General features: G+C 33.7%; 3 protein-coding genes across 3 annotated transcripts; 2 read left to right on the plus strand and 1 right to left on the minus strand.

Annotated features, from left to right (window-relative positions):
* Positions 1-39159: 39159 nt before the first annotated feature.
* Positions 39160-43483, plus strand: LOC139877038 (polygalacturonase-like; the record flags this gene model as incomplete). Its single annotated transcript, XM_071864441.1, has 5 exons — positions 39160-39176; positions 39984-40365; positions 40873-41162; positions 42964-43189; positions 43262-43483. Coding segments are annotated over 5 exons (1137 nt in total), but the record flags the coding sequence as incomplete, so codon positions are not given.
* Positions 43484-44682: 1199 nt separating this feature from the next.
* Positions 44683-45222, minus strand: LOC139874987 (uncharacterized). The gene has a single exon (XM_071862375.1). It carries the CDS (start codon positions 45220-45222, stop codon positions 44683-44685), a length of 540 nt encoding a protein of 179 aa, XP_071718476.1.
* A 340-nt stretch (positions 45223-45562) lies between these two features.
* Positions 45563-45997, plus strand: LOC139874988 (uncharacterized). The gene has a single exon (XM_071862376.1). It carries the CDS (start codon positions 45563-45565, stop codon positions 45995-45997), a length of 435 nt encoding a protein of 144 aa, XP_071718477.1.
* The last annotated feature ends 26092 nt before the right edge of the window (positions 45998-72089 follow it).

A 72089-nucleotide genomic window follows, 5' to 3' on the forward strand; every position in this document is an offset into this window, starting at 1 on the left:
ATGAATTAGTACTTCATCAGTTATTGTTGTTGGTACTCCTTGGTATATATGGTGCGTATGACGTTGATGCTAGTGGGACAGATTGTGAAGTTGAGGTTTACAACGCGGTTGTGGTTGGAGGTGGTAATGGTACTGTTGGCGTTGATGATGGTGGTACTGGTTATGCTGCTGGTGCTGCTACTGGTGTTTGTAATCTCTGCACCATATTCTCCAAAGCCACTACCCGAGCGCGAAGTTCGTTGACTTCTTCTATTATTCCAGGATGATTGTCGGTCGGAACGAGCGGATAAATAAAATCTAGAATTTGATGTAGTATATAATCGTGACGAGATACCCTGGAAATGAGAGAGAAAATGGTGTCTTGAACAGGTTCGCCGGTAAGTGTTTCAGGTTCTTCGCCAATAGGGCAATGTGGTGGATGGAAAGGATCGCCTTTTTCTTGTTTCCAATGATTGAGGAGGCTACGAACCCATCCCCAATTCATCCAGAATAGGTGATGACTGATTGGTTGATCCATTCCGGTCACACTGCTTTCGGAGCTTGAGTGAGATTCCATTTCAGAATCCGAGTGACTTGAACTGATGACAAATTCCATTTCGTACGATTGGATAAAGGATTTTCGATATAAAATGATTTTTCGGCTATCGGGTGGTATTCTATTTACATAGGATATCTATATATAGAGATCAAAAGATTTCATAGATTACGGAGGAATTTGCGGGATATGTCAGGCAAAGTTTAAAGTAACAGATACGATAAGATATGATTTAGCAGATACGCTAAGATATGAATTTTGTCTATACACTACTCATGCAATTAATGTAGTAAGACGTGTCTAGACTAATAATGATAAGTAGATAATTTCCTATGGATGATAAGCAGATGATTTCCGACTAGAAATGATAAGCAAAACTTTTGACATGCAGACACGGTCGAAGTCCAGACTCACTAATGCATCCTAACGACTTATCAGTTAGACACACTAATGCAGACCTGGTTCACTAAGACCACCGCTCTGATACCAACTGAAAGGACCCGTTCATATACATTATAAACGATTCACAATAGTTGATTACATTGCGAGGTATTTGACCTCTATATGATATATTTTACAAACATTGCATTCGTTTTTAAAAGACAATCTTTCTTTACATAAAAAATTGACAGGCACGCATACCATTTCATAATATTCACTATCCAACTATAAATTGATTTAATAATAATCTTTGATGAACTCAATGACTCGAATGCAACGTTCTTCGAAATATGCTATGAAAGACTCCAAGTAATATCTTTAAAATGAGCAAATGCACAGCGGAAGATTTCTTTAACACCTGAGAATAAACATGCTTTAAAGTGTCAACCAAAAGGTTGGTGAGTTCATTAGTTTATCATAATCATTTATTTCCATCATTTTAATAGGCCACAAGAATTTCATTTCCAGTTCTCATAAATATACGTCCCATGCATAGAGACAAAAAATAATCATTCATATGGTGAACACCTGGTAACCGACATTAACTAGATACATATAAGAATATCCCCTATCATTCCGGGATCCTCCTTCGGACATGATATAATTTCGAAGTACTAAAGCATCCGGTACTTTGGATGGGGTTTGTTAGGCCCAATAGATCTATCTTTAGGATTCGCGTCAATTAGGGTGTCTGTTCCCTAATTCTTAGATTACCAGACTTTAATAAAAAGGGGCATATTCGATTTCGATAATTCAACCATAGAATGTAGTTTCAATTACTTGTGTCTATTTTGTCAAACATTTATAAAAGCGCATGTATTCTCAGTCCCAAAAATATAAAGGGTAAAAAGGTAAATGAAACTCACCATACTGTATTTCGTAGTAAAAATACATATAACGTCATTGAACAAGTGCAAGGTTGGCCTCGGATTCACGAACCTAAATTAATTATATATATTTATGTGTTGGTCAATATTTGTCTAACAAATTAGGTCAAGTCATAGTGTACCACAATCCTAATGCTCGAGACTAATATGCAAAAGTCAACAAAAGTAAATTTGACTCAAAATAATTTCCAAAAATATATACATGATTAATATATAGTTTAAATATCGTCGTTTTATATTTTAAAATATTTTTAAAAGATTTATTAGAGTAAATAATATAATTTATTTATTAATAAATAAAATTTTATATTATATTTATATAATAAAATATACTTTTATATATATTAAGTAATAAAATTTATAGGGTTCATTTAATATTATAAAGATAATATGATAGGTATTATTAAAGTAAATTATTACACGTAATAAAATATGTTTGTATCAAATATTTATTTGATAAAATAATATCTATAATGATAGTAAGTAAAAGTTGTATTATTTTGTAATAATAATTATTATTATAAAAATATCAATATTTATAATTACTAAGATGACATTATGATAAAACGATAATTCTAATTATGATAACTTTAATATTTACGATAAATTTTAATATTATCTTTAAAATAATAATTCTATTTGAAATAATAATAATAATGATATTTTATAGTAACAATGACATTTCTATTAAAATGATAATTTTTGTTAAAATGATAGTTTTAATACTAACGATAATTTTAATAATAATAGTAATGATAAAAATAATAAGAACGATAATTTTATCTAAATCAATATCTTATAACATTTTAATTTCATCATGATACTCTTACCCATTATTTCCAAATCGTTTCGTTTAATTGCTTTTAATCGTCTTTTATATCGTGTTCGTAATAATGATAATAATAGTAATCAAAATAATTAGGTGTTACAAATATTTGTTTTAATTACACTAATATTAATAATGATAGTTACTATAACATTATTAACGATAATACTAATAATTATCTTAATGATAATATAGTAATAATAATATTAACAATAACAATAACCATTTTTAAATAATGATATATATATTAATAATGATAATAATAATAATAATACCAATAATAATAATAATAATTGGATAATAATAATAATACTAATTATAACTTTAACGATAATAACGATAGTAATAATAAAAAAAATAACAATTTTTTTTAATGATAAATCCTTTTATTGATAAAGATGATAATAATAATAATAATAATAATAAGATAAAACTAGAACGACGATAATAATGACGATAATAATAATCATTTTTAATAATAATACAAAAATTCGATGGACTATAACTTCAAATCTGTTCATCGAAATCATTCGATATCTAAATGAAAAGTTCTTAATTTTTCGCTAGCTTTTCAACAACATGCATATCTTATACCTTATCTCAGTCGCATATATAATTAATTCAGGATTCAACATAACCTAACTAAAGGCAATATCAAAAGTACAAACATGCATAATCCTATATACTCGAGCACTAGTCAGGGATACACTATTAGTATGTAAAAGTTAAATTATGAGTACTCACGTATCAATATTAAGATTCAATATTGCAGGAAAGGTACGTAGACGTAACGGAGATGATAAACACTATATTGACCTCACGAGCATACCCATGAACCATACACAATCACCTCCATAGCTATAACCCATAATTTCCTTAATCCAATCCCACTCGAAAAACAATTTCGAAATCACTCGGACAGTACTCTGACGTAATATTTTATGTATACTAATAATATCTTGAAATAATATGGAGTAAATATATATATGTAAATCAATTGAGAGAGTTTAGAGAAAAATATTTTCAAGTTTCTATGAAATAATGAAACCTATTGAATTCTATTTATAATAGATTTTTGAATTATTAAAGTGAATTATTAAAGTATGAATTATTAAAATGAATTATTAAAGTTTGAATTATTAAAGTGAATTATTAAAGTATGAATTATTAAAGTGAATTATTAAAGTATGAATTATTAAAGTGAATTATTAAAGTATGAATTATTAAAGTTAAAGTAAAGTAAAAATAAAGTAAAGGTAAAGTTTAAGTATAGTAAAAGTATAAAACTATTTACGTATAATACGCGTATAAATATATATGATATTAATTTAAATCATTATATATATTTAATAAAATAAAATATAAATATCGTTATCTTTATCATACTGGTTAAGTAATGAGTTGTCAAAAGTGGTTCTAGTTATTTATAAAAGTTATATATGTTTTAATAATAAAGTTCTTTTTAAACTGAAAACGTTTTTGTACGTTTGAAACTAAATCAAATAAATATAATAATTTTGTTTTCCAAAACCAAATATATTTTTAAGAATCATTTTGTTTAAAGGTTAAAATAATGGAATTCGTTATATCATAAAATGTTTTAGAAAAGTAGAATCATATATATTCATAATAGGTTTCAAGTTTTTAAATTACAGTTTGTTGGTGAAGCATGGGATAAAGTTCAAAGGTTAAATAAACGTATGAAATCATCTTAATGAAAAATGTCGAGTTACTTAACTTGTCGATATCCAACATCTAAGTTATTTACACTTCACGTTCTTACTTATAAATCACTTTACCATTTTCTGAATGTTGTCAAAAAGAATAGATTTCTTAAATCACAGTGGACCTCATAACATAGACCCGTAATCATATCATAATGTATCTGATAAATAAATCATTTGATATTATCTTCTAATTCCATCGATAAACATATTGAAACAAATACGTTCATGTAAAGTATTATATGTTTAATACTTTATTAATATTCTCAAGTTATAATATATATATATATATACATATATATACATATTTATTTATATATAACGGTTCGTGAATCGTCGGAATTTGGTCGAGGTTATAATGAATGTATGAACACAATTTAAAATTCTTGAGATTTAACTTAACAAACTTTGCTTATCGTGTCGGAATAATATAAAGATAAAGTTTAAATTTGGTTAGAAATTTCCGGGTTGTCACATGATGGGCCGATGTAACTCTAGTCCATGATGCTAGTGACCAGTTCAAACATTTACAAATGATAGATTTGTGGCCAACATGTATGATCAATATGAGTGACAAGAGATGAAGTTATATTTCTTTAGGTTACAGGATTTGATGTTGGGTGATTGATAATATTATAGTTGATAATGATACGTACGAAGATAATATTGTCTAATGATGAATGAAGAGTGACGAGATGATTAAGATAATGAGATGATTATGAAAATGCACGAATGATGTTAAGATGATGATGGTGTTAAGGATATCATGATATGATTATGATTATGGGGATTAAATGATGTTAATGGAAGATTGATTAAGAGTGTTATCGGGTTAGCGGGACGTCGCGAGTTCAAACCCGGACTTGGGCATTATTTTTAGGACTACTTCCTTAAGGTAGTTACTTATCTATTTATTATTATTATTATTATTATTATTATTATTATTATTATTATTATTATTATTATTATTATTATTAAAATTATTATTAGTATCATTTTTATTAGAAACTATCATTTATATTAAAAGTATCATTTTTACTATTATTATTATTATTATCATTATTAGAGAAATTATCATTTTTATCAAAATTATTATTTTTACTATCCTTATTATTATTTTGAAATCAATATTATTATTTTTATATTATCAATATCATTATCATAATAACTATTATTATTATTATTATTGTAAAATAAAACAACTTTTATTTATTATCATTATCAATATTATTTTATCAAATAACTATTAGTTATATAAAACTATATTTATTACACATAACATAAATATATTAATATTTTTATAATAAATATTAATAAGTATAATTAATAATGTTATTAATGAAAAACCTAATTAAAATACAATTAAATCTCTAATAATATATAACATTGTTTGATTACCGTAACATGTGTTAATATACATAACTGAATATAGGTTCGTGAATCTGAGGCCAACCTTGCATTGTTCAGTTTCGCCGTATGCATATTTTTACTACAAAATATCATATTGTGAGTTCATTTGCTCCCTTTTTACTCTTTACATTTTTGGACTGAGAATACATGCAAATGCTTTATTAACTGTTTTACAATATTTATATGCGTGAGTTCATTTGCTCCCTTTTACTCTTTATATTTTTGGGACTGAGAATACATGCGCTGTTTTTACAACTGCTTTATTAAATGCTTTTGAAATACATTTTGAACTGCGAATACATGAAATGCTTTTATAAATGTTTGACGAGATAGACACAAGCAAAACATTCCTTGAATGAATTATGTGGACGTGATAATTTCCACCATTGAATTATGTGGACGTGATAATTGCCACATTTGATATGAATATTTTTCCCCTGATTATTATTGCTTGGTAACCTAAGAATTAGGGAACATCACTAATTTTGAGAATTAGTGCACGCCTAATTAACGCGAATCTTAAAGGTAGCTATCGGGTTTAACACCCCCACCCAGAATGTTCACTAGACGGAAGGGCTAGTGGGCGTGGTATTTAGTACTTCGAAGTTTATATGATTATTATACAGACGAGATGTTCTGTTTTGGGGATATTATTATGTGCATTTTATGTTAAGGTCGGTTACCAAGCCAAGCTATGAAAGCAATGAAAAGTGAATGTTATGTATCTAGAGAATGATTTTATACACAGGTTATGTGTATGTTATTTTTGTGCACGAGATATGTGTACGGTTACTAAGATTTATGAAAGATGATTTCGTACACGAGAAATGTGTACTGTATTTAAAAGATATCGCATGTACATTACAGGTGGGTATAGGATTCGGGCCCATTTGTACCATGCAGGATTTAAATCTTGTGGTCTATCATAATGATGAATTTTATTGTTTTATGATAAACTTATAAACTCACCAACCTTTTGGTTGACACTTTAAAGCATGTTTATTCTCAGGTATGAAAGAAATATTCCGCTGTGCATTTGCTCATATTACATGGAGTCGTTCATGGCATATAGAGGTCAGAACCTCGCAATGGGACCAACTGTTGAAGACTTGTCCAGATGGATTAGGACGGGTCACTACACCTAAGACCTCTAATCTGTGATTAATCAAATTGACTGACTAATAGACCCAAACCGTGACCTAGGGTTCCCTAAGATCAACAATCGCGCCCACACTCGTTGTACACAATCTATCCCTACTTCAACTAATTATTTCCTACGATTCAATACTGACTCCGTTTAAATGCACAAGTATCTAAAACAGTTTAATCAATTTACTTAATATGATAGACTCCAACAAACGTCACTAAATTGGACAACCAAATTAATCAATCAACTAAACGCTTAGAACTTAATGAAAAATTGCAATAGACTCCAACGAAATCTCTTTCTATTAGACAACCACAATTATCAATCAATTCAAGAATAAGTATCAACAAGAATAATCAAGTGTTCAAGCTATCAATCATCCAACAAATAATAATCAATCATAAAAATTACATCTAACAATGTATTTAGTCTAGATGAACATAAAGAAATTAGCCAACAACCATGTTAAAAGATAAAATCAAAATCAATTAGGAATTTATAAGTTTGTGGAAAGAATCAACCAAGGATGATGATGAATCTTCAATATTTGTGGGATTGCAACGCGTTAATGGATCGATTGGATGAGATTGGTGACCTTGGAATTCCCTAAAAATCACCTTTTTCGTCCTTAAAGCTCTAAAAATCGGCTACCAAAAAGATATGTCAATTTGGGTTGAAAATCAGCTTTTATACCCAAAAGTCACCAGGTTGCAGGTCTCGACGCGGCGCTCCGATAGGCGGCGCGGCGCTCCATAACAAAGGAAATATTTTTTTATTTTTATTTTTCTCTCGGCTTGGAAATGCTGTTATACGGAGATGAGCGCCGATTTTCGGAGCGGAGAGCCAACTTGCTGAGCGGGGCGCAATAAAATGGAGCGGAGCGCCGAATTGCTGTCTCTTTGATTTTCAGTTTCCTTTCAACTTGAACGCATCAAAACTCAAATAATACCCAAATGATCATAAGTAACTTGGCAATTCAGGTACATAAAATATCATGGTGTAAAATGTACCTCGAACAACCTCCAATTGCCTAATAATGAACTTCTCTGCTCCAAAACCATAATCCACATAATAATCACGAATATTAACTAAAACCGTATCCGAATGGAATAAAAATGACGGATATTGCCATGATAAATATATGTATATGAGAAATGTGCAATATCAGAATCCAAAACTCACGCTCAAACACATTCCGTCAAAATACTGACTAACGCTTCTTTTCATCGACAGCTAACACCACGTTATATTCTGTTAGTTTCCGTCAAAAATATCATGTCAGATGACGGAAGAAAAGTAACGAACAATTAGAACTGGCCTTAGATGTATATTTAATCAAATCAAAACTTTCTTATATATTATCATTTACATTCAATAATCATAAATTTGATCTAAAATTTATCATTCATATAGATGCAATAACAATAACACTAACAATTTTAATACAAAAGAATTACGATTTTATTACATACGATATATGAAATAAAACTAACTCAGAACTCACCCTAGTGGTTAGTGGTTCACCTATTTACACTTGTGTATTGGGATGTGGTGAGGAGGTCTCAAGTTCGAGTCTCTCTCATTAAAAATATTCGTGTGATTTAATTTCTGAAAGCCGGATTGCCCCGGGGAGGTTTTACCGACTCGTATTCAGGACCCAGGTCCGACTCTCCTGTCCCCAGATGGTTTAAGGTTCGGATCTCTGTAATGCGGTTCGATTTTCTGCCCGAAAGCACGTGTGTGGCAAATGCAAGTATTCAATGCCAACAACTGCCTTTCAAAAAAATTAGAACACTAACTCAGGTCAAATCAAGATGACAAAAGAAACACAAATATGACAATAGAGGCTTGGGCTATTATTAGTACTATTAATAATAATAGTAATTAGTAATAACATACATTCTTACACAATAAAACTATTTATATATATATATATATATATATATATATATATATATATATATATATATATATATATATATATAAAGAGTTACTCTCAGAGTCATAAATATGACTATTAAATAAATATGTTGTATTAAATAAAGGTTAACTAATAAAATTAATATATATATATATATATATATATATATATATATATATATATATATATATATATATATATATATATATATATATATATATAAATGGTGACATAAATATAATTAAATTATTGTAAATAAATCGTATATCTTATTTAATATAGATTACATATACTAAATTGTAAATATATTAAATAATATATAGATTACATATTATTATTTAATGTATGACATATATTAAATAATATATATTATTTAATATATTAAATTAAATAATATATTAAATCGTAAATGATATACATATTACATATCTTAAATAAATCATAAATTTAAAGTATAACTAATGAGTTATTAATTAAATCGTAAATAAAGAAATAAAAAGTATTATTATTATTTAACATTTTAAATTATTAATCAAGATTATGAGTATTTTTATAAAATTAAATAGTCATAAATTAATATTCTCCTAATTAATGAGCAATAAATATATGAACCTTTCATCATCTTAGTAAAGTAAGTTATTTTTTTATACCTATAAATATGTATTTCATCTCCATTTTTTCATATCAATCATACAATTAGAAAAATACACCATATTATTAAAAGATGGTTAAAATAATTTTCTTTGGTCAAGTTTTAATTATCCACACGACAATGTATATAAAATATATTTTGAATTTCTTAAATATCATCCTTCAAATTCGTTTATCATCTAGCTAATGGTATCATCCTTCAGACCATTACATCAATTTTATTGTGTCTCGAATACTAAAAAACAAGGCAAATAAAACGATTTTAGGACCCTTAAGAACCAGTTACATAAGGGGTTTCTAAGACAATTTTTTACTGTAGCGTTGGTGGCATGATAGTACGAATTTAATTATGACGTAACGGTGTGGGTTAAAAACGTAAAGTTATGATGGTGTGAGTTTGAGTGTTGATTGGGAATGCTCTAATGATGTGGTAAAATATAAATTTAGAATTGAATAAAATAATGGATATAAATAATTTTATTAAAATCTTTAGGACAAATAAAATTAACTCACAGCTGTAAATTTTATAGTGATTTTGCTACACACACCCAACTAACACTTTTAACCCACGCTCGATAACCCAAACAGAAGGCGTGAAATGCTTGTCATGTCACCACTCACAGCGTTGAATGGTGATCATAACCTATAGTCTAATGGGATGGGTGTTTAAAGTGTGAAGGCGATTTCAAAAAAATCATGTTTCGTCCCATAATTTTTTTTTAATCAGGAATAACTTTGAAGTTTGCATTTAAATTAAGGATAGTCTCTCTCACTAATGGAAGTTAATTATTTCTGTTAGTTAGGGAGACTATCCTTGAGAAGATATTGAAGAAGTTTATACATAAGATTAGTAAGATATTGAAGAAGTTTATACATGAGATCAGTTCTCCCGTAAGTACTCTCATTGATCCGAGTTTGAAGCTTATGTCCAATTCGGGTAAAACTGTGTCACAACATGAATTCTCTCAAATAATCAGATGTATGATGTATACCATATGACTAGAACACGAGTGGATTTTGGGTATCTTGTGGGAAAACTAAGTAGGTATATTAGTAATCCCGGTGTTTATCATTGGTATGCTTTGAATAAATTTTATCATTGGTATGCTTTGAATAAAGTGTTCAAGTATTTAAAACGTACCGTGGATTATGGTATATATTATTCTGGGTTTCCTTCAATCATTGAAGGTCATTCGGATGCAAGTTCGATTAACAACATCGAAAATCATTCATTTATGACTGGTTAAATATTCCTACTTGGAGAATGTTCTATTTCGTGAGCTTCAAAGAAGCAAACATGTATTACAAATTTGACTATGGAGTCTGCACTTGTAGATTTGGCCGCAGATGGTATGAAGCTATATGGTTGAAGAACTTGATCTATGATATTCCTGTGTGGCCAAATTCTTTCCCTTCCTATCTCCATCCATTGTGATAGTGCTTCGCATGTGGGTAAATACTGTAGCGACCCGACAAAATCGTCATTGACGGCGCCGTCTACTTAGGTCCCGTTACGTGGTCATAAGTCTTTAAAACAACGTTTGACCAAAAGTATGTCACATTCATTTCAAAAGTAAAGATGTTTCGAGGTTTACAAAGTAGTTCGACAACTAGTTACATAACAAAGTTTAAAGTACAATTGAAACATATGCGACACAATTTAAAAGTAGCCAAAGACGCTCCACGTATGCATGTATACTAGACATCCAAGCAAGTATCAAAAGTAATGAGCGGAAGCATGTATCACAAAACGTTCAAGGACCTGAGAAAAACATAGAAATATATCAACGAAAACGTTGGAGAAATCATAGGTTTAAGTAAGTAAGTACAAGTCAACCACAAGATTTGTAACATTGATATAATAGTAATACATTCCAAAAGTTAATATTCACGAGCACCCAATTATCAATGCTTAACATTCCTTCCATAGAACCCCATCACAATAGTGTTAGAACATACACTATTTCTCGAAAATATATTTCATTCGTAAATGGTAGCGAACCGTTTGAATGAGGGTTTGTCAAACCCATATGGCCATATAACATAAGTTCTCGCTTACACCCGGCAAGTGTAACTAATGATAATCGAATTAAGGATTTTTTTCAAACTCGTATGTAGAATGTTTGTTTTCCTGTACTTGTGTTCACTTAGTAAAAAGAACGTTTATGTTTTCTCATCCCAAATGTAAGTTCAAAAAGAGTAAAAGTGGGGCTATGATCTCACCTTGAGTGCACGTATGTAAAAGTACTTCAACAAGTAAACGTGTGCAAGAACTAATGCTAGTCTTGACCTAAACAAATAGGTCGTATCAATAACGATAAACACAATAGGTCAAAGATGTTCAGTTAGTGCTATGGCTCGTTACGACTCAATTATGTAGCATGTGAATCAATTTGTCAAGTTTCATGCAAGATACAAGTATAGAAACAAGTTAGAAAGATTGCATAATCATTTGGTTAAGTTTGACAAAAAGTCAAACTTTGGTCGGGTCAAAGTCAATGAAAAAGTCAACACGTTCGGGTCGGGTCCCGAACTATTTTTCTGAGGTTTTTATTCATATATAAGCATGTTAGAACAAGTTACATGTGAATCGGAGGTGCGTAGCATAGTAAACATTTTTTGAATTTTGACCATGTAGGTCAGAACCTGGACACGCCTAATGTCGCGCCGCGACATAGGCTGGCCGCGCCGCGGTAATACACGCGAGCTGGTACCTGGCCAGTTTCAGTTTTCTAAGTCTCAAACCAAAACCTTTTTATGCATAAAACACAAACCACAAACACTTAGAACTCGCATCTTATATCGTTGGAAAGCTCTTTTGACAAGGAAAACAACTAAGCACATTTATTTGTAACAATCGACTTTCCAAAATAAATGATCAATTAATGTTCATCATAAATGCCCAAGTTCATAAATGCACAAAATAGGATTCGGGAACTTAATGCATGCATATAATACACCGTTTTGTAGATAATCAAGCATACGATCTAACTAACTACTTACCAACCACAATTCATGGCATTCAATACATTAAATGTTCACATTCAATTCTATCAAACCCTAACCAACAACATCAAAATCACTAATCATGTTTATGAAGTTTTCTAAAACAACCTACACATAAAATTGAAGCTAGTGATGTTAGGAACACATTTAATACATGCATTTATAACATTTAACATCATTCAAACAACCAAATCACCAAATCAAACACACCAAAGTTTATGTTCATGCTAGTTACTTCAAATAACAAAATCGAACATGTAAATCATATATTCATGTTAGACTTGAGCCATAGACACTAATTAACAACTTTATAAGTTAAAAACATCAAGAACACAAAATCGAGTGATTTTAGAAAGTTACCCAAACTTGATGAAATCGGTATGGAATCGAAGAGGAAGTTGCAAGGATTCCAAATATGTAATTTGTTTGGATTGAAGCTTGCTAGATTTGATTTAGATGATGAATCTTTGTAATGGAGAAATGAGAGAAAATGTGAAAGTATTGAAAGAAAAGGAAAATGAAATGGAAAAGAAAGGGAGGTGGGTTTGACTAGTCAAATGCTAGTCACCTCTTTGGCACTTTGACGAAACTAGTCCCTCGAGTTCGGTTGCGGGTGCGTGAATTACCTAAACGAGATATTTTTAAAACGCGTATCAAAGGGAGATGTTATAAACATATAACGGAAATTTAAAATAATTAAACAGAAAAGTAAACGGAAAAAGGCAGGATGTTACATTACCTACTCCTTAAAAGAAATTTCGTCCCGAAATTTAAGTAGGCGTAGTAGACGTTGTTTCTTCCTCGAAATCTTGCGTTTCCGGAACCGGGAACAAGTGAGGGTATTTCTTTTGCATTTGGTCTTGCCTTTCCCAAGTAAACTCGGGTCCCCTTTTGGCGTTCCAACGGACTTTAACAATCGAAATTCGGCTTTGTTTCAATGTCTTGACGGAGGTGTCCACAATTTCAACCGGTTCCTCCACAAAATGAAGTTTGCCATCAATAGTAAGTTCCTCGAGAGGGATGACGATATCGGGTTCAGCAAGACACTTTTTCAAGTTAGATACATGGAAGGTAGGATGAACGGAGTTCAATTGAGGCGGAAGATCTAAACGATAAGCAACGGTTCCAATACGCTCCAAGATTTCGAAAGGACCAATATACCGCGGATTTAGCTTCCCGCGTTTCCCAAAATGGATTACACCTTTCCAAGGTGCGACTTTTAACATTACTCGGTCACCGACTTGAAATTCAAGGTTGTTGCGTCTTTTGTCGGTGTAGCACTTTTGACGACTCCGGGCCGTCCGAAGCCTATCTCGGATTTGTACGATCTTCTCGGTGGTTTCGTGAATGAGTTTGGGTCCGGTGATTTGCACGTCGCTTACCTTGGCCCAACAAAGAGGTGAATGACATTTTCAGCCATATAGCGCTTCAAAAGGTGCGGCTTTAATACTTGCGTGATAACTATTGTTGTAAGAGAACTCGTCGAGAGGTAAGTGCTTGTCCCAAGATTTTCCAAAATCAACCACGCAAGCTCGTAACATTTCCTCCAAGGTTTGAATTGTGTGTTCGCTTTGTCCATCGGTTTGAGGATGATATGCGGTGCTCATGTCTAAACACGTTCCCAACGCTTCTTGCAAGGTACGCCAAAATCTAGAAACAAAACGGCCATCTCGGTCGGAGATAATCGATAAAGATACACCATGTCGGGCTACGATCTCCTTGATGTAAAGTTGTGCAAGTTTCTCCATTTTGTCGGTCTCCTTCATGGCGAGAAAGTGTGCGGATTTGGTGAGACGGTCAACAATAACCCAAATGGTATCATAACAGCCCGTCGTTTTTGGTAGTGTGGTGATAAAATCCATTGTTATTCTTTTCCACTTCCATTGCGGGATTTCGGGTTGTTGAAGTAACCCGGACGGTCTTTGGTGTTCGGCTTTGACTTTGGAACATGTCAAACACTTGGCAACATAAATAGCTACGTCCCTTTTGATTTTCGGCCACCAATATTGTTCTTTAAGGTCGTGGTACATCTTATTGGCACTGGGGTGAATCGAGTATCGTGACTTATGGGCTTCATCTAAAATAAGGCTTCGTAGGTCCCCATATCTAGGCACCCAAATCCTTCCGGCGAAATATCGGAGTCCGGTCTCTCTAATTTCGAATCGAGAGACGAGAATGTTCAAGAGCTCGTGTGAAACGTTTTCATCCTTGAGAGCCTCATCTTGGGCTACCCGAATTTAGCTATTAATGTTGGTGTAGATGCTGATGTTTAAGGCTCGGACACGAAGAGGCACCGCTCTTTCTTTTCGACTTAAGGCATCGGCTACTACATTTGCCTTTCCGAGATGGTAACGAAGCTCGCAATCGTAATCGTTTAAGGTTTCAATCCACCTTCGTTGTCTCATGTTTAGTTGCTTTTGATCGAAGATGTGTTGGAGACTTTTGTGATCGGTAAAGATAGTACTCTTGGTTCCATAAAGATAGTGTCTCCATATTTTAAGTGCAAAGACAACGGCTCCGAGTTCGAGATCATGTGTCGTGTAGTTTTGTTCATAGATTTTCAATTGTCGAGAGGCATAAGCAATGACTTTCTTTCGTTGCATCAATACACACCCAAAACCATGTTTTGAGGCATCGCAATATACAACAAAATCGTCATTGCCTTCGGGAAGTGACAAGATAGGAGCGGTGGTTAGCTTTGTTTTCAAGATTTGAAATGCGAATTCTTGTTCGGTTGCCCAAACAAATTTTCTTCCCTTATGAGTTAACGCGGTTAGAGGACGAGCGACCAAAGAGAAATCTTTGATGAATCTACGATAGTATCCGGCGAGACCCAAGAATTGACGAATGTGAGTAGGAGTAGTAGGAGTCTCCCATTTACTAATGGCTTCGATTTTTGATGGATCGACTTTAATACCTTGGTCACTTACAACATGACCAAGAAATTGAACTTCCTTCAACCAAAATTCACACTTGGAGAATTTGGCATAGAGTCGTTCTTGTCTAAAAAGTTCAAGTACAAGTCAGAGGTGTTCCTCGTGTTCTTCTTCGCTTTTAGAATAAACCAAAATATCATCGATGAACACGATAATGAGTATGTCAAGATACGGTTTGCACACGCGGTTCATAAGATCCATGAACACCGCCGGTGCGTTAGTGAGACCAAATGGCATGACAAGGAATTCATAACTACCATAACGAGTTCGGAAAGCTGTTTTGGAGACATCTTCCCCCTTAACCCTTAATTGATGATAACCCGAGCGGAGATCGATTTTTGAATATACAAAAGACCCTTGTAGTTGATCAAATAGGTCATCGATGCGAGGAAGAGGATATCGGTACTTAACCGTCAATTTGTTTAGTTCACGATAATCAATGCACATTCGTAGGGATCCGTATTTCTTTTTAACAAACAAAATCGGAGCGCCCCAAGGTGAATGGCTAGGTTGGATAAAACCACGATCAAGTAGTTCTTGGATTTGACTTTGCAATTCTTGCATTTCAGATGGAGCGAGTCTATATGGTGCACGTGCTATGGGTGCGGCTCCCGGAAAAAGATCGATTTGGAATTCAACCGGTCGATGAGGTGGAAGACCCGGCAATTCGTCAGGAAATACATCAAAATAGTCACTAATAATTGGCACATCATCGATGTGCTTCTCATCGGACTCGACTTTCTTAACGTGAGCAAGGATCGTAAAACAACCCTTACGGAGTAGTTTTCTAACTTTAATGCATGAAACGAAGTTGAGTCCGGTGCAACTCTTATCGTCATAGACGATCAAAGGTTCGCCGTTCTCGATAGGAATCCGGATTGAATTAAGATCACAAAGGATGTGAGATTTCATTTTGGTTAGCCAATTCATACCGATTATTACATCGAAGCTTCCTAGTTCCATGGGTATCAAGTCAATTTCAAACTCATTACCCAAAATATTTAACGTACACCCCCGGTAATATGTGTCGGCACTCAATAGTTTCCCGTTGGCCACTTCAATGGTATAAGTGGTATCTAGTGGAAGTGGTGGAGTGCTAAAAGAATGAATCAAAGTCTTGGATACAAAGCATTTATCGGCACCCGAATCGAATAAACAAGTAACATAAGTGTTGTTGAGAAGAAACGTACCCGTGACTAATTCATTGTCATCTTGGGCTTCCTCGGTGTTGATGTTGAAAGCTCAGCCGCGCGTATTGGGGTTATCTTTCTTCTTCGGGCATGCATTTCTATAATGGCCCGTTTGGCCACATTCGTAACAAGTGCCCGTTTTTGGTGCATTGGGCCCCTTTCAAGCGATGGGGGCGACACTTTTACATTCATTGGCCTTATGACCAACTCCTTGGCACCGATGGCAAATTAGCTTGCCACATTCACCAAAGTGGTGCTTGTTGCATTTGTTGCAAAGAGGTAGGTTTTCGGCATAACCTTTCTTGCCGTCGGAGGTGTAAGGCTTCTTGGCAAAGTTGTTGTTGCTTGATTGGGGGGCTTCCCATTTTATTTTGTTGTTACCCGACTTATCCTCGGCTTTAGGTGCCGGCAATACAATTTTGTCCACCGTTTCTATCAACTTGCGGGCCATGTTCAAAGCTTCTTGATTATTAGTGAGTTTGGATGACATTACCCTTGTTTGATGCTCTTTGGGAGACCATCCATGTAAAGTTCAACCCTTAAAGCTTCAGGGTTTACAAGGTTTGGGCACATCAAGGCTAGTTCGGAAAATCGTTGATTATAAGCCTTGAGATCATTTCCGACCGCTTTCAAAGTTCTTAGCTCTTGTTCGAGCCTTCGGGTTTCTTCACGAGGGAAATATTCGACGATCATCTTTTCCCTTAGGTCGGTCCAAGAGAGGGCGTGAGCTTCATCGGTACCCACCGATTGTACATAGGTGTTCCACCATGTGAGGGCGACACCGGCGAAAGTGTGAGTGGAGTATTTGACCTTATCTTGGTCCCGACAACCGCTTATTCTAAAGACGGCCTCCGTTTGTTCGAACCATCGAGTGAGAGTAACCGGTCCCCCGGTCCCATCAAAAGTATGAGGTTTGCACCCCATGAAGGCTTTATAGGAGCATCCCTCGCTTGAGTTACCGGCACCTTGATTGTTGTTGTTGTGGTTGTTGTTATTGTTGTTGTTGGAGGAGTGACCGGCCATGGCCGCATCCACGGCGGTGGCTATCATTCGTTGTAGAGCTTGTTCGGGAGTCTCATGGCGTGGCACACGACGAGGACGCATTGCTCCTTCAAAACACAAGAATACCGTTGATTAGTGTAGCGACCCGACAAAATCGTCATTGACGGCGCCGTTAACTTAGGTCCCGTTACGTGGTCGTAGTCCCTAAATGAGACACGTTTGACCAAAATTATGTCCCCTTCATTTAAAACGTACAAGACTTATAAAGTTTAGTTTACCAAACGGATCGACGACAAGTTTAAGCTTACAAAAGTATAAAGTACAAATGAAATAACTTGCGATTTAATATAAGTTGAAAATCACAGTTGCCATAAATAGCGTAAGTATGTATGCATGCTTGACTCCAAGCAAGTAATCAGAGTGTATGCATGTATGCTCGACCCCAAGCAAGTATGAATGTAGGCGGAAGTATGTATCAAATAGCCAAATATGAACCTCAGAAAACATGTAGAAAACTGTCAACGAAAAATGTTGGTGAGATCATAAATGTATTTGTAAAAGTATGTTTTTGAATCACAAGGTTTAGTGTCAAAGCGTATACATCTCAAAGATGTTGTTTTTGAATCACAAGATTTAGTATAAAGTGAATATCAAGCGTATACATCCCAAAAGATGTTGTATGTATCACGAGCACCCAATTACCAAAACTTAACTGAATCTTACCTCTGCATAATAGTGTTAGAACCTACACTATACACCGAAAATACGTTTCATCAGTCAGATGAGGGTTCGTTAAACCCGTATGGCCACACAACATAATTTCTCGCTCACGCCCTACAAGTGTAACTAATGGTAATTGGACTTGAGGATTTTTGTTCTAACTCGTAGGTATCTTTGCTCTTGTATTCGTATTTGTTCAAAGTATAAAAGTATGAAAAGAATGTATATAAATGAAATGTATATAAGTATGTAATGTATACGTTTTTCAGCCCATAATTTAAAAGTATAAAAGTATTTGAAAAGGTGGGACTATGATCTCACCTCGAGTGCACGAGTATAAAGGTGCTTCACAAAGTAAACGTGTGCATGAAAGTTGTTTAGCCTTGAGCTAAACAAGTAAGTTGTATCAATTAACCGGTTACGACACAAGGTCGGGCGAAATGTGGTCAATTAGTCCTATGGCTCGTTACGACTCGATTAACATAGCATGTGAATCACGTTGTCAAGTTTCATGCAAGAATCAAGTATAAAAGCATGTTAGAACGATTGCATAAAAATTTGGTTAAGTTTGACTGAAAGTCAAACTTGGTCAAAGTCAACGAAAAAGTCAACACGTTCGGGTCGGGTCTCGAACTATTTTTCCGTGCTAATTATTCATATATAAGCATGTTAGAACAAGTTTCATGTGAACCGGAGGTCCCTAGCATAGCAAACATTTTTCCTTAAAAGTGACAAGTGGTCAGCCCACTTTGGCGCGCCGCACGGGGGTATGGCGCGCCGCGCCATTACCTGTTCAGCAATTTCTGTAGTTTTCAAACTTAAGGCACGAACCTAACTTCAAACCACTATAATTTACCAACCGTAATCACTCAAAACGTGTATCTTATATCGTCGGAAAGGTATTTTGACAAGGAATACATCTAATCACTTTTCATCAAGCAAAACATCATTTATAATAACCGAAATCTCGTCAAGTGATCAATAAAGGTTTATTTTCAAAGTTTCAAGTTCATTAAATGCATTTTAAGATTCGGGAATCCAATTTACATGTATGATATGCCGTTTTGAAGGAAATGAAGCATACATTACAACTAAACACTTACAATTAATATTTCATGGCATACAAGCATTAAAAGTTCATCTTAAGAACTATCAAACCCAAATCAAGAATTACAAAATCATTAATCATGTTTTCGAAGTTTTCTTAATTAACCTACACATCAAAATGTAGCTAATGATACTAGTAACACAATTAAAACATGCACTTTAACAATTTAACAACATTTAATCTTCTAAAATGTAAGATTAAGCAAACCCATTTCAAAAGTTCAAACTAGTTACTCAAAACAACAAATCGAGCAAACCAAACATATATTCATGTTATACACGAGCCATAGACACTAACTAACACAATTTCAAGTCAAAAACACGAATTTAGATAAATCTAGAGTTTTAGAAATGTTACCCAAACTTGATGAAATTGGTATCAAAATGTAGAGGATGAAGAGAGGATCACGAATATGTAATTTGTTTTGAAGTTTGCTTCTTGATCCGGATTTAGATGATGATTTTATGAAGATGGGTGTTTGAGTTCATGGAAGGGAAGTAGAGAGAAAAGAGAGAGAAGGTGGGAGGTGAAATGAATGGATGGATAAGGTGGGTTGACTAGTTGACCTAGTCAACTAGTTTTCCCACTTGGCAACCTCGGTCCCTCAAGTTTCAAAGCGGGTGCAGGAATTAACCAAACGAATATTTTAAAAACGCTCGAGTAAACGAGTGATGTTATAATTAAATAACAGGAATATTATGAACGTTTGTCAACGGAAAATACAAATTTAAATGACGAAAGATGTTATTTAAAAAAAAAAGACGGTGTTAAAATAAATTTAACGGAAAAACGCGGGATGTTACATTACCCACACCTTAAAAGAAATTTCGTCCCGAAATTTAGTTGGAAGTAGTAGTCATTGTTTCATCTCTGAAACCTCGCATTGCAAATTCTATGAATAAGTGAAGGCACTCCCCTGGGCATTTCAACGAACTCGATAATCGAGATTTCACGTCGTCTCAGAGTTTGGTTTCACGATCTATAATTTCAACCGGTTCTCCTATGAAGTGGAGTGTATCGTCGATAGTAAGCTCATCGAAAAAGGATAAAAAGTTGTTGTTTCGCAAGACATATCTTCAAGGTTGGCACATGGAAAGTAGTATGAACGAAGATTCAAACGAGTCAGAAAATCTAAATGGCTAGCAACGGTTCCAAAACGCCTCAAGATTTTAAAGGATCAAAATATCGCGGATTTAGCTTTCTACGTTCCCCGAAACGGTTTACACCTCCTCAAGGTGCGACTTCTAACGTGATGCGGTCACCCGCTTGGAATTCGAAAGGTTTACGTCTAACATCGGCAAGCCCTTTTAACAACTACGAGTCGTGTTGGGTCTTTCTCGAATATGAATAAGTTTTGCCAAGAGGAGAATGATGTTTCCGGTCATATAAGATTTTAGAAGGTGTGACGTTAAGACTCGAATGAAAATTTTTGTAGTAAGAGGGATCGGCTAACAGTAACGATGAAAGTTCGTGATATGTTTTCCAAGGTTTGAATCATATGTTTGTTTTGTACGTCGGTTTGTCGGTGATACGCGGTACCATGTCTAAACGTGGTCCCGAGGCTTTTTGTAAGGCTCCCCAAAAATTTAGAAGTGAAACGAGGATCTCGATTCGAAACGAGGAATAATTTCTCAAGAAATTCGCGCCGTGGAAGATTTATCGGTTTCCGGAAACGTTTGTTAGAGCAAGTTTCCTATCGGGTTCTGAAAAGCGTTCATTAGGACTATTCACCCTCGGGGTGAATACTAGTATAATGTGAAGAGTCTCTCTCCCATTTAGAATTTAGAATAAAGATTTCCTTGTACGGAAGTACGAGTGTGATGCGAGAGAAGTTTCCGCCTCGATGTAAGCATAACAAGCATATTGTAGTTCGTCGATAAAACTGCGCGAAGACGAGATAGTATACACGTGTAACATGTGATTGAAGTTGAAAGAGTTCGTCATTCATTCGGAAGCATAAATATGGTTCGACAATAATCGAAGATGTGTCCTTAGTATGGTTGTTATTAGTATTCTTGGAGTTTTTCGGATGTTCAAACAAGAAAGATGAAGTCATGTACATGGTACATGGTGGTGATTAGGTTGATCGAGTCCAACCACCATCACGTGTCATTAGAACTTTTGTATGATTTACCGTAATATAACCACGTTGATCGAGTGTCGTTATATTACGCTAACTCATACCTCCATTCCCACATCACTCCGTAGATTCAAGTTTGTGTCATCGTGAAGATCTAAAATGAACAAAGTGTAACGACGTCTCAAACGTGACTCGTATTGAATCAAAATAATTAGTGCAACTCTGAAGATGCATTTCCCGAGGAAAGTGTATAAATGATTGTTCGCGTTAACGCGGTTCAAGTCAAACAATGATGTATTTTGTTACAAGAAGTGTAACGAATTATGATAACGAATAGTACGCAACCGTAGTGATAAGTAGTGATGGTAACTTTACAGCACCTGTGGATAGTAAGATGAGACTGGGTGAATAACAACCAAGGAGTCAGAGTTTCTGAACTAGAGTGACTAACGAAGTCGTGGTCATCTGTACGCGTATGAATCATGAATTCACGTATGCTATCAGAAAGTTGCAGAATACGAGTTCGTATGGTGAAAGTTGGGTACCATTAAAGAGTTTGCCTAAGAATGATTCAAGTATAATGCACAAGTAGTCAAGTAAGTGCTATCTATAGCAAATGTATGTTAGAATGTAATAACTAACTATCCGGTTGTAGTCTAGATTCACTAATGCATCCTAACGACTTGGTCAGACACACTAATGCACATCCTAGATCCCTACAACCAACGCTCTGATACCATCTGTAGCGACCCGACAAAATCGTCATTGACGGCGCCGTTAACTTAGGTCCCGTTACGTGGTCGTAGTCCCTAAATGAGACACGTTTGACCAAAATTATGTCGCCTTCATTTAAAACGTACAAGACTTACAAAGTTTAGTTTACCAAACGGATCGACAACAAGTTTAAGCTTACAAAAGTATAAAGTACAAATGAAATAACTTGCGACATAATATAATTTGAAAATCACAGTTGCTATAAATAGCGTAAGTATGTATGCATGCTTGACTCCAAGCAAGTAATCAGAGTGTATGCATGTATGCTCGACCCCAAGCAAGTATGAATGTACGCGGAAGCATGTATCAAATAGCCAAATATGAACCTGAGAAAACATGTAGAAAACTGTCAACGAAAAATGTTGGTGAGATCATAAATGTATTTGTAAAAGTATGTTTTTGAATCACAAGGTTTAGTGTCAAAGCGTATACATCTCAAAGATGTTGTTTTTGAATCACAAGATTTAGTATAAAGTGAATATCAAGCGTATACATCCCAAAAGATGTTGTATGTATCACGAGCACTCAATTACCAAAACTTAACTGAATCTTACCTCTGCATAATAGTGTTAGAACCTACACTATACACCAAAAATACATTTCATCAGTCAGATGAGGGTTCGTTAAACCCGTATGGCCACACAACATAATTTCTCGCTCACACCCTACAAGTGTAACTAATGGTAATTGGACTTGAGGATTTTTGTTCTAACTCGTAGGTATCTTTGCTCTTGTATTCGTATTTGTTCAAAGTATAAAAGTATGAAAAGAATGTATATAAATGAAATGTATATAAGTATGTAATGTATATGTTTTTCAGCCCATAATTTAAAAGTATAAAAGTATTTGAAAAGGTGGGACTATGATCTCACCTCGAGTGCACGAGTATAAAGGTGCTTCACAAAGTAAACGTGTGCATGAAAGTTGTTTAGCTTTGACCTAAACAAGTAAGTTGTATCAATTAACCGGTTAAGACACAAGGTCGGGCGAAATGTGTTCAATTAGTCCTATGGCTCGTTACGACTCGATTAACATAGCATGTGAATCACGTTGTCAAGTTTCATGCAAGAATCAAGTATAAAAGCATGTTAGAACGATTGCATAAAAATTTGGTTAAGTTTGACTGAAAGTCAAACTTGGTCAAAGTCAACGAAAAAGTCAACACGTTCGGGTCGGGTCTCGAACTATTTTTCCGTGCTAATTATTCATATATAAGCATGTTAGAACAAGTTTCATGTGAACCGGAGGTGTAACGACCCGCACTTTTTCGATCGTTCTATACTTATAAGATTAATATTTACATAAATTAAACCTTACCAACATGATAAGCAATCCAAATTGTCGAGATTTATATTTCCGAAAAGAGTTTTACACAACGTTTGATCGTCTAGTTTGACTGATGATATCACGAACTATACAATATATGATAATTATACGTTTGTGTATATACAATGTATATATACATATTTAACATGATTAATGAATGTTTTAATATCTCATTTTGTATTAATAACAACAAGTTACAAGTATATTTTGAAACTACTAACTTAAGTTTTCAAAACGATAACTATACGTAACGTTATTTGACATAAATACTTAAGACTTATAATGTTATACATATATCGTATAAGTAATGTATTTAATCACTTTTAAAGACTTAAATACATAAAACCATATAAGTGTATTCACAAAAGATAGCTATATTTGAATCCTCATTCCATTTTTCACAAAATTTCTATACGTATACCTAGAGTATTTGTACTCGTATCATACCTAGCTTCTAGATGTATTTACTATTGGTATATACCAATAGGAAATACCAATGATCAGCCATGAATGATTAAGGGACATGATAACAACTTGTGGGAACCATCTTTAGTCATTTATCAAGACTTATTTGTAACAAAACAAAGTTATACATATCATGTATCTATATATCACGTTTTTATATGTGTATATATATACATGCTCATTTCCATTTTCTTCACTAGATCACTAACTCTAAAACACACACACTTATGAGCCTTAAACCCCTTAATCATCTCAGCTCACATCTATGAAAATCTAGCTTCAAAAACCATACTAAAACACCATAAGAAAACCATACAAAAACACTTCAAGAAATCCTTCCAAGAACACCAACTTACTTCCAATCTTTCATCCACTTCCAACACCCTTTTGATTCTAGCTTCTTACTTCTCTTTTACAGCAACTTCATCCAAGGAACTTGAGGTAGAATCTATGTTCATAACCTTATTCGATTCATATATATATAGCTATCATATTTTGTGGTATACAAGTTTAACAACAAGAACATAGTTTGAATGTTTTCAAACTTGTTTGCAAACTAAATAGATCCTTCTAACTTAACTTTAAAATACTTCAAGACCTGTAATATAACTTATGTATATGCTAATTTAACAAGGTAAAACTTGGTTTTTCAAAGTATAAGTATTGTTGGAAAAATGGTCATTAAATGATTTTGTTGTAACAAAAATGTTTAACTTCATATGTTTCACTAAACTTTCACCTATGCCGTATGATTTTGAATACAAACCAAGGTATTTACAGTTCATAGTCTTAAAGAAGAACTCGATCCAAGAAGATGGCAATTTGAATCAATGAAAACGGACTTGTAACGAAGAAACTATGACCGAAACAAAATTGGTTATCCAAGACTTAATTGACTTCGGGATTCATTGGAAAAATTTACATAAAATCACATCTTTATAAGATAACATGATATTTTATATATATGTACTCATAATTCAATTTCATATGGTTCAGGATCACCCGTAAGCAACACGAGAAGATTAATCATAAGATCCCATGATTGTACGCAACACGTCATTTGACAACACCGGTACTTTATGTACGCAACACGTCATTTGACAACACCGGTACCATGGGTCAAGATTAATCTCGACCAATACATATACGATGGGGTTTTATTGATTTCGTTGGGGGTTTTATTTATTTCATTGCGGGTATATTAAACATCTAAAAATGAACCATTAAAATTGAATTACTAACATCGGACTGCTAACTACGGACTAAGGAATTATTCAAAGTATTAAAAGTATAACAAGTATATATTTATAACGTTTGTTTAAAAATGAAAACATATTGATATATTATATATGGATAGGTTCGTGATATCAACCGGAAGACCGAGTCAAATTATTTATATCATCAAGACAAGAGTGAGTATATAGTCCCACTTTTAAACCCTAAATATTTCGGGATGAGAATACATGTATTTTATGTTTTACATTATGGACACAAGTAACTGAAAAATATATTCTACGTTGAGTTGTACCACTGGCATACTTCCCTGTAGCTTGGTAACTAATATTTACAGCGGTATTGTAAACGCGAATCCTGTTGATAGATCTATCGGGCCTGACAACCCCAACCGGACTGGACGACCAGTATTCAACGGTTGCACAGTACTTCGTTTTGTGACTACACTTGGTACGGTGTAGTAAGATTTCATATTAAAGGGAATATGCGACGTGAAAATGTTAAGTATGGTTACCAAGTGCTCAACCACTTAGAATACTTTTATTAAACTGTTTATATACTAAATCTTGTGGTCTATATATATATTGCTGCCGGCATTAAACCTATATCTCACCAACTTTATGTTGACCTTTTAAAACATGTCTATTCTCAGGTGATTTCTAAAGCTTCCGCTGCATTATGTTGGATCTAAGCAGGATCTTGCGTACGCATGTTTGTGTCAAAAATAAAACTGCATATCCGAGATGTTGTACTGTAAAATATGCTAGAAACCGTGTTGTTATTATCATTTGTAAAGTTTGTAAGTCGAAGATTATCGCTAAACGTTAATCTTCTTTTTATTGTCTTAAGCTTGTAACAAAAATAATGGTTGTGGTTTGTAATGTATAATATATGCAGTTTTTCTTTTAAAAATGTCTCATATAGAGGTCAATACCTCGCAATGAAATCATACGTTATCTAACACGTTCTTATGGTTAAGGACGGGTTATGACATGTGGTATCAGAGCGGTGGTCTTAGCGAACCAGGTTTGCATTAGTGTGTCTAACTGATAAGTCGTTAGGATACATTAGTAAGTCTGGACTTTGACCGGGTCGGATTTAAAAACCATTGCTTATCATTGTTGGTTAAAATTTATATGTAAATATTATGTAGTACTAATGGGTTAGTTGTTGTGTGATAGATGTCGGGCTCAAAACTTGTCATCACGTTCAGCGACTCCGAACCAGAATCTTCAGATGGTGTTTCAGTCATTAACCTATCCGATGACGAAAATAATATCTTTGGGGAAGACTCACAAATTCCGGATGAACCGACTATAGAGAACCCGGAAAGTGAACCCGAGGAGGAAAGTGAACCCGAGGAGGAAAGTGAACCCGAGGAGGAAAGTGAACCCGAGGAGGAAAGTGAACCCGAGGAAGAAATACAGGAAATTACAAAAGACGAGTTCGAACTAGGAAAGAAACGAAAAGCTAGTGAATTAGAAAATCCAAATCCCGAGTTTAATGAGAATGAAGTGGCACCAATTCCACTAAACACTACCACCCCTATCCCCGCTATTCCTATTAGTGCTATCCCGGCGTCTAGTTCTTCGGCTCCTCAGCCAAAACGTAGGGAGACAGCTAGGATTCGCGTTGGGGGATTCCCTGGACATAAATGTTTTGGGAAATAGATCAAACGATGCGCTGCCGAATTAAACCATGGAATCAAATAATGTTTTGTATAATATTATTAGTGTGGTTTGTTTAATGTTCAATGTAAGATAAGCATATGTAAAATAGCGAAGTATGAAATGCAATAATTTTCCATGGTTAAGTATTATTTAGATTGTAGTAATTGGTTCTGTACTAAGCTATTAAGTATGAACATTAACGGGTAGGTACTACCCTAGATATAATTATAAAACGCTAATAAGAAGAAAAGGCTTTTATAATAATACCTGGTTCATATTATTAACAAGCTATAAATGTACTATAAATACACACTACATCTATAATATTCCATGTGAATAATTATTTTCTTTCATTAGGAAATGGCGCGATTGAATCGAATGACGGAACAAGAACTCGAGGAACTCATCAACCAGCGGGTGAACGATAGAATGCTATGGGTTGAGGCTGCAAGAGCTGCTGCAGTTAACCCAAATCCTCGTGTAGGATGCTCCTACAAGACGTTTCAAGCTTGCAAGCCATCATCATTCAGTGGAACGGAAGGACCGATCGGTTTAACCCGATGGATAGAAAAGATGGAGACGGTGTTCAAAATCAGTGGTTGTGATGAAAAAGACATGACCAAGTTTGCATCGTGCACTTTACAAGATAGTGCACTCACATGGTGGAAGAATTATGTGAAGGCGGTAGGAGGAGATGTAGCTTATGATACTCCATGGGAAGAATTCAAAGCAATGATAATCACCGAGTATTGTCCAAGGAATGAGGTTATTAAGTTAGAAGATGAGTTACGAAGTTTGAAGGTGGTTGGTACTGAAATCACCAACTACAATCAGCGATTCATGGAATTGGTTTTACTATGTCCTGAATTGGTTCCAACCGAAGCACGGAAGATTGAAATGTACAAAGGTGGTTTGCCCAAAAAGGTCAAGGCAAACGTTACGGTGTCGAAACCTAAGACAATTCATGAAGCTATAACCATGGCGAACGAGTTAATGGATCAGGTCATTCTGGATAAGAAAGCATTCACTACTGAGGAGAAGGTATCGAGTAACAAAAGGAAGTGGAACGGAAATTATGATCGAGGTTACCAACAGCAATCTTTTAAGAAACCAGAAACCCCGAAAGGTGCGGGTAGCGGTTCAGGCTTTGGTTACAAAGGACAAAGTCCTTTATGCAACCGTTGTCACAAACATCACTTTGGTTACTGTAGTGTGTTGTGCACCAAATGCAATCGACAGGGACATCTTGCTGAAGATTGTAAGGCTCTCGTTACAAATGCAAATGGTAACAAGACTCCTGCCACCAACGCAAATAGAACTGCTTTGGCTAACATTACTTGTTTTGGGTGTGGAAAACAAGGTCATTATAAGAGCCAGTGCCCGAATCAGAATGGCGGACCTGCACGTGGAAGAGCGTTTGTTATTAATGCTAGAGAGGCACGAGAAGACCCGGAGCTTGTTACGGGTACGTTTACCATTAATAACTTATCAGCATCTATTTTATTTGATACTGGCGCCGATAGAAGTTATGTGTGTAGAAATTTTTACACTAAATTGAATTGTTCATCATTACCTCTGGATGCTAAGTACTTGATTGAGTTAGCTAATGGTAAACTAATTAAAGCCGATAAAATTTGTCGTGGTTGTGAAATAAATCTAGCCGGAGAAACGTTTAAAATCGACTTGATACCCGTAGAATTAGGAAGTTTTGATGTAATAGTCGGCATGGACTGGATGTCCAAAATAGGAGCTGAAGTTGTGTGCGCCAAGAAGGCAATTCGCATTCCTCGTAAGGATAAAACGCCAGTAATGATTTATGGAGAGAAGGGTAACTCAAAGCTAAAACTCATTAGTTATTTGAAAGCTCAAAAGTGCTTGAAGAAAGGGTGTTATGCTATCTTAGCACATGTTAATAAAGTCGAAACAAAGGAAAAAGTGAAGAGCATCAATGACGTGCCTGTAGCAAGAGATTTTCCTGAAGTCTTTCCGGAAAAGTTGCCGGGATTACCTCCATTTAGATCTGTAGAATTTCAAATAGATTTAGTACCAGGAGCTGCACCAGTGGCTCGTGCTCCATATAGACTTGCACCGTCCGAGTTAAAAGAACTTCAGAGTCAGTTAAAAGAATTACTGGATCATGGATTCATACGACCAAGTACTTCACCGTGGGGAGCTCCGATTCTATTTGTTAAAAAGAAAGATGGATCTTTTAGGATGTGTATAGATTATCGTGAATTAAATAAGTTAACTATCAAGAATCGGTATCCACTACCGAGAATTGACGACTTATTTGATCAACTCCAAGGATCATGTGTTTATTCAAAAATCGACTTAAGATCGGGCTATCATCAACTACGCGTCAAAGAAGAGGACATTCCAAAAACTGCTTTTCGGACACGTTATGGTCATTACGAATTTTTGGTCATGCCGTTTGGATTGACGAATGCGCCAGCTGTATTCATGGACCTCATGAATCGAGTTTGTAGTCCGTATTTAGATAAGTTTGTTATCGTTTTCATTGATGATATTCTTATCTATTCCAAGAGTGAGCAAGAGCATGAAGAGCATTTAAGGTTGATATTGGAGTTGTTAAGAAAAGAACAACTATATGCTAAATTTTCTAAGTGTGCTTTTTGGTTGAAAGAAGTGCAATTTCTTGGTCACGTTGTTAATAGCGAAGGAATTCAGGTTGATCCAGCAAAAACTGAAGCCATTGAAAAATGGGAGACTCCTAAGACACCAACGCAGATACGCCAATTTTTGGGTTTAGCCGGTTATTATAGAAGGTTTATTCAAGATTTTTCCCGAATAGCTAAGCCGTTGACAATGTTAACGCAAAAAGGGAAGAAATACGAATGGACCTCGGAGCAGGAGAATGCATTTCAAATATTGAAGAAGAAGTTAACTACGGCGCCTATATTATCGTTACCAGAAGGGAACGATGATTTCGAAATATATTGTGACGCTTCGCGACAAGGTTTTGGTTGTGTTCTTATGCAACGGAAGAAAGTTATTGCATTTGCATCCCGACAATTGAAGATTCACGAGCGGAATTATACGACGCATGATCTAGAACTGGGAGCAGTAGTGTTTGCATTGAAGATGTGGAGACACTACTTGTATGGGGTTAAATTCACTGTGTTTACTGATCATAAAAGTCTTCAACATATTTTTGATCAGAAACAGCTGAACATGAGGCAACGTAGGTGGGTCGAGTTAATAAACGACTATCATTGTGAGATTCGTTATCATCCCGGAAAGGCGAACGTGGTGGCCGATGCTTTAAGCAGAAAGGAACGAGAACCGATTCGAGTTCGAGCAATGAACATAAAAATTCGCATGAACCTCAACTCACAAATCAAAGAAGTTCAACAAGAAGCACTCAATAAAGAAAACATAAAGAACGAAATAATGAAGAAATATGAGAAGCAACTTGTTGTACGGGAAGATGGAATTCGATATTTTGCAAATCGTATTTGGGTACCGAAGTTGGGTGGATTAAGGAAGTTGATATTGAACGAGGCACATAAGACAAGATACTCGATACATCCTGGAGTTGGAAAGATGTATCAAGATCTTAAGACACGTTATTGGTGGCCTAACTTAAAGACTGACGTTGCAACATATGTTGGGGAATGTTTGACTTGTTCCAAAGTCAAAGCAGAACACCAAAAGCCGTCAGGGTTACTTCAACAACCAGAAATTCCAGAATGGAAATGGGACGGTATTACCATGGATTTCATCACGAAGTTACCAAAGACTGCCTGGGGATACGACACCATTTGGGTAATTGTTGATCGTCTTACCAAATCTGCACATTTCTTGCCTATAAAGGAAACAGATAGAATGGAGAAATTATTACGATTATATATAAAGGAAATAGTTTCAAGGCATGGAATACCTATTTCCATTATATCCGATCGTGATAGTAGATTTACCTCAAAGTTCTGGCAATCACTGCAGGAGGCACTAGGAACTCGTTTGGATATGAGTACCGCATATCATCCGCAGACCGACGGGCAGAGTGAAAGAACAATTCAGACTCTTGAAGACATGCTCAGGGCATGTGTGATCGATTTTGGAAACGGATGGGATAAATATCTACCGTTAGCAGAATTCTCGTATAATAATAGTTATCATGCGAGCATTGGAGCTGCGCCATTCGAAGCATTGTATGGAAGGAAGTGTAGATCTCCTATCTGTTGGAATGAAGTAGGAGATCGACAATTAACTGGTCCCGAGATCATACACGAAACGACTGAGAAGATAGTACAAATCAAGGAGAGATTGAAAACAGCCCGAAGTCGCCAAAAGAGCTACGCTGATGTTCGAAGGAAACCATTAGAGTTTCAGGTCGGGGACATGGTTATGCTAAAGGTGTCACCTTGGAAAGGTGTAATACGTTTCGGCAAAAGGGGTAAACTGAACCCAAGATATGTAGGCCCGTTCAAGATCATAGAGCGCATTGGACCGGTAGCTTATCGACTCGAGTTACCGCAACAACTCGCCGGAGTACATAATACCTTTCACGTCTCGAACCTTAAAAAGTGTCTTGCAAAGGAAGACCTCACCATTCCTCTTGAAGAAATCCATGTCGACGAGAAACTACAATTCGTCGAAGAACCAATCGAAATCATGGACCGTGAAGTTAAACAGCTCAAACAGAGCAATATACCGATTGTTAAGGTTCGTTGGAATGCTAGAAGAGGTCCCGAGTTTACTTGGGAACGAGAGGATCAGATGAAACAAAAGTATCCGCACTTGTTTCTCGATGACGCAAAATAGGTACAATTTTAAAATTTCGGGACGAAATTTATTTAACGGGGAGGTAATGTAACGACCCGCACTTTTTCGATCGTTCTATACTTATAAGATTAATATTTACATAAATTAAACCTTACCAACATGATAAGCAATCCAAATTGTCGAGATTTATATTTCCGAAAAGAGTTTTACACAACGTTTGATCGTCTAGTTTGACTGATGATATCACGAACTATACAATATATGATAATTATACGTTTGTGTATATACAATGTATATATACATATTTAACATGATTAATGAATGTTTTAATATCTCATTTTGTATTAATAACAACAAGTTACAAGTATATTTTGAAACTACTAACTTAAGTTTTCAAAACGATAACTATACGTAACGTTATTTGACATAAATACTTAAGACTTATAATGTTATACATATATCGTATAAGTAATGTATTTAATCACTTTTAAAGACTTAAATACATAAAACCATATAAGTGTATTCACAAAAGATAGCTATATTTGAATCCTCATTCCATTTTTCACAAAATTTCTATACGTATACCTAGAGTATTTGTACTCGTATCATACCTAGCTTCTAGATGTATTTACTATTGGTATATACCAATAGGAAATACCAATGATCAGCCATGAATGATTAAGGGACATGATAACAACTTGTGGGAACCATCTTTAGTCATTTATCAAGACTTATTTGTAACAAAACAAAGTTATACATATCATGTATCTATATATCACGTTTTTATATGTGTATATATATACATGCTCATTTCCATTTTCTTCACTAGATCACTAACTCTAAAACACACACACTTATGAGCCTTAAACCCCTTAATCATCTCAGCTCACATCTATGAAAATCTAGCTTCAAAAACCATACTAAAACACCATAAGAAAACCATACAAAAACACTTCAAGAAATCCTTCCAAGAACACCAACTTACTTCCAATCTTTCATCCACTTCCAACACCCTTTTGATTCTAGCTTCTTACTTCTCTTTTACAGCAACTTCATCCAAGGAACTTGAGGTAGAATCTATGTTCATAACCTTATTCGATTCAAATATATATAGCTATCATATTTTGTGGTATACAAGTTTAACAACAAGAACATAGTTTGAATGTTTTCAAACTTGTTTGCAAACTAAATAGATCCTTCTAACTTAACTTTAAAATACTTCAAGACCTGTAATATAACTTATGTATATGCTAATTTAACAAGGTAAAACTTGGTTTTTCAAAGTATAAGTATTGTTGGAAAAATGGTCATTAAATGATTTTGTTGTAACAAAAATGTTTAACTTCATATGTTTCACTAAACTTTCACCTATGCCGTATGATTTTGAATACAAACCAAGGTATTTACAGTTCATAGTCTTAAAGAAGAACTCGATCCAAGAAGATGGCAATTTGAATCAACGAAAACGGACTTGTAACGAAGAAACTATGACCGAAACAAAATTGGTTATCCAAGACTTAATTGACTTCGGGATTCATTGGAAAAATTTACATAAAATCACATCTTTATAAGATAACATGATATTTTATATATATGTACTCATAATTCAATTTCATATGGTTCAGGATCACCCGTAAGCAACACGAGAAGATTAATCATAAGATCCCATGATTGTACGCAACACGTCATTTGACAACACCGGTACTTTATGTACGCAACACGTCATTTGACAACACCGGTACCATGGGTCAAGATTAATCTCGACCAATACATATACGATGGGGTTTTATTGATTTCGTTGGGGGTTTTATTTATTTCATTGCGGGTATATTAAACATCTAAAAATGAACCATTAAAATTGAATTACTAACATCGGACTGCTAACTACGGACTAAGGAATTATTCAAAGTATTAAAAGTATAACAAGTATATATTTATAACGTTTGTTTAAAAATGAAAACATATTGATATATTATATATGGATAGGTTCGTGATATCAACCGGAAGACCGAGTCAAATTATTTATATCATCAAGACAAGAGTGAGTATATAGTCCCACTTTTAAACCCTAAATATTTCGGGATGAGAATACATGTATTTTATGTTTTACATTATGGACACAAGTAACTGAAAAATATATTCTACGTTGAGTTGTACCACTGGCATACTTCCCTGTAGCTTGGTAACTAATATTTACAGCGGTATTGTAAACGCGAATCCTGTTGATAGATCTATCGGGCCTGACAACCCCAACCGGACTGGACGACCAGTATTCAACGGTTGCACAGTACTTCGTTTTGTGACTACACTTGGTACGGTGTAGTAAGATTTCATATTAAAGGGAATATGCGACGTGAAAATGTTAAGTATGGTTACCAAATGCTCAACCACTTAGAATACTTTTATTAAACTGTTTATATACTAAATCTTGTGGTCTATATATATATTGCTGCCGGCATTAAACCTATATCTCACCAACTTTATGTTGACCTTTTAAAACATGTCTATTCTCAGGTGATTTCTAAAGCTTCCGCTGCATTATGTTGGATCTAAGCAGGATCTTGCGTACGCATGTTTGTGTCAAAAATAAAACTGCATATCCGAGATGTTGTACTGTAAAATATGCTAGAAACCGTGTTGTTATTATCATTTGTAAAGTTTGTAAGTCGAAGATTATCGCTAAACGTTAATCTTCTTTTTATTGTCTTAAGCTTGTAACAAAAATAATGGTTGTGGTTTGTAATGTATAATATATGCAGTTTTTCTTTTAAAAATGTCTCATATAGAGGTCAATACCTCGCAATGAAATCATACGTTATCTAACACGTTCTTATGGTTAAGGACGGGTTATGACAGGAGGTCCCTAGCATAGCAAACATTTTTCCTTAAAAGTGACAAGTGGTCAGCCCACTTTGGCGCGCCGCGCGGGGGTATGGTGCGCCGCGCCATTACCTGTTCAGCAATTTCTGCATTTTTCAAACTTAAGGCACGAACCTAACTTCAAACCACTATAATTTACCAACTGTAATCACTCAAAACGCGTATCTTATATCGTCGGAAAGGTATTTTGACAAGGAATACATCTAATCACTTTTCATCAAGCAAAAACATCATTTACAATAACCAAAATCTCGTCAAGTGATCAATAAAGGTTTATTTTCAAAGTTTCAAGTTCATCAAATGCATTTTAAGATTCGGGAATCCAATTTACATGTATGATATGCCGTTTTGAAGGAAATGAAGCATACATTACAACTAAACACTTACAATTAATATTTCATGGCATACAAGCATTAGAAGTTCATCTTAAGAACTATCAAACCCAAATCAAGAATCACAAAATCATTAATCATGTTTTCGAAGTTTTCTTAATCAACCTACACATCAAAATGTAGCTAATGATACTAGTAACACAATTAAAACATGCACTTTAACAATTTAACAACATTTAATCTTCCAAAATGCAAGATTAAGCAAACCCATTTCAAAAGTTCAAACTAGTTACTCAAAACAACAAATCGAGCAAACCAAACATATATTCATGTTATACACGAGCCATAAACACTAACTAACACAATTTCAAGTCAAAAACACGAATTTAGAGAAATCTGGAGTTTTAGAAATGTTACCCAAACTTGATGAAATTGATATCAAAATGTAGAGGATGAAGAGAGGATCACGAATATGTAATTTGTTTTGAAGTTTGCTTCTTGATCCGGATTTAGATGATGATTTTATGAAGATGGGTGTTTGAGTTCGTGGAAGGGAAGTAGAGAGAAAAGAGAGAGAAGGTGGGAGGTGAAATGAATGGATGGATAAGGTGGGTTGACTAGTTGACCTAGTCAACTAGTTTGCCCACTTGGCAACCTCGGTCCCTCAAGTTTCAAAGCGGGTGCGGGAATTAACCAAACGAATATTTTAAAAACGCTCGAGTAAACGAGTGATGTTATAATTAAATAATGGGAATATTATGAACGTTTTTCAACAAAAATACGAATTTAAATGACGAAATATATTATTTAAAAAAAAGACGGTGTTAAAATAAATTTAACGGAAAAACGCGGGATGTTACAATTAGTATTTTCAATAATACTAATCATGATATGGAATAAGGATAGAGGGAAAAATTTTCCTTGACTCGCCTTAAATTCTTTATGCCACAATGTCAGAACGTTCATATGAGTCACCGTAATATAATTCCGGAAATTATATTACCCTAATTCATATGTGCATTCGACATCATTTCATATAGTCAAGGTGGCGTGTCAATCAAATTAAACAACGTGAGATTAAGATGAACAAAGAGTAGATATGAGTAGAAACGTTCGAGTATAAATGCACAAGTAGTCAAGTAATTCCTACTTCAAGTCTATATGTCGGTTGTAGTCTAGACTCACTAATGTACACTATGACTCGGGGTTGACACCAATGAACTCTAAATCCCTACAACCAATGCTCTGATACCATCTGTAGCGACCCAACAAAATCGTCATTGACGGTGCCGTCTACTTAGGTCCCGTTATGTGGTCATAAGTCTTTAAAACAACGTTTGACCAAAAGTATATCGCATTCATTTCAAAAGTAAAGATGTTTCGAGGTTTACAAAGTAGTTCGACAATAGTTACATAACAAAGTTTAAAGTACAATTGAAACATATGCGACACAATTTAAAAGTAGCCAAAAGACGCTCCACGTATGCATGTATACTCGACATCCAAGCAAGTATCAAAAGTAATGAGCGGAAGCATGTATCACAAAACGTTCAAGGACCTGAGAAAAACATAGAAATCTATCAACGAAAACGTTGGTGAAATCATAGGTTTAAGTAAGTAAGTACAAGTGAACCACAAGATTTGTAACATTGATATAATAGTAATACATTCCAAAAGTTAATATTCACGAGCACCCAATTATCAATGCTTAACATTCCTTCCATAGAACTCCATCACAATAGTGTTAGAACATACACCATTTCTCGAAAATATATTTCATTCGTAAACGGTAGCGAATCGTTTGAATGAGGGTTTGTCAAACCCATATGGCCATATAACATAAGTTCTCGCTTACACCCGGCAAGTGTAACTAATGATAATTGAATTGAGGATTTTTGTTCAAACTCGTATGTAGAATGTTTGTTTTCCTGTACTTGTGTTCACTTAGTAAAAAGAACGTTTATGTTTTCTCATCCCAAATGTAAGTTCAAAAAGAGTAAAAGTGGGACTATGATCTCACCTTGAGTGCACGTATGTAAAAGTACTTCAACAAGTAAATGTGTGCAAGAACGAATGCTAGTCTTAACCTAAACAAATAGGTCGTATCAATAACGATAAACACAATAGGTCAAAGATGTTCAATTAGTCCTATGGCTCGTTACGACTCGATTATGTAGCATGTGAATCAATTTGTCAAGTTTCATGCAAGATACAAGTATAGAAACAAGTTAGAAAGATTGCATAATCATTTAGTTAAGTTTGACAAAAAGTCAAACTTTGGTCGGGTCAAAGTCAACGAAAAAGTCAACACGTTCGGGTCGGGTCCCGAACTATTTTTCTGAGGTTTTTATTCATATATAAGCATGTTAGAACAAGTTACATGTGAATCGGAGGTGTGTAGCATAGTAAACATTTTTCGAATTTTGACCATGTAGGTCAGAACCTGGACACGCCTAATGTCGCGCTGCGACATAGGCTGGCCGCGCCGCGGCAATACACGCGAGCTGGTACCTGGCCAGTTTCAGTTTTCTAAGTCTCAAACCAAAACCTTTTTATGCATAAAACACAAACCGCAAAACACTTAGAACTCGCATCTTATATCGTTGGAAAGCTCTTTTGACAAGGAAAACAACTAAGCATATTTCAACAACCAAAAACATCATTTGTAACAATCGACTTTCCAAAATAAATGATCAATTAATGTTCATCATAAATGCTCAAGTTCATAAATGCACAAAATAGGATTCGGGAACTTAATGCATGCATATAATACGCCATTTTGTAGATAATCAAGCATACGATCTAACTAACTACTTACCAACCACAATTCATGGCATTCAATACATTAAATATTCACATTCAATTCTATCAAACCCTAACCAACAACATCAAAATCACTAATCATGTTTATGAAGTTTTCTAAAACAACCTATACATCAAATTGAAGCTAGTGATGTTAGGAACACATTTAATACATGCATTTATAACATTTAACATCATTCAAACAATCAAATCACCAAATCAAACACACCAAAGTTTATGTTCATGCTAGTTACTTCAAATAACAAAATCGAACATGTAAATCATATATTCATGTTAGACATGAGCCATTGACACTATTTAACAGCTTTATAAGTTAAAAACATCAAGAACACAAAATCTAGTGATTTTAGAAATTTACCCAAACTTGATGAAATCGGTATGAAATCGAAGAGGAAGTTGCAAGGATTCCAAATATGTAATTTGTTTGGATTGAAGCTTGCTAGATTTGATTTAGATGATGAATCTTTGTAATGGAGAAATGAGAGAAAATGTGAAAGTATTGAAAGAAAAGGAAAATGAAATGGAAAAGAAAGGGAGGTGGGGTTGACTAGTCAAATGCTAGTCACCTCTTTGGCACTTTGGCCAAACTAGTCCCTCGAGTTCGGTTGCGGGTGCGTGAATTACCTAAACGAGATATTTTTAAAACGCGTATCAACGGGAGATGTTATAAACATATAACGGAAATTTAAAATAATTAAACGGAAAAGTAAACGGAAAAAGGCGGGATGTTACAAATACAATCACACGTAGAATGGAAAGTCTAGACACTTAATTAGGTGTTAGACAAAGTATGGTTCGTGAGTTGATCGAGTGGGGTGATATCTATAAATTTTGTTAGATCACTTGAAAAAAGGATTAGCTCAAAACTTAGTGCACGAGCCGGCTATTGGAGAGGGATTGAAGTCTGATTAAATCTTTCAAACTGAGATACCCAATTCCCTTATAATACAACGCCACGAGTTGGATTCAATGTGGAAAGCTTACTTTTGAAAGATCGAAACACATATATATTATGATCCTAAGGTAAGTTTTACTTCCTAACAGTTCTTTTGAAAATTTGCATATGCAGGTGCAAGATGTAAAAGAACTACCCGTGTGAGAATGAAATTTTGTAGTTCAAGGGAGCTTTAGTGAAATGTAAATGATTTTAGGTAATCGAGGTTTATTTGAAAAGCAAGAGTTATATAGTTATTAACTACATGTTTGGAGAGTGTGAAGTACACGTTCATAAAAGTGACTAGATATACAACTCCTAGAAAATCATTCACTTGCTTTTTATTCTTAAACATTGAAATATACAACTCCTAATACTTTATCTTTGTATTGTTCTTGCTTGCAATCAAATCACATTTTTGTCCTATTCTAATTAGAGTTAAATGATACTCGAAACTTGTAGAGTCGAAATACTTAATTGAAAAAGTTTTTCATAATTCAAGAATCAATCGAATTATCAATTTCTTACCTTTATTTATAACACCACTTTGTTTTGTCCTTCAAGACTTACTATCCATCGTCTTAAAAACTTTCGCATAAGTATTCTGGTAGGTCTTATGAGTTGTTTTTAAGATGTCGGCATAACCTCATATAAACTCCTCTACCAAACATACCCTATATCCGATTCTCCATTTTATTTTGAAAACTCTTGCTTTTAAGAACAAATAAATAAAATTAAAAACGTCTATTTATCGTATCACATTATAACTACTCTTGTAGATCAGGATTTACAAAAAGTTATAGATCATGAAATATATTCCATTTTTTTAATTACTCAATGATTAAATGGCATGTTTCACATTCATTTAATCCGTTAATTTAGGATCACTCCATGATCTCTTCACATTCCTTCATATTTCGTACATATTTTAACTGCTAGTACAGTATAAACATCCACAGCAGAAGAATGTATATATCGATAACATGTGTGTTAACTGTTAAGTTGACTTATATAAATATATGATATACGATTGATAAAATAGTTACCTTTAATTAATTAAAAACTTACTCCACACTTAGTGGTAACTCTAAAATCTCCCCATAAATACAACTCACCCAACCCTTCACTTCCATACACATTCACAAACAAGAAAAAAAATGGCAACCAAATTTTCTCCACTTCTCGCCATTTTTGCCACCGTTATCTTCACGTTAACCACCGTTAACGCCGTTAGTTACAATGTGGTAACATTTGGTGCAAAAGCAGATGGTAGAAGTGATTCAACTAGGGCTTTTATGACTGCATGGACTTATGCATGTGGTTCGGTTAAGCCCGTAACCCTTTATGTTCCTAAAGGAAAGTACATGGTTGGAGCGTTGCAGTTCAACGGTCCATGCAAAAATGGAGCTATCACGATCCGTATTGATGGCACCCTAGTAGCTCCGTCTAATTATTTTCTTTTGGGAAATAAGCAAGTTTGGTTGCGTTTATATCATGTTAGTGGTGTCACTATTGTTGGTGGCACCCTTGATGGTCAAGGTACCGGTTTGTGGGCATGTAAAGCGTCTAATTCGAAAAACTGCCCTGCTGGAGCATCGGTACGTTCTCATGATCAATAATTTCGTTAATTCGACTTCGTGAGCTATTATAGTAAAAAGGGGTTGATTTATGCATTTTATATAAATATTAAATATTAAATATTTAGACAGTAAAAAATGTGAATTTGAATAATCTTGGATGTGATAAATTTGATGATCTACTTATTTCTAAGTGAAAATTTATTAAGTTTGGTTCATAGGACTAGATGTGCAAATATTATCTACTCATGTCTAGAATCTTTATACGGAGTAGCTAATTAGTCATGTTTTAAAATAAATATTTCTACACAAATAATTTTAATTATCATTTAAATTTAATAAGTAACTAACTAAAATGAACATTGTATGCATGGAAAATGTGATTTTTTGTGTGTAGTACATTTTCTAATTAAACGTGAACAATTGATGTAATTTAGTTATATACTGTATCTAATAGCTAATTGGATTAATAAAATATATTTTAAAACAAAATTAAATTAAAGTTTACATGTATTGTGAAATATGCAGAGTTTGGAAATATTAAACTCAAAGAATGTAATGGTGTATGGGTTGACTTCGGTCAATAGCCAACTGTTTCACATAGTGGTGAACGGTTGTAACAACGTGGCAATTGTGGGTGCAAACGTGATGGCTCCATGGAACAGCCCAAATACAGACGGAATTCATGTTCAGTTATCTACCGGAGTTACCATTTTGAACTCCAAAATTGGCACCGGTGATGATTGTGTATCTATTGGACCCGGTTCAACCAATTTATGGGTTGAAGGTGTTACTTGTGGGCCTGGCCATGGCATAAGGTAATAAAACGAATTTTTGTAATATACATAATGTTTTCTTAAGTACTCCTGTAGTTTTTATAATTTTCTGTTAGCATATTATTAACTCGCATATATAAAAATAAATAATTAATTAATAATATTATATTTATTAAGCTTAACCTGTTAAGTTTACTCGAGGAAACGAGCCTGACCGGATTAACCGTTACTGGTTACCTTAATATATGTTGTGATCTCTTGGGAGGAAATAGGGTTTCTATTTTAGGATGATTGTAATGGTTATTATGTATTCCCTCCGTCTCATTCCAATAGTCCACAGACAAAAAACACGCAGTTTTAGGAAATTTCACTAACTTCATTTCTCTACCAATGAAATATCTTCTCTCTCCAGATCCACCAATCAAATATTATCTTTCTTTTCTATTTATGAAAGTGGACTATCAGAATGGGACAGCCCAAAATGAAATACTGCCCTATTGAAATGAGATGGAGGTAGTACCTTTTTTTTATGGAAATGATTAATCCTCCTATCATTTTTTTTTTAAATCTTTTTACCATGTTAAGATTGTAACAAGTGTAAATTACAAATTCTCTCTCCGAATCACGATTCTTAATTTTTTCATGTGTCATTAATAATTAATTAGATAGGATGAATAGTAAGATAAAACAGGTACGAGGATGTATCTGGATATATCATTAATCTTTTTTTTTATTATAAGAGATATAAACATAACCATTAAAACTTGGGAAATTGTCCAAAATACACTTTTTTTTAAGGCTTCAAACAAAATACACTTTTTTTTAAAAATTGTCTTTTTACACCATTCGGTAGACGGATTTTCGTCTACCACCTTTATCTGCCGTCTACTACCATTTTTACAAAGTAGTCGACGGTGAGATAAAGGTGGTAGACGAATTCCCGTCTACTGGCAGGGTTAGTAGACAGTGAGAACAAAGCAGTAGACAGACATTTACAAAGTAGTCGACCGTCTACTGCCTTGTTGTTGCTGTCTACTGCCTTGTTAGTGTCTTCCGTCTACCACCTTTATCTGTCGTCTACTACCATTTTTACAAAGTAGTCGACGGTGAGATAAAGGTGGTAGACGAATTCCCGTCTACTGGCAGGGTTAGTAGACAGCGAGAACAAAGCAGTAGACAGACATTTACAAAGTAGTCGACTGTCTACTGCCTTGTTGTTGCTGTCTACTGCCTTGTTAGTGTCTGTCTACAGCAATAACAAGGCAGTAGACAGCAACAACAAGGCAGTAGACGGTCTACTACTTTGTAAATGTCTGTCTACTGCTTTGTTCTCGCTGTCTACCAACCCTGCCAGTAGACGGGAATTCGTCTACCACCTTTATCTCACCGTCGACTACTTTGTAAAAATGGTAGTAGACGACAGATAAAGGTGGTAGACGGAAATCCGTCTACCGAATGGTGTAAAAAGACAATTTTAAAAAAAAATGTATTTTGTTTGAAGTCTTAAAAAAAAAGTGTATTTTGAACAATTACCCTTAAAACTTATGGTTAAAATTTGCTATGTATAAAAATAAATATCATAATTAACTGTTACGTACAAACTTAAATGTAAAAATGGATTACCAACAAACATGAAAAGTTTGTGGTAAAATGAAGTCATAAAACTTATGATTAGCAAATACTGTAATAGTTAATATAAATATAATTGGGAATAACTATATATTTAACAACTAATTATGTACATCACAGAAATGCCACTAGCTAGCATGTAAAATTTCAATACATAAATCTTATACAAATGTTAATGAATGACTAACATGATTTAATGAATGTGTTTTTATAGCATTGGAAGCTTAGGAAAGGATTATAATGAACGAGGGGTGCAAAATGTGACCGTCAAAAGAACAACATTTAGGGGGACCGATAATGGTTTAAGGATTAAATCATGGGCTAGACCAAGCAATGGGTTTGTTAATGGTGTTTTGTTTCAAAACGCCATTATGACCAACGTTCAGAACCCAATCGTTATCGATCAAAATTATTGCCCTGTTCACAATTGTCCACGTCAGGTAACAACATTTTTCATATATTTTCTAAAAAAGAAATAAATAAAAATCTAAATTTGTTGATACGATTTTCAGGCGTCGGGGGTGAAAATAAGCAACGTGAGGTATCAAGATGTGCATGGAACATCGGCAACTAAAGTTGCAGTAAAGCTCGATTGCAGCAAAACGTACCCATGTCGAGGAATCAAATTGCAAGATGTGAACTTGAGCTTTAGGAACCAGCGTTTAGCGTCTGCATATTGTGCTAATGCTGCAGGGACAACTTCAGGTGTAATGAAACCAACGGGTTGCTTTTAGAGTGAGTCGGTTTGTATAAGTCTGTGGCTGGATATTTATGATTTATTCGCCTGGCTTAATCTATTTAGATGATTGATTATTGTTTAGTTATACTCCAGTAGTTATTGTAATGATTGGGATTTTGAGTTTGAGTTTGAGTGAGTTAGTAGTGTGCATTGGGTTATTGAGGACATTCTCAAGCTTTTATACGTAGTTTTTATTACCATCTTTGTATTGAGTTACTTCATATTGGTATTATATGTAAACTTGATTGTTGAATGTATGTTTTAATTATTAGTTGGGTTAAAATTTTATTGTATAATTTTTTTTTTTGGAACGGTGGAAAAATATATTAAAAAATCTAGCAAGTAGCTAGGAAAAAAATTACAAATAGTATAAAGGCGAGTGTAGAAACGAAGTCCAATTAAGATATGACTTGAGGTACCTCGAAAATAATCAATTCATAGCGGAAATAACAACGTAATTAAAAACATATGATTTCCTAATATTATGATCTTTAAAAATAATGTTGTTCCTTAGCTGCCAAATGTTCCACATTGAGAATGAGACGCTTGTTACCGTTTGCAAGAAAAGAATTATTTCAACTCCAAAGCTCTTCAGTTGAATCCAAGATTGGAATGTGATGCCAAGCTAAACACCAACCCTGTACCAAGTCTCATGAGATGTATCACATCTAATGAAGAGATGATCACGACTTTCTTATGAAACATCACACAACATTCAACACTCATTTTCCACGAAGATGCCTCTATGCTCCTGGTTTGGAATGGTTGGCAGCCTATTTAGATTAAGACGGCACATAAAAACATTAATCTTGATGGGCACCAAAGAAATCCACATTGAATTAACCGAATGTGATACTAGAGAAGAAGAGGCTTTCAAGGATCTTGCTTTAGCCACCGATGTTCATTATATAGAGGACTATCCCATATCCAGTAGTCATTTGAACCAGACAGAGAAACATTGTGAAGAGCATCAAGCAACTCAGAGAAATGGCAAGCTTCTGCACCTCCTCAAAGAGGTGTTCTCCACGATTGATTTTTGCCCAATTCGACTCTCGACATGTGATTAAACGCCATCTCCATTTATATATCAAAGCAAGATTTAAAGACTTTGAGCTAGCAATCGCGAGACCTGCTTTTTCCCGAGGGTTGAGAATAAGATTCGAATTCACCCAATGAACTTTACGCGCATGTTCTTTACCGCCCCAAAAGAAAGAAGACTCGAAGGGATTCCATCTTCTTAATCACCTGTGTGGGTGATTTAAACATAAACATGTGGTATGTTCCGATAGAGCCCAAAACCGATTTCACTAAAGTAAGTCTAATGTCAATGAAAAGAAGATTAACTTTCCAAGAGGAGAGGCAAATTCTCACTTTATCAATGATGGGAGTCCAACTTTCCAAGTGGTTCATGTTCTTACAAATGGGGATACCTAGGAAGGTAAAAGGGGTGGAAGATGCCGAACACCCCATAATATTTGCCATTCTGAGTGGACCCCCCACACCAAACAAGGATGATATAAGGAGGTTAATTTTTAGTCCTGAAACAGCATAAAAAAATGTAAGTATAGACAGAAGGTTGCACGCATTCGAGTAATTCCACTCGCCAACAAATAACACATCATCTACATAAATGCAAATTGAAATTTTAACCTGATTAAGATGTGAACCGACTAGAATCACAAAATATAAGGCAGCATCTAAAGCGTCACTAATGGCTGCATGCACTCCTTCCATACATATAACGAAAAGAAAAGGAGATAACGGATCTCCTTGTCGGGGCCCTCTCTCAATAGAAAATTTGAAGGATGTATTAGTCAACACATGTGTAGATTATTATTAGTCAATATAATTGTAAACAATATAGCAAATTAGTCGGCTGTATAGTTGAGAGATAAGCATCTGTACTATCTCCTATTTTATCCGATAGTTAAGATACTGTAACATGTATTTATACCTACTGTTTTAGCAATAAAGGCATCAATCAATTTAATCACTTACATGGTATCAGACTGCTAGTCAGTCCTCTTCATCCCAAAATATTCTTCTTCTTCCCTTCTAAACATCCAAAAATTCTATGGCGGATCAAAAAAAATTACCCATCACACAACCCATCAACCACATAATCCATTCAGTTCCAATCAAACTGGAAATTGAAGCAAACCAATACAATTCATGGGCAGAATTGTTTAAAATTCACTGTCGTGCTCATGATTTGATCGAAGACTTAACTTCTGAAACTCCTACTCAGTTGGCTACGTCATCTAAAGCTACTCACATCTTTGACGAACTATGGAACCGTCAAGACACCATTGTCTTACAATGGATCTATGCCACCATTTCTCAAGACTTACGGCACACCATTCTTGAGAAATATATGACTGCGAAGAAAACTTGGGATAGACTTCGCAGCATCTTTCATGATAATGAAGGTTCTCGGGCTATTGCTCTTGAACAAAGATTCACTAACATCAAATTGGAAAACTTTCCAAATGTCTCAGCATATTGTTAAGCCGTCAAAATGCTCGCTGACCAAATGAACAACTTCGAACTCAATGTCACAGATCAGAGAATAGTTCTACAGTTGGTTGCTGGTCTTGGTCCAATTACTCAAACATCGGTACCTACATCTCACAAGCTGAAAAACTCCCTAAATTTTATGAAGCTAGGTTGAAACTGATATTAGAAGAAACTCGCCTAAATCGCACCATCACTACCACCAATGTCAACACAGAAACTGCTCTCAATTTCACTACCGGAGGTTGAGAATCGTCTAATTGGGGTCATGATAATGACAATCGGGGTACCAATTCACAGGCTAATCTCGGTAAGGGTGCAGGTCGCCGTGGTGGTGGTGGACGATCAAGTTACAGAGGAAGAGGCAGAGGTAACCAAAATCCCTATTTGTATCACTCTGGGCCTCGACCTTCCTGGACTCCCAATACACCATGGACTTGGCAACCCCAATGGACTACTACACCACCTTATCCTTGTGATGACCCAGAAATTTCTGATCAAATTTAAACTTTAATCTTTATATGTTTCCGACACGATAAGCAAAATCTGTAATGTTGAGTCTCGAAAGTTTTGAAATCTGTATTCATGTAATCAATTACCCTTTGAATATGCTCAACGATTCACGAACATTTATGTGTATATTGATATGTATATATAATATATATTTATTAGTTGAAAACGTTAACAAAGTATTAGATATATAATATTTTACATGAACGTATTTTGTTTCAATATAAGTTATTATAGTTATCGACGAGATTAAAAGATAATATCATACGATTGAATTATCAGATACATTGAATTATGATTACGAGTCTCAGTTATGAGGTCCACTTTGAATTAGGAAACCCTTACATTTAACGGTATTCGGAATAAATGGTAAAGTGATTTTCAAATGAGAACAAAGTGTCACTTATCAAGAGTTAGACAAAAGTTAGTGGAGAATTGAAATTCATAATACTTGATTGATCTATTTCCAAACGTGCAAAAACGTTTTTCGATATAATATAACTTGTTTATTAAAATGTCTTTGTTAAATAACGTAAGTTGAATATTAATTGTTAGATATATAAATAACTTGCAATGTATATTTAAAATGTGTTTATGTATATTAAATATATATATATATGATTTCAAAATTTTTAAAACGATAGTAACATTTGTTTATTGATTCGATTTATAATTAGATATATTAATTAGAACGTTTGAGAAATTGAAATAAACGTTGGCGCATTATATCAAATTAAGTTTTAGAGCGTGAATATTAGGTGATATAATAATATCTAGTGTTTAAACGATTTTAGTTTATATATATTAAACTTTGAAATATAAATAGTTTTAGAAAAGCTAAATATTATATTAGTAAATAAATATTTTTAAAATATATAAGTTTATATTTCTAAATGAAAATATATTTATATTTTACAAGGTAATAAAATATAATATTAATTTAGTCATAAAATGTTTTGAATTTAAGTTAATGTTATTAAATATACTTTGATAAATAACGAAAATATAATTTATAGAAGTAAATGATCAAAACACTCAAATGAATAAGTTACATTTTGAGTGGGTTAGTTTTTCATTTACTTAAGTCTATATTTTGATAAAGGTATGAGTCACGAAACGAAAAGTGCTAGATTTCTACGCGTACGAAAATGCGTTCGAAAAACCGGAACCAGGACATGAGTCGAGTGACAACGTACGAGTTTTTGGAACTAAGGTTACAAGTCATCTATATTCGTAAATATAATATAATAAATAAATAATCATATAGATTAAATATATTATATATAAATTAATAATAAAAACCATCGGCAAGAAAAAGTTAAACGAATGTGGGTTGGCCACTTGACCCATGCGATCGCATGGCTAACCCATGCAAACCCCAGGCCATCGTATGGGGTGGGTTAGGTGGACAAATGTGTTTAAAAGTCGAACATTCTCATTTTTCTGATTCATTTTTCACTTCACCTCTCTCGATCTCTCTATATTTATATTTATAATTATTAATAATATTATTATTATTATTATCAAGATTATTAATATTAATCTTATTATTACTAGTATTAGTATTATTAAGAGCAATATTATTAGTATTATACATAAAATATTACGACGAGGTTCTGCTCGCGTGTTTTCAAAATGGGTTTTATGAGCGGGATACAGCTAAGGAAATTATGGGTTATAGCTATGGAGGTTATGGGTGTGGTTCATGGGTGTTGTTCGTGAGGTCAACCTAGTATTTATCATCTCCGTTGCGTCTACGTACCATTCCTGCAATATTGAATCTCAATATTGATACGTGAGCACTCATAACTTAATTTTTATATATCATTAGTGTATCCCTGACTAGTGCTCGAGTATATAGGATTATGCATGCTTGTATGATTATTTTAGTCGTTATATAGATTATGATAAATCATGAATTTGATACATATGTGATTGAGATAAGGTATATGATATGCATGTCGTTGGAAAGCTGTCGAAAAACTATAAACTTTCCATTTAGATATCGTATGGTTTTGATGAACGAATTAAAAGATATCGTCAATTGAATTATCTATAATTTTAAAGTATTATTGTTAAAATGGTTATCGGTATCGTTATCGTTATCGTTATCGTTATCATTATCGTTATCGTTATTGTTATCGTCGTTATTATCGTTATCATTATCGTCGTTATTATCGTTATTATTATTATTATTAGTATTATTTAATAATCAATATTATTATTATTATTATTATGATTATGATTATGATTATTATTAATATTATTAAAATAATTAACATTTTTATGAAAACTATTAAGTTATTATTGCTATCGTTATTATTATTAAAAGCATCATTAATATTAAAACTATCATTTTTATTAAAATTATTATTTTGATGGAATATCATTGTTGTTATAAAATATCATTAATATTATCATTTTAGTATTATTATTAAAAATTATCATTTTAAAATAGAATTATATCTGTTTTATAAAATATTATTATTATTAAAAAGTATCGTTATGATTAAATTTATCATTATTAAAAATTATCATTTTATCATAATTAATGTCATATAAATATTGTTATTATTATTGGTAGAATAATAATAATTATTATTATTACAAAATAATACAACTTTTACTTATTATTATTATTATCAATATTATTTTATCAAATAAATATGTGATACATAGATATTTTTACCACACGTAATATAAAATTACATTCATAATGCATATCACTATATTTTTATGATATTAAGTGAACTTTATAAATTTTATTACTTAAGATATATAAAAATATATTTTTATCATATTTGAATTTTAATATAAATTTTCATTATTAATAAAGGACTTGTATTATTTACTCTAATAAAATCTGATAAATATATTTAAATATATAAAATGACTATATTTAAATTATATATTAAACATGTATAGATTCTAAAAATCATTTTTTGATTATATGACCTTTGCTAGCGTTTGTATAATAATCTCGAGCACTAGGGTTGTGATACACTACGACTTGACCTAAATTGTTAGACAAATATTGACCAACATGTAAATATATATACTTAATATAGGTTCGTGAATCCGAGGCCAACCTTACACTTGTTCAACGACGGCATATGTATTTTTACTATGAAATACAGTATCGTGAGTTTCATTTGCTCCCTTTTTAAATGCTTTTGCAATATATATTTTTGGGACTGAGAATACATGCGATGTTTTATAAATGTTTGACGAAATAGACACAAGCACTCAAAAACTACATTTTATGGCTGGATTATCAAATCGAATATCACCCTTTTTAGTCTGGTAATCTAAGAATTAGGGAACAGACATCCTAATTGACGCAAATCCTAAAGATAGATCTATCGGGCCCAACGAGCCCCATCCGGGTTACGGATGCTTTAGTACTTCGAATTTATCATGTCCGATGAGAGTCCCGGAATGATGGGGATATTCTATATGCATCTAGTTAAGGTCGATTACCAGGTGTTCACCATATGAATGAATTTTAATTCGCGGGTTACGCGTGTTATTATGTACTCGGGTTACGTGTACAATTAAATATCTGAAATCTTGTGGTCTATTAAAATAATGGAAATTATTGATTATGATAAACTAATGAACTCACCAACCTTTTGGTTGACACTTGAAATCATGTTTATTCTCAGATTTGAAAGAAATCTTCTGCTGTGCATTTGCTCATTATAAAGATATTACTTGGAGTCATTCTTGACATATTTCAAAAGACGTTGCATTCGAGTCGTTGAGTTCAACAAGACTATTAATAAGTAAATGACAGATTAGGTCATTTATAGATTGGATATTATGAAATGGTATGCATACCTGTCAACATTCGATGAAATGAAAGTTTGTCTTTTAAAAACGAATGCAATGTTTGTAAAATGTATCATATAGAGGTCAAATACCTCACGATGTAATCATATGTTATTGTATTCGTCCTTATGGATTGGGACGGGTCGTCTCATGTGGTATCAGAGCGGTGGTATTAGCGAACCAGGTCTTGCATTAGTGTGTCTAACAGATAGTCGTTAAGATGCATTAGTGAGTCTGGACTTCGAGCGTGTCTGCATGTCAAAAGTTTTGCTTATCATTGCTAGTCGGAAATCATCTACTTACCATCCTTAGGAAATTATCTGCTTATCATTTTTAAGTCTAGACGCGTTTTCCTGCATTTATTGCATAATAGTGTATAGACGAATTCTTATCTTAGCATATCTGTTACTGTGAACTTCGACTAACATTTTTCAAAGATTCCTCCGTAATTTATGGGATTTTGGTATTATATATACATATGTAAATTATGTATTGAAGAATATCAAATCTAACTCCTATAATCTATTCCATACAAAAAAAATTCATTTCCCTGATCATACAAGATGGATCCCTCAACCAGTTTGAGTTCTTCGGATTTCGACAGCTATGCCGATATGGATTTCCACATGAGCTCCGAAAGCAGCGTGACCGGAATGGATCAACCAATTAGCCATCATCTATTCTGGATGAATTGGGTATGGGTTCGTAATCTACTTAACCATTAGATACAAGAAGAAGGTGATCCCTTCCATCCACCACATTCACCTCTTGGCGATGAACCTGAAGCACTTACCGGCAAACCTGTGCGAAACACCATTTTCTCTCTCATTTCCAGAGTATCTCGTCACGATTATATACTATCCCATATTCTAAATCTTATTTATCCAATCGTTCGAACCACCGACCATCCCGGTATAATAGAAGAAGTCAACGAGCTTCGCGCTCGAGTAGTGGCTTTGGAACACATGGTGCAAAAATTCCAAGCACCATCCGCAACACTAGTACCGCCAGCAACATCCACATCGCAAGCCTCAATACCATAAGCACCAGCAGCATTACCGGCATCAACGGTATCACCATCATCAACATCAACAGTGTCATTACCACCACCAACAATCACATCCGCATCACACGCCTCAACATCACAATCTGTACCTCGGATATCAACATCACACGCACCATAGATACCAAGGAGTATCAACAAACAACAAATAATGAAGTATTAATTTATCACTTCATTGAAGAAATATTCTACAGAGAATATGTAGTTTCTAAAAGTTTTAGAAATTACTATTTCTAGTTCTAACCGTAAATCAGATGAGAAGAATGGATAGAGATGATAGAGAGAAGAATAGAAACCCTGAAAAAGATGGTGTGTAATTTACAAGCTAGACTTGTTTTACCAACAAATTCACCAGCACCGTCAGTAATGTCAGCATCATCAGCACTAGCAGCACCTATAATATCACAAGCTCCGCCAGTTCAAGAATCGCCGTGGACATCATCACTGATCAACAACGAGTGTATTGTATTAACGAGTCATGAAGTATTAACTCATGCTTTCTGAAGAATTTATATATATATATTTTATATATATGAATTTTGAAACTAGAATAAATCTCTTCGTACTAAGCTATTAAGTATGAATTGAAATAGGGTAGATACTACTCGTTTAAATTCATATTACTAATGTGCTATGATGTACATCTTCCGTTAACAACCTAACCATCGTTAACTACAATCTCTAATTCAATTAAATGAATTCGGTTTCATAACAAACTAAGTGTATCATTCAATAACATGTTTGATTTTACACTTTCATCTTCGATATACTCGAACTTACTGGAAAACAATATTCGTATCTTGCGAAGTTAGCAAGAGTTCTATGAACATCAGCATGATTCACTAAGGAAATATCTATAAGAATAAATAATGAAGTATTGATCACAGTAGTGAAATACTCTGTGAAGATTATGTAATTTCTAATGTTAGAGATTATTCATTTCTAAATCCAGCCTAAGATCAAAAGAACTTAACTCATCAAATCTGTATTACATCTGAAGAAAATATGCTTATATTTTCATAAAGATTGTGATAAAATTCTCTGGTACAAAACATTACTTGTGGAAAAAAAATTTACGGGTAGGTAATACCCGAGAGATATTTAAATTCACAATAAATATGTTACATTCTTCGATTCTGATTCAACAATCATCAACTATACTCCCTACTTTCACAACAATATACATCCTTCTATAGAAATCAAAACAACGATACTCATTCAAATCTAATTACATATTCTGATTTTGAAGTCTCAGAATTCAATTCGAGATATAACCGAAATCATCACTCTTAGATTCCTACATCTTTCAAAACTATACTTTGACTTCAAAACTGTACTAGAACATCATTTCTATTCATGGAACCCAGCAAATTAATTGTGTCATTCAAAATCCTAGAACATCATATGTACATTAATGATTACAATCTGTGTTCAAACCCTTCGAAATTCCTGAAGACACTTGAGATGATGATCCAACTACATGTTACCTGCAGTCTTGTACTTGAAAAACCCTCGAAACCAAAGTTATAATTTAACACGTACCCGTGTCAACCCTTTTGCATTTATTAGCTAAAATAACTTTTCTATCTCTTCTCAAAATAGACAGTTTTGTCACAGCTCCAGCGAATCACCTTCATTTGTTCATTCGAGTAAGCCGTATTATAACGATTACCCCTTCATTATTATTACCGGGGAACCTTTCATATCTCGCCACATTAGCAGTAAACTTATCAACAACTTATTTGATCTTTAAGCCTCTCCGAGAAATCACGATATTTCTTCATTATCAAGTACTCATCTACAACTTGTAACAATAATTGTCATACCAACTACTGGGAATCAGCAATCAGTATTTTGAAATTCGCAGCGATTCTACGCCAACAGTTATATGTATACATATAACGCCTAACTCCAATACTTACATACTTTGAATGTGAAGTTTCTGAAAAACACCCTGAACTGCGAACTAGTTCTCGAAATGCTGATGAAGCAGCAAAAACTGTAAACAACTTTAACAGTCAAAATTTTGATGATAAAGAATAATGTGTTGTTAAAGCTCAGAAAAAGAGAAGAGTTGGTACTAAAAAAGGGATTGAGCAAACTATGAAGGAGGCTGTGGACAAATCACAAAGACTAAATCTGCCTTCAAAGAATCCAAATGATTCAGTGTCTGCTGAAGTTATTATCGAATACCTTCCTCCTTACTCTAAAACCTTTGCGGACAATATTCTTCATCATCATCTTATCTTAAATATTCTAAGATATCATCATATCTTCCATTATAAATATCCTCCATATTTCTGACGATATTTCCATAACCATTCTTACCTGAAACCATTACCTCTTTACGCTATTTGTGTTATATCATAAAAGAAACTATTTTAGTTTCTAAATTCTGAAACCTTCGAGTTTAAAATATGAATGTTTTGAAGTAGTGTTGGGAACTGAAGCATGAGTTAGTATAATATAATGACACTTGATCAACGTGATTATATTACAGTAAGTCATGCTGAGTTTCTAATGAATGTGATGATTCACAGAACATACCGTCATCATGCGCCATTTACACGACTCTTACATTCTATCCAATCTCCAAACATATTAAGAACATAACTTCTTGATAGTTCTATCTTTCCGGATATTATGGTAATTTGACAAATCAAGATCGTGTCATTACGATTTTCTTCTTATAACATTAACTATGTTTATCCAAAACTTCATACCTACGAATTCTGGACCATTATTCGCTTGACTCGAAGTCGGGAAGAGGAAATGAAAGCATGAAGCTCCGAAATATAATGAAGAATATAAAGCTCGATAACAACCCCGAAATTACAAACCGTGTATATCAATACGTATAGCAATATAAAGATACAGGAGGATGAAAAACACTATAACCCCAAGGTAATGGTAGAAGAAAATAACTTCCTCCGGTGGTAGATGAAAAAGAAGAATGACAGATATAAAAGTTTGGAGTATATTAAGAATTAGTACAGGATGGAGCATAGAATAGAAGGTGTGAGTTGTAAGGAAACGAAGGGGGTGGATTTATAGTGAAATATCCGACATATCAATTGAAACAGATTATTGCATTTAATCAAAGAAGATCCTGATTTCCTTAATCGCCGAAGAACCAAATCTTATTACGAAGATATTCTTTAAATCCCATGAATTCCGGAAATCAATCATAACTACGTCATCGGTTAAAACGAATATACATTTACTCAATTCACTTTCTTGCGATAGCTTCACTTATACTCTTCACGTAATCAAATTGTTTTATCAATATTACTCAATGATGATAAAACTCTAATTATCAACTCATATTCATCATGAAAACATTTTTATAGTTAGCCATGACGACCTCGATCAAATTTTGGGACGAAATTTTTTTAACGGGTAGGTACTGTGATGACCCAGAAATTTTCGATCAAATTTAAACTTTAATCTTTATATGTTTCCGACACAATAAGCAAAATTTGTAATGTTGAGTCTCGAAAGTTTTGAAATCTGTATTCATGTAATCAATTACCCTTTCACTATGCTCAACGATTCACGGACATTTATGTGTATATTGATATGTTTATATAATATATATTTATTAGTTGAAAACGTTAACAAAGTATTAGATATATAATACTTTACATGAACGTATTTTGTTTGAATATAAGTTATTATAGTTATCGACGAGATTAAAAGATAATATCATACGATTGAATTATCAGATACATTGAATTATGATTACGAGTCTCTGTTATGAGGTCCACTTTGAATTAGGAAACCCTTACTTTTATCGGTATTCGGAATAAATGGTAAAGTGATTTTCAAATGAGAACAAAGTGTCACTTATCAAGAGTTAGACAAAAGTTAGTGGAGAATTGAAATTCATAATACTTGATTGATCTATTTCCAAACGTGCAAAAACGTTTTTCGATATAATATAACTTGTTTATTAAAATGTCTTTGTTAAAAGTCGAATGTTCTCATTTTTCTGATTCATTTTTCACTTCACCTCTCTCGATCTCACTATATTTATATTTATAATTATTAATATTATTATTATTATTATTATTATTATTATTATTATTATTATTATTATTATTATTATTATCAAGATTATTAATATTAATCTTATTATTACTAATATTAGTATTATTAATAGCGATATTATTAGTATTATACATAAAATATTACGACGAGGTTCTCCTCGCGTGTTTTCAAAATGGGTTTTATGAGCGGGATAGATCTAAGGAAATTATGGGTTATAGCTATGGAGGTTATGTGTAGTGACCCGAACTTTTCCATGTTTATATATATATATTAAATGAAATTGTTATTTACATGATTAAGTGTTTCCAACATGTTAAGCAATCAAACTTGTTAAGACTTGATTAATTGAAATAGGTTTTATATAGACAATTGACCACCCAAGTTGACCAGTGATTCACAAACGTTAAAACTTGTAAAAACTATATGATGACATATATATATATATATATATATATATATATATATATATATATATATATATATATATATATATATATATATATATATATATATATATATATATATATATATATATAGTTAACATGATATTATGATAAGTAAACATATCATTAAGTATATTAACAATGAACTACATATGTAAAAACAAGACTACTAACTTAATAATTTTGAAACGAGACATATATGTAACGATTATCGTTGTAACTACATTTAATGTATATATATCATATTAAGAGATATTCATACATCATAATATCATGATAATATAATAATTTAAAATCTCATTTGATATTATAAACATTAGGTTAACAACATTTAACAAGATCGTTAACCTAAAAGTTTCAAAACAACACTTACATGTAACGACTAACGATGACTTAACGACTCAGTTAAAATGTATATACATGTAGTGTTTTAATATGTATTCATACACTTTTTAAAGACTTCAAGACACTTATCAAAATACTTTTAATTAACAAAAATGCTTACAATTACATCCTCGTTCAGTTTCATCAACAATTCTACTCGTATGCACCCGTATTCGTACTCGTACAATACACAGCTTTTAGATGTACGTACTATTGGTATATAAACTCCAATGATCAACTCTTAGCAACCCATGTGAGTCACCTAACACATGTGGGAACCATCATTTGGCAACTAGCATGAAATGTCTCATAAAATTACAAAAATATGAGTAATCATTCATGACTTATTTACATGAAAACAAAATTACGTATCCTTTATATCTAATCCATACACCAACGACCAAAAACACCTACAAACACTTTCATTCTTCAATTTTCTTCATCTAATTGATCTCTCTCAAATTCTATCTTCAAGTTCCAAGTGTTCTTCATAAATTCTACAAGTTCTAGTTTCATAAAATCAAGAATACTTCCAAGTTTGCTAGCTTACTTCCAATATTGTAGAGTGATCATCCAACCTCAAGAAATCTTTCTTATTTATAGTAATATATCTTTCTAATACAAGGTAATACTCATATTCAAACTTTGATTCAATTTCTATAACTATAATAATCTTATTTCGAGTGGAAATCTTAATTGAACTTGTTTTCGTGTCATGATTCTACTTCAAGAACTTTTAAGCCATCCAAGATCCTTTGAAGCTAGATCCATTTGTCTCTTTTCCAATAGGTTTATCCACAAAACTTGAGGTAGTAATGATGTTCATAACATCATTCGATTCATACATATAAAGCTATCTTATTCGAAGGTTTAAACTTGTAATCACTAGAACATAGTTTAGTTAATTCTAAACTTGTTCTCAAACAAAAGTTAATCCTTCTAAATTTACTTTTAAAATCAACTAAACACATGTTCTATATCTATATGATATGCTAACTTAATGACTTAAAACAGAAAAACACGAAAAACACCGTAAAACCGGATATACGCTGTCGTAGTACCACCGCGGGCTGTTTTGGGTTAGTTAATTAAAAACTATGTTAAACTTTGATTTAAAAGTTTTTCTTCTGGGAAAATGATCTTTCTTATGAACATGAAACTATATCCAAAAATCATGGTTAAACTCAAAGTAGAAGTATGTTTTCTAAAATGGTCATCTAGACGTCATTCTTTCGACTGAAATGACTACCTTTACAAAAACGACTTGTAACTTATATTTCCGAATATAAACCTATACTTTTTCTGTTTAGATTCATAAAATAGAGTTCAATATGAAACCATAGCAATTTGATTCACTCAAAACGGATTTAAAATGAAGAAGTTATGGGTAAAACAAGATTGGATAATTTTTCTCATTTTAGCTACGTGAAAATTGGTAACAAATCTATTCCAACCATAACTTAATCAACTTGTATTGTATATTATGTAATCTTGAGATACCATAGACACGTATAAAATGTTTTGACCTATCATGTCGACACATCTATATATATTTCAGAACAACCATAGACACTCTATATGTGAATGTTGGAGTTAGCTATACAGGGTTGAGGTTGATTCCAAAATATATATAGTTTGAGTTGTGCTCAATACTGAGATATGTATTGTAGTGACCCGAACTTTTTCATGTTTATATATATATTAAATGAAATTGTTATTTACATGATTAAGTGTTTCCAACTTGTTAAGCAATCAAACTTGTTAAGACTTGATTAATTGAAATAGGTTTCATATAGATAATTGACCACCCAAGTTGACCGGTGATTCACGAACGTTAAAACTTGTAAAAACTATACGATGACATATATATGGTTATATATATAGTTAAAATGATTTTATTATAAGTATGTATCTCATTAGGTATGTTAACAATGAGTTATATACATAAAAATGAGACTATTAATTTAAGAAACTCGAAAACGATATATATAACGATTATCGTTATAACAACGTCTTACTAGGTACATATGAATCATATTAAGATATTTATACACTTGGTTAATTATGTTAAATGATAAGTAAATATATTATTAAGTGTATTAATGATGAAATACATATGTAAAAATAAGACTACTAACTTAATGATTTCGAAACGAGACATATATGTAACGATTATCGCTGTAATGAAATTTAACTGTATATATATCATACTAAGATATATTATATATCATAATATCATGATAATATAATAATTTAACATCTCATTTGTTATAATAAATAATGGGTTAACAACATTCAACAAGATCGTTTACCTAAAGGTTTGAAAACAACATTTACATGTAACGACTAACGATGACTTAACGACTCCGTTAAAATGTATATACATGTAGTGTTTTAATATGTATTCATACACTTTTGAAAGACTTCAAGACACTTATCAAAATACTTCTACTTAACAAAAATGCTTACAATTACATCCTCATTCAGTTTCATCAACAATTCTACTCGTATGCACCCGTATTCGTACTCGTACAATACACAGCTTTTAGATGTATGTACTATTGGTATATACACTCCAATGATCAGCTCTTAGCAGCCCATTTGAGTCACCTAACTCATTTGGGAACCATCATTTGGCAACTAGCATAACATATCTCATAAAATTACAAAAATATGAGTGTAATCATTCATGACTTATTTACATGAAAACAAAATTACATATCCTTTATATCTAATCCATATACCAACGACCAAAAACACCTACAAACACTTTCATTCTTCAATTTTCTTCATCTAATTGATCTCTATCAAGTTCTATCTTCAAGTTCTAAGTGTTCTTCATAAATTCCAAAAGTTCTAGTTTCATAAAATCAAGAATACTTCCAAGATTGCAAGTTTAATTCCAAGTTTTCTAAATCCATTCCAAGTAATCATACAAGATCAAGAAACCTTTGTTACTTACAGTAGGTTATCTTTCTAATACAAGGTAATAATCATATTCAAACTTTAATTCAATTTCTATAACTATAACAATCTTATTTCGAGTAGAAATCTTACTTGAAATTGTTTTCGTGTCATGATTCTGCTTCAAGAACTTTCAAGCCATCCAAGGATCCTTTGAAGCTAGATCTATTTTTCTCATTTCCAGTAGGTTTATCCAAGGAACTTGAGGTAGTAATGATGTTCATAACATCATTCTATTCATACATATAAAGCTATCTTATTCGAAGGTTTAAACTTGTAATCACTAGAACATAGTTTAGTTAATTCTAAACTTGTTCGCAAATAAAAGTTAATCCTTCTAACTTGACTTTTAAAATCAACTAAACACATGTTCTATATCTATATGATATGCTAACTTAATGATTTAAAAACTGGAAACACGAAAAACACCGTAAAACCGGATTTACGCCGTCGTAGTAACACCACGGGCTGTTTTGGGTTAGTTAATTAAAAACTATGATAAACTTTGATTTAAAAGTTGTTATTCTGGGAAAATTATTTTTATTATGAACATGAAACTATATCCAAAAATTATGGTTAAACTCAAAGTGGAAGTATGTTTTCTAAAATGGTCATCTAGACGTCGTTCTTTCGACTAAAATGACTACCTTTACAAAAATGACTTGTAACTTATTTTTCCGACTATAAACCTATACATTTTCTGTTTAGATTCATAAAATAGAGTTCAATATGAAATCATAGCAATTTGATTCACTCAAAACGGATTTAAAATGAAGAAGTTATGGGTAAAACAAGATTGGATAATTTTTCTCATTTTAGCTACGTGAAAATTGGTAACAAATCTATTCCAACCATAACTTAATCAACTTGTATTGTATATTATGTAATTTTGAGATACCATAGACACGTATACAATGCTTCGACCTATCATGTCGACACATCTATATATATTTCGGAACAACCATAGACACTCTATATGTGAATGTTGGAGTTAGCTATACAGGGTTGAGGTTGATTCCAAAATATATATAGTTTGAGTTGTGATCAATACTGAGATACGTATACACTGAGTCATAGATTGATTCAAGATAATATTTATCTATTTATTTCTGTACATCTAACTGTGGACAACTTGTTGTAGGTTACTAACGAGGACAGCTGACTTAATAAACTTAAAACATCAAAATATATTAAAAGTATTGTAAATATATTTTGAACATACTTTGATATATATGTATATATTGTTATAGGTTCGTGAATCAACCAGTGGCCAAGTCTTACTTCCCGACTAAGTAAAAATCTGTGAAAGTGAGTTATAGTCCCACTTTTAAAATCTAATATTTTTGGGATGAGAATACATGCAGGTTTTATAAATGATTTACAAAATAGACACAAGTACGTGAAACTACATTCTATGGTTGAATTATCGAAATCGAATATGCCCTTTTTTATTAAGTCTGGTAATCTAAGAATTAGGGAACAGACACCCTAATTGACGCGAATCCTAAAGATAGATCTATTGGGCCTAACAAACCCCATCCAAAGTACTGGATGCTTTAGTACTTTGAAATTTATATCATATCCAAAGGGTGTCCCGGAATGATGGGGATATTCTTATATATGCATCTTGTTAATGTCGGTTACCAGGTGTTCACCATATGAATGATTTTTATCTCTATGTATGGGATGTGTATTGAAATATGAAATCTTGTGGTCTATTGTTAAGATTTGATATATATATATAGGTTAAACCTATAACTCACCAACATTTTTGATGACGTTTAAAGCATGTTTATTCTCAGGTGAATACTAAGAGCTTCCGCTGTTGCATACTAAAATAAGGACAAGATTTGGAGTCCATGTTTGTATGATATTGTGTAAAAACTGCATTCAAGAAACTGATTTCGATGTAACATATTTGTATTGTAAACCATTATGTAATGGTCGTATGTAAACAGGATATTTTAGATTATCATTATTTGATAATCTACATAAAGCTTTTTAAACCTTTATTTATGAAATAAAGGTTATGGTTTGTTTTAAAAATGAATGCAGTCTTTGAAAAACGTCTCATATAGAGGTCAAAACCTCGCAACGAAATCAATTAATATGGAACGTTTTTAATCAATAAGAACGGGACATTCCAGTTGGTATCCGAGCGTTGGTCCTAGAGAACCAGAAAATTTGCATTAGTGTGTCTTATCGAGTTTGTTAGAATGCATTAGTGAGTCTGGACTTCGACCGTGTTTTCTTTAAAAATGATTGCTTAACATTTTTGTTGGAAACTATATATTATTAACATGTATATATTATGTGATATATTAATCTCTTAACATGTTTGATATTGTGTGATAGATGTCTACCTCTAGCACAAATCCCATTGACTCACCTAATAATAACGAAGAGTCGAATATATATTGGACTGATTCACAAGTTCCCGAAGAAGAACCGGAAGAAGAATCAGAACCGGAAGAGTAGCAACCGGAGGAGGAAATAGAACCGGTGGGGGAAATAATAAAACGGTTAAGTAAAAGAAAATCCTCAACCAACCGACCAAGGTTAATTATGGTCAATGGTGTTTCCGCCAAGGAAGCAAAATATTGGGAGGATTACCAATTCTCCGATGAATCGGATTCCGACGAGAATTCCGATGATGTTATAGAAATTACCCCAACTGAATTTAAAAAGGCAAAAGAAAATAATAAGGGAAAGGGCATAAAAATAGAGAAATCTAATTCCAACCCCGATGAACTTTATATGTATCGTCAACCCCCTAAGCCCTTAAGTTGTAACAATGACCCGGAAACCTCTAAACCACCAGGTTTTTCTAAACCGTTGTGGAAAACGACAGCTCGTATTAGGGGAACATCATATATCCCTAGAAACTTGGCAAAACGAACCAAAACCGAAGAAGAAGAAACGAGCGAGTCGGAATAAGATAGTTGTATTCGTGTGGTGTAATATATGTAATATAGTGTGCTTATGCTTTATGATATATGTAAAAATTGCTTGTATTAATAAGTATTTTTTTTATGAATCTAACTCTTGTCTATTTTACAGTATAAAAACACAAAATGGATAGACAACCCAATATTTTAAGAGACCTACCCGGAGACATGATTGATGAAATCTTGTATAGAGTCGGTCAGAATTCTTCGGCACAACTATTTACGGCGAAATCAGTTTGTAAGACATTCGAAGAACGTTCCAAGAATGTCTTGGTTTATACGAGACTTTCATTTGAAAGATGGGGGATTCACATTGGGAAACCCATAAGTTACGATGTGTTTACTTTGACGCATATATTGCGGGGAACCCAAATGCTATTTTACGCAACGGGTTAAGAAATTATTTTGACTCAATGTATCCGAATATAGGACTTCATGATTTAGAAAAAGCGGCTAACATGCAACATAAAGAAGCATGCTATACTTACGGGTTAGTAATGTTTGCTTCTCACCAAAGTGAGAAAAAGAACATCGGGCTACAACTATTAAACAAAATGTTCCCACAAGTGACGGAGTCGATAATTGGGGTAAGAGATGAGGTTTTTAGGTTATTACGAGACTGTTGGTCATTACGTAACCCTCGTCCCTTTAACGACGTTACAACATGCTGTCTTATCAACGGCCATAACGGTTATGTTCCAAAAGACCAAGGATGGGAAGTAGTCCTAGTAAAACCAGAATGCGTGACTTGTTTCTGGACGTATGAATTACGTGTCTTTATTGCCTTTGCTGAACGACTTGTGTACTAGCTAGAATTATCTTCACAACTATCTTGTATCAAAGTTATTGTGTGCTATATTTCATGCTTTATGTAAAATAAGCGGTATTGTAAGTTTGTAAAATATTGTATAAAAGTTTGAACGCGAAATATTATTATAATCAGTTTTTCATATAGAATTGTAGTAGTTGAATTGTATATTAGCTACTAAGTATGAACTTAACGGGTAGGTACTACCCGAATTTAAACTTATAAAACGCTAATATGAAGAAAAAGCTTTTATAAATGAGTTCATATTATGCTACAAAATACTATTAACTACTCTTAATATTCTGTATGATTAACTTGTTCCATTTGACTATTTTGAAGGAAATGGCACCGACTACTCGACACACCGTGAATATGAATGAAGAGGAATTCTGTACTTTTCTAGCTTCAAACATAGCCGCAGTACAGGCTGCGTTACATACCAACAATAACCTTGGATCTAGCAGTACAGGAAATCGTGTAGGATGCACCTACAAAGAATTCACTGCCAGCAAACCTTTGGAATTTGATGGAACCGAAGGACCGATCGGATTGAAACGGTGGACCGAGAAGGTCGAATTGGTGTTTGCCATAAGTAAGTGTACTGAAGAGGACAAAGTGAAGTACGCTACGCATACCTTCATAGGTTCTGCATTAACATGGTGGAATACCTATCTAGAGCAAGTGGGATAAGATGATGCGTACGCACTACCGTGGTCAGCATTCAAGCACTTGATGAACGAGAATTACCGTCCCAGAACCGAGGTCAATAAGCTCAAGATAGAACTTAGAGGGTTACGAACCCAAGGATTTGATATTACCACATACGAAAGATGATTCACAGAATTGTGCCTATTGTGTCCGGGAGCGTTCGAAGATGAGGAAGAGAAGATCGACGCGTTTGTGAAAGGATTACCGGAAAGAATCCAAGAAGATATAAGTTCCCACGAGCCCGCCTCCATATAACAGGCATGTAGAATAGCTCACAAACTAGTGAACCGGATTGAGGAAAGAATTAAAGAACAGACGGTTGAAGAGGCCAATGTGAAGCAAGTCAAAAGAAAGTGGGAGGAAAACGGTGATAAGAATCACCAATACAACAACAACAGCAATTACAATAATAATCGCAACAATTATCCCAACAATCGCAACATCAATCGCAACTACAACAAATGGCCCAACAACAACAACAACAACAACAGCAACTACAACAATCATCCCAACAACAATAACAACCGCAACAACAACAACAATCAGAAGCAGCTTTGCCAAAGGTGTGAAAAGTATCACTCGGGGTTCTGAACCAAATTTTGCAACAAGTGTAAAAGAAATGGTCATAACGCGGCGAAGTGTGAGGTCTACGGACCAGGGGTTAACAGAACGAAAGGAACAAATGGTGTCGGAATGAGTAATGGCGGAGCAAGTAGTGTCGGAGCAAGTTATGCCAATGTAGTTTGTTATAAATGTGGAAAACCGGGCCACATTATTAGAAATTGCCCGAACCAGGAGAACACGAATGGACAAGGCCGCGGAAGAGTTTTCAATATTAATGCGGCAGAGGCACAGAAAGACCCTGAGCTTGTTACGGGTACGTTTCTTATTGACAATAAATCTGCTTACGTTTTATTTGATTCGGGTGCGGATAGAAGCTATATGAGTAGAGATTTTTGTGCTAAATTAAGTTGTCCATTGACGCCATTGGATAGTAAATTTTTACTCGAATTAGCAAACGGTAAATTAATTTCAGCAGATAATATATGCCGGAATCGAGAAATTAAACTGGGTAGCGAAATATTTAAGATTGATTTGATACCAGTAGAGTTAGGGAGTTTTGATGTAATAGTTGGCATGGACTGGCTGAAGAAGGTGAAAGCAGAGATCGTATGTTATAAAAATGCAATTCGCATTGTACGAGAAGAAGAAGAACCCTTAATGGTGTACGGAGAAAAGGGCAACATGAAGCTACATCTTATTAGTAATTTGAAGGCACAAAAACTAATAAGAAAAGGTTGCTATGCTGTTCTAGCACACGTCGAGAAAGTACAAACTGAAGAAAAGAGCATCAATGATGTTCCCGCCGCAAAAGAATTTCTCGATGTATTTCCGAAAGAATTACCGGGACTACCTCCACATCGATCTGTTGAATTTCAAATAGATCTTGTACCAGGAGCTGCACCAATAGCTCGTGCTCCTTATAGACTCGCACCCAGTGAAATGAAAGAACTGCAAAGCCAACTGCAAGAACTATTAGAACGTGATTTCATTCGACCAAGCACATCACCATGGGGAGCTCCTGTTTTGTTTGTCAAGAAGAAGGATGGTACATTTAGGTTGTGTATTGACTACAGAGAGTTGAACAAACTTACCATCAAAAACCGTTATCCACTACCGAGAATTGACGACTTATTTGATCAACTACAAGGCTCATCGGTTTATTCGAAGATCGATTTACGTTCTGGATATCATCAAATGCAAGTAAAGGAGGATGATATTCAAAAAACTGCTTTTAGGACGCGTTATGGTCATTACGAGTTTATGGTTATGCCGTTTGGATTGACTAACGCACCAGCTGTGTTCATGGACCTTATGAACCGAGTGTGTGGGCCATATCTTGACAAGTTTGTCATTGTTTTCATCGATGACATACTTATTTACTCAAAGAATGATCAAGAGCACGAAGAACATTTGAGAAAAGTGCTAGAAGTATTGAGGAAAGAAAAACTATACGCTAAGTTTTCAAAGTGTGCATTTTTGTTGGAAGAAGTTCAATTCCTCAGTCACAAAGTGAACAAAGAAGGTATCCAGGTGGACCCGGCAAAGATCGAAACCGTTGAAAAGTGGGAAACCCCAAAAACTCCGAAGCATATACGTCAATTTTTAGGATTGGCTGGTTAATACAGAAGATTCATCCAAGATTTCTCCAAAATAGCAAAACCCTTGACTGCATTAACGCATAAAGGGAAGAAACTTGAATGGAAGGATGAACAAGAGAAGGCGTTTCAATTATTGAAGAAAAAGCTAACTACGGCACCTATATTGTCATTACCTGAAGAGAATGATGATTTTGTGATTTATTGTGACGCATCAAAGAAAGGTCTCGGTTGTGTATTAATGCAACGGACGAAGGTGATTGCTTATGCGTCTAGACAATTGAAGATTCACGAGCAAAATTATACGACACATGATTTGGAATTAGGCGCGGTTGTTTTTGCATTAAAGACTTGGAGGCACTACTTATATGGGGTCAAAAGTATTATATATACTGACCACAAAAGTCTTCAACACATATTTAATCAGAAACAACTGAATATGAGGCAGCGTAGGTGGATTGAATTATTGAATGATTATGACTTTGAGATTCGTTACCACCCGGGGAAGGAAAATGTGGTAGCCGACGCTTTGAGCAGAAAGGACAGAGAACCCATTCGAGTAAAATCTATGAATATAATGATTTACACTAACCTTACTACTCAAATAAAGGAGGCGCAACAAGGAGTTTTAAAAGAGGGAAATTTAAAGGATGAAATACCCAAAGGATCGGAGAAGCATCTTAATATTCGGAAAGACGGAACTCGGTATAGGGCTGAAAGAATTTGGGTACCAAAATTTGGAGATATGAGAGAAATGGTACTTAGAGAAGCTCATAAAACCAGATACTCAATACATCCTGGAACGGGGAAGATGTACAAGGATCTTAAGAAACCTTTTTGGTGGCCAGGTATGATAGCCGATATTGCTAAATATGTAGGAGAATGTTTGACGTGTTCTAAGGTCAAAGCTGAACATCAGAAACCATCAGGTCTACTACAACAACCTGAAATCCCGGAATGGAAATGGGAAAACATTACCATGGATTTCATTACTAAATTTCCAAGGACTGCAAGTGGTTATGATACTATTTGGGTAATAGTTGATCGTCTCACCAAGTCAGCACACTTCCTGCCAATAAGAGAAGATGACAAGATGGAGAAGTTAGCACGACTGTATTTGAAGGAAGTCATCTCCAGACATGGAATACCAATCTCTATTATCTCTTATAGGGATGGCAGATTTATTTCAAGATTCTGGCAGACATTACAGCAAGCATTGGGAACTCGTCTAGACATGAGTACTGCCTATAATCCACAAACTGATGGGCAGAGTGAAAGGACGATACAAACACTTGAAGACATGCTACGAGCTTGTGTTATTGATTTCGGAAACAGTTGGGATCGACATCTACCGTTAGCAGAATTTTCCTACAACAACAGCTACCATTCAAGCATTGAGATGGCGCCGTTTGAAGCACTTTATGGTAGAAAGTGCAGGTCTCCGATTTGTTGGAGTGAAGTGGGGGATAGACAGATTACGGGTCCGGAGATAATACAAGAAGCTACCGAGAAAATCATCCAAATTCAACAAAGATTGAAAACCGCCCAGAGTCGACAAAAGAGCTACGCCGACAGTAAAAGAAAAGATATAGAGTTTGAAATTGGAGAAATGGTCATGCTTAAGGTTTCACCTTGGAAAGGCGTTGTTTGATTTGGTAAACGGAGGAAACTAAATCCAAGGTACATTGGACCATTCAAGATTATAGATCGTGTCGGACCAGTAGCTTACCAACTGGAGCTACCTCAACAACTCGCGGCTGTACATAACACTTTCCACGTCTCAAATTTGAAGAAATGTTTTGCTAAAGAAGATCTCACTATTCCGTTGGACGAAATCCAAATCAATGAAAAACTTCAATTCATTGAAGAACCCGTCGAAATAATGGATCATGAGGTTAAGAGACTTAAACAAAACAAGATACCGATTGTTAAGGTTCAATGGAATGCTCGTAGAGGACCCGAGTTCACCTGGGAGCATGAAGATCAGATGAAGAAGAAATACCCGCATTTATTTCCAGAAGATACGTCAACACCTCCAACTGCTTAAAATTTCGGGACGAAATTTATTTAACGGGTAGGTACTGTAGTGACCCGAACTTTTCCATGTTTATATATATATATATTAAATGAAATTGTTATTTACATGATTAAGTGTTTCCAACATGTTAAGCAATCAAACTTGTTAAGACTTGATTAATTGAAATAGGTTTCATATAGACAATTGACCACCCAAGTTGACCGGTGATTCACGAACGTTAAAACTTGTAAAAACTATACCATGACATATATATGGTTATATATATAGTTAACATGATTTTATTATAAGTATGTATCTCAATAGGTATTTTAACAATGAGTTATATACATAAAAATGAGACTATTAATTTAAGAAACTCGAAAACGATATATATAACGATTATCGTTATAACAACGTCTTACTAGGTACATATGAATCATATTAAGATATTGATACACTTGGTTAATTATGTTAAATGATAAGTAAATATATTATTAAGTGTATTAATGATGAAATACATATGTAAAAATAAGACTACTAACTTAATGATTTCGAAACGAGACATATATGTAACGATTATCGCTGTAACGAAATTTAACTGTATATATATCATACTAAGATATATTATATATCATAATATCATGATAATATAACAATTTAACATCTCATTTGTTATAATAAATAATGGGTTAACAACATTCAACAAGATCGTTTACCTAAAGGTTTCAAAACAACATTTACATGTAACGACTAACGATGACTTAACGACTCCGTTAAAATGTATATACATGTATTGTTTTAATATGTATTCATACACTTTTTAAAGACTTCAAGACACTTATCAAAATACTTCTACTTAACAAAAATGCTTACAATTACATCCTCATTCAGTTTCATCAACAATTCTACTCGTATGCACCCGTATTCGTACTCGTACAATACACAGCTTTTAGATGTATGTACTATTGGTATATACACTCCAATGATCAGCTCTTAGCAGCCCATGTGAGTCACCTAACTCATGTGGGAACCATCATTTGGCAACTAGCATAACATATCTCATAAAATTACAAAAATATGAGTAATCATTCATGACTTATTTACATGAAAACAAAATTACATATCCTTTATATCTAATCCATACACCAACGACCAAAAACACCTACAAACACTTTCATTCTTCAATTTTCTTCATCTAATTTATCTCTCTCAAGTTCTATCTTCAAGTTCTAAGTGTTCTTCATAAATTCCAAAAGTTCTAGTTTCATAAAATCAAGAATACTTCCAAGATTGCAAGTTTACTTCCAAGTTTTCTAAATCCATTCCAAGTAATCATACAAGATCAAGAAACCTTTGTTACTTACAATAGGTTATCTTTCTAATACAAGGTAATAATCATATTCAAACTTTAATTCAATTTCTATAACTATAACAATCTTATTTCGAGTGGAAATCTTACTTGAAATTGTTTTCGTGTCATGATTCTGCTTCAAGAACTTTCAAGCCATCCAAGGATCCTTTGAAGCTAGATCTATTTTTCTCATTTCCAGTAGGTTTATCCAAGGAACTTGAGGTAGTAATGATGTTCATAACATCATTCTATTCATACATATAAAGCTATCTTATTCGAAGGTTTAAACTTGTAATCACTAGAACATAGTTTAGTTAATTCTAAACTTGTTCGCAAATAAAAGTTAATCCTTCTAATTTGAATTTTAAAATCACCTAAACACATGTTCTATATCTATATTATATGCTAACTTAATGATTTAAAAGCTGGAAACACGAAAAACACCGTAAAACCGGATTTATGCCGTCGTAGTAACACCGCGGGCTGTTTTGGGTTAGTTAATTAAAAACTATGATAAACTTTGATTTAAAAGTTGTTATTCAGGGAAAATTATTTTTATTATGAACATGAAACTATATCCAAAAATTATGGTTAAACTCAAAGTGGAAGTATGTTTTCTAAAATGGTCATCTAGACGTCGTTCTTTCGACTGAAATGACTACCTTTACAAAAATGACTTGTAACTTATTTTTCCGACTATAAACCTATACTTTTTCTATTTAGATTCATAAAATATAGTTCAATATGAAACCATAGCAATTTGATTCACTCAAAACGGATTTAAAATGAAGAAGTTATGGGTAAAACAAGATTGGATAATTTTTCTCATTTTAGCTACGTGAAAATTGGTAACAAATCTATTCCAACCATAACTTAATCAACTTGTATTGTATATTATGTAATCTTGAGATACCATAGACACGTATACAATGCTTCGACCTATCATGTCGACACATCTATATATATTTCGAAACAACCATAGACACTCTATATGTGAATGTTGGAGTTAGCTATACAGGGTTGAGGTTGATTCCAAAATATATATAGTTTGAGTTGTGATCAATACTGAGATACGTATACACTGGGTCGTAGATTGATTCAAGATAATATTTATCGATTTATTTCTGTACATCTAACTGTGGACAACTAGTTGTAGGTTACTAACGAGGACAGCTGACTTAATAAACTTAAAACATCAAAATATATTAAAAGTGTTGTAAATATATTTTGAACATACTTTGATATATATGTATATATTGTTATAGGTTCGTGAATCAACCAGTGGCCAAGTCTTACTTCCCGACGAAGTAAAAATCTGTGAAAGTGAGTTATAGTCCCACTTTTAAAATCTAATATTTTTGGGATGAGAATACATGCAGGTTTTATAAATGATTTACTAAATAGACACAAGTACGTGAAACTACATTCTATGGTTGAATTATCGAAATCGAATATGCCCCTTTTTATTAAGTCTGGTAATCTAAGAATTAGGGAACACACACCATAATTGACGCGAATCCTAAAGATAGATCTATTGGGCCTAACAAACCCCATTCAAAGTACCGGATGCTTTAGTACTTCGAAATTTATATCATATTCGAAGGGTGTCCCGGAATGATGGGGATATTCTTGTATATGCATCTTGTTAATGTCGGTTACCAGGTGTTCACCATATGAATGATTTTTATCTCTATGTATGGGATGTGTATTGAAATATGAAATCTTGTGGTCTATTGTTAAGATTTGATATATATAGGTTAAACCTATAACTCACCAATATTTTTAATGACGTTTAAAGCATGTTTATTCTCAGGTGAATACTAAGAGCTTCCGCTGTTGCATACTAAAATAAGGACAAGATTTGGAGTCCATGTTTGTATGATATTTCGTAAAAACTGCATTCAAGAAACTGATTTCGATGTAACATATTTGTATCGTAAACCATTATGTAATGGTCGTGTGTAAACAGGATATTTTAGATTATCATTATTTGATAATCTACGTAAAGCTTTTTAAACCTTTATTTATGAAATAAAGGTTATGGTTTGTTTTAAAAATGAATGCAGTCTTTGAAAAACGTCTCATATAGAGGTCAAAACCTCGCAACGAAATCAATTAATATGGAACGTTTTTAATCAATAAGAACAGGACATTTCATGTATACACTGGGTCGTGGATTGATTCAAGATAATATATATCGATTTATTTCTGTACATCTAACTGTGGACAACTAGTTGTAGGTTACTAACGAGGACAGCTGACTTAATAAACTTAAAACATCAAAAATGTATTAAAAGTGTTGTAAATATATTTTGAATATACTTTGATATATATGTACATATTTGTTATAGGTTCGTGAATCGACTAGTGGCCAAGTCTTACTTCCCGACGAAGTAAAAAATCTGTGAAAGTGAGTTATAGTCCCACTTTTAAAATCTAATATTTTTGGGATGAGAATACATGCTGGTTTTATAAATGATTTACAAAATAGACACAAGTACGTGAAACTACATTCTATGGTTGAATTATCGAAATCGAATATGCCCCTTTTTATTAAGTCTGGTAATCTAAGAATTAGGGAACAGACACCCTAATTGACGCGAATCCTAAAGATAGATCTATTGGGCCTAACAAACCCCATCCAAAGTACCGGATGCTTTAGTACTTCAAAATTTATATCATATCCGAAGGGTGTCCCGGAATGATGGGGATATTCTTATATATGCATCTTGTTAATGCCGGTTACCAGGTGTTCACCATATGAATGATTTTTATCTCTATGTATGGGATGTATATTGAAATATGAAATCTTGTGGTCTATTGTTACGATTTGATATATATAGGTTAAACC

Source organism: Rutidosis leptorrhynchoides, chromosome 11, assembly GCF_046630445.1.
Source record: "Rutidosis leptorrhynchoides isolate AG116_Rl617_1_P2 chromosome 11, CSIRO_AGI_Rlap_v1, whole genome shotgun sequence".
In the NCBI taxonomy this organism is placed as follows: Eukaryota; Viridiplantae; Streptophyta; class Magnoliopsida; order Asterales; family Asteraceae; genus Rutidosis; species Rutidosis leptorrhynchoides.

What these genes read in the sequence shown, in the direction of transcription:
- LOC139874988 (XM_071862376.1), top strand. Translation starts at nt 45,563, where the DNA reads ATGGCGGATCAAAAAAAATTACCCATCACACAACCCATCAACCACATA.
- LOC139874987 (XM_071862375.1), bottom strand. Translation starts at nt 45,222, where the DNA reads ATGGAAGGAGTGCATGCAGCCATTAGTGACGCTTTAGATGCTGCCTTA.